Source organism: Coenobita brevimanus, chromosome 24, assembly GCF_032717465.1.
Source record: "Coenobita brevimanus isolate Jiangsu-jjx chromosome 24, ASM3271746v2, whole genome shotgun sequence".
NCBI classification, from domain to species: domain Eukaryota; kingdom Metazoa; phylum Arthropoda; class Malacostraca; order Decapoda; family Coenobitidae; genus Coenobita; species Coenobita brevimanus.
The window spans coordinates 16,885,992-16,958,080 of record NC_136977.1 but is presented as its reverse complement, the minus strand read 5'-3'; the positions used below and the strand labels follow the sequence as shown (position 1 = coordinate 16,958,080).

General features: G+C 43.0%; 1 protein-coding gene across 1 annotated transcript; it reads left to right on the top strand.

The window, feature by feature from the left end:
* Nucleotides 1-35,746: 35,746 nt before the first annotated feature.
* LOC145393433 (low density lipoprotein receptor adapter protein 1-like) lies at nt 35,747-64,301 on the top strand. The gene is made up of 6 exons (XM_080267530.1): nt 35,747-35,825; nt 56,837-56,945; nt 57,464-57,594; nt 58,485-58,657; nt 58,934-59,114; nt 62,342-64,301. The coding sequence occupies exons 1-6, from the start codon at nt 35,787-35,789 to the stop codon at nt 62,444-62,446; spliced, it is 738 nt and encodes a 245-aa protein (XP_080123656.1). The 5' UTR covers nt 35,747-35,786; the 3' UTR covers nt 62,447-64,301.
* Nucleotides 64,302-72,089: the final 7,788 nt, after the last annotated feature.

Genomic DNA, 72,089 nt, shown 5'->3' with positions numbered 1-72,089 from the left:
CGCGGCTTGAGAGGTCGGCTGGGCGACTTTGACCATTCGTTGAGGAGGCAAATGGACATTTTTGCTCAGCTGGTGGGTTAGCGTCTATTACCAGTAGACGGCTCAAGAGGCTGGCTGGGCAACTTTGACCGTTCAGTGAGGAGGATGGACATTTTTGCTCAGGTGGTGGGTTAGGGTCTATTACCTGCACTCAGCTCAAGAGGCCGGCCGGGCTATTTTGACCGTCTGTTGAGAATGCGGATGGCCATTTTTGCTCAGCTGGTGAGTGTGGGTCTATTACCAACACGTAGCCAGGGAGGCTGTATACTGTATACAGTATACACTACAAGTACTGTATACAGTATACAGTGCAAAAGTTACAAGGGTCACTTAATGTAACTTTAACATATCCTATTGCTCCAGTAAGGCCTGTGGACCTTCCAAAGAAGCGGCAGCTGGAGCACTTTGGAGGTGGTGATTGGAAGGCCCTCAGGCAGTACTTCTGTGGTTTTCCCTGGAATGATTATTGCGTCCATGGCCGGGAGCCATCAGAGTGCGCCCTGCGCATTGCAGAGGTTATTCTCACGGACATGGAGGCATACATTCCTTTCTCATATCCTTTCACTAATGAAAAAAAAAAAAAAAAAAGGTTTATTCACGCTTGTTCTAATGCTGTCCACAACAAGGAGTAGGCCTACAAAAGGCCTTGTGCTAAGTCTGTTCTTTGCTCTGCTAAAAATAATTTCATTCGTACTAAATGCTCTGAACTCTCCAACTCAAATTCTTCCCGCTCCTTCTGGCACCTTGCCAAAAACTTTTCTAATAACTTTACCTCAGCATCCCTCCCTCCTCTTTTTCACTCTGATGGCACTCCTCTTTTTCACTCTGATGGCACTGTAGCTATTTCTTCTACTGGTAAAGCAGAACTCTTCGCTCAGACTTTCTCTTCCAGTTCCACCTTAGACGATTCTGGTGCTGTTCCTCCATCACTTTCCCCCTCTGACTTCCTCATGGCTGACGTTAAAAGTTCTCCAACTGATGTATTTTCTGCCATCACTGGCCTCAGTACTAACAAGGCATATGGGCCTGATGAGGTCCCTCCTGTTGTCCTCAAGAACTGTGCTTCTGAGCTTACATCCTGTCTAGGTAAACTCTTTCTCCTTAGTCTGTCAACTTGTATCGTTCCTTCTTGCTGGAAGTTTGCTCTCATTCAGGTTGTCCCAAAGAAGGGTGACCATTCCCAACCCTCTATCTCTCAACTGCTTTAACATCATATGTCTCAAAAGTTTTCAAATCTATTCATAAAAATTTTTAAAGCATCTTTCCTATCACAACCTTCTTTCTGACTGTCGGTATGGGTTCTGTCAGGAATGCCCCACTGGCGATCTTCTCACCTACCTTTCGGACTCATGGTCATCCTCCTTTTGGGACTTTGGCGAAAACTTTGCCACTGCACTTGCCCTCTCAAAGGCTTTCGATTGACTTTGGCATAAATCTTTAATTTCCAAATTGCCCTCTTACGGATTCTATCCTTATATTTGTGTCTTCATCTCTAGCTTCCTTTCCGGTTGTTCTATAGCTGCTGTTGTGGACGGCCACCGTTCTTCTCCTAGATCTATCAACAGTGGTGTTTCCTAGGGCTTTGCCCTATCACCGACCCTCTTCCTTTTACTCATCAGTGACCTGTGCTGCACATCTAACCCTGTCCACTCATACACTGATGATTCCACCCTTCACTTTTCCATTCGCTTCCCGTAGCGTCCATCTCAGCAGTTACTTCAACAAACAAGAGATGAGGCTATTGTACACCTAATGTCTGACTTGGCACGTATCTCTGACTGAGGTAAAAGTAATTCTGTTGTTTTTAATATGTCAAAAACTCATTTCCTATTCTTATCAACCCAACAAAATCCTTCACAGGAGTACCTGCTAATGTTTAATTACATCCAGCTCAATCCTGCATCATCTTTGAACATACTTGGGGTTTCATTCCCTCGGGATTTATCTTGGAGAGATCATATTACATCTCTTGTAAAATCTGCTTCTAAGGGATTAGGTGTGCTAAACCAACTCCATACTTTCTTTACCCCTGCACAGTTGTTGACTTTATACACGGGTTTTATTCGTCCCTGTGTGGAGTACAACTCTCATGTGTGGGGTGGCTCCCAACATATAGCTCTTCTCAACAAGGTTGAGTCAAAGGCTTTTCATCTCATTAACTCCTCCTCTTTCATGCTCTCTTCAACTCCTGTCTCTTCGCCGCACTGTTGCATCCTTATCTCCTTTCTAACGCTACTTCAGTGATCACTGCTCCTCCGAACTGTCTGCTTGCATCCCTGCACCACTACGACGGGCACTTAGCACCCGTCTAGCAACAAACTCTCATCCCTTTTCTGTCCAACTCTAATGCAAGAGTTAACCATTACTCCCAGTCCTTCGTGTATGCAACAGGTCAACTCCGGAACTGTCTTCCTTTGTCTGTATTTCCTACTTCCTATGATCTCCAGTCTTTCAAACGCAGTGTGTCCAGGCACCTCAAAATGAACGGATCTTGAATTTGCCTGTCTGTTGTAATGTTTTCGTTTTTTCTTGGAGGGAACGTTTTGCGGGTTCCTGGCCTTAGTTCCTTTTTCCTTGCATTAAAAAAAAAAAAAAAGTTCCATTTTTCAGATCAAATAGTGGAAGCTAAAAAGGGGTATCACATGGGGACTCATGGACATCGTACATCCACGCTAATCGTGGCTGTCCAAAACTCCATAGTCTCCTTCTTCTCCACAGTTTATCCGTAGTTGTGGCCAAGTAATGTTTGTCGTCCACTTCAGCATCTTGAACTCTGTAGTCAGCTGAGGTGTTATATTATGAATTGTCTCCTTCCTCTTCCTGCAGGGTTAGGACTCCAATACCCATTGCAAAAGTCATTAATTGGTTCATGTCCGTTGTTTGATGATAAAAACGTCGTCTGCTAGGTAGTCGGAACAAGTAACCTCCCAGTCGCATGGGGTGAACTCAACAAAGAAGGTGGCCGTCGACGTCCACTCTGTGATAGGGAATGGATGTCCAAACTTAGTTTGGACGTCCATTTTGTGCAGCACACATCGTTCACGGGTCCGCATGTGATATCCGCTTAAGTGGTGCGTGACTGTATTATTGTATAAAAAAACCAAATGTAGTGTACAGTAGCGTAATGATTACCAAATGTTCCATGTAATGTTCTGATCCTTTCTGTGAACCCCATCTCTCCCCCTTATCCTTATTTCTACTTCTCCCCTTCTGTACTTTGTATGTTTTTTTTTTTTTTTTTTTTTTTTTTTTTTTTTTTTTGAAAAAGTCGTAGGAAGTCTTGTTTTGGGCTGTGTTGGCTCGAATTAGTTAAGACTTAGAATGTGTTGGAGAGTTGGATTCTGTTCGCTAAAGCGTTGTTATGTGATCCCGTTAATTAGTATTGCTTTATGGGATCTACACCTGTTTTGCACGCTCTGCATCATCATGGCGTCGTTTTTGTTATAAGAGATGGAGGTAATGAGATAATAATGTGTGTTTCGTGGGTAACTCTTCCCTCTTCTTATCTGTATTTCCCCCACTTGTCATAAATCCTGTTTTGACATGGTGTTAGTAAGTTATTGCTGGAACTGTGTAGTATTGTGCCACTATGTTATGCCCAATACGTGAGTGATGTGTGTTATTTCTTGCTCTAATGGCTGTGTCAAGAACTATGTCAAATTACCAGTTCTTTAAATAGCTATAAGTGCATGTGTCCTTTCTAAAGTGTGTATTTAGTTAGCATTGAAGCTACTCAGCACAGTACTCATTTTTTGTTGTCACAACCCATTTTTGTTCCTTTTACTGTGCCTTGTTGATATGCCCTGTAAGAGATGGCAGACTTACTGTTTCTTGCACTTGGGTTCCAGTTCACCCGAGAAATCCCATTTTTTTCGAGAAATTCCGGTTTACCTGAGAAATCCCAGTTTACCTGGGAAGGTCCCAATTTACCCGAGGATGTCCCAGTTTACCCGAGAAGGTCTCAGTTTACCCGAGAAGGTCCCAGTTTACAAAGGATCTTTGTACCCAGTCTACCCGAGGAAAATGTATGTGGTCATGTTTAGCCTATTTGCTCAAGTGAGAAGTCTTCGGTGGTCGTTCAAGAGTACCTTGCAAGTTTCAAGATGGATCTTGGGAGTTACGACGTTTGTGCCTAGGTTAAGGCAATACCATTAGTGGATTTATTTTTGTATTATTGTATGCTGGTTTCCCTTATTTGTATTAGCCTATATCTCAATATCCCTAGTATTGTTTCACTTGACTACCTCTGGCTTGCTCTGCAGTGTACGCGATATGGTTATATCATAGATCTATGGTGCCTATTGGTATGGCCTTGAGCAGATTTCAAATAACGCAGAGGTGATCGACTGTCTTTCAGGCCGCGATCGACCCGCTACCACATCGAACTCCAAAGAGAGTCAGTTGATTGCCTGCTATGATGGAATCTCAACCGCGCTGGCTCCCGGTTTGAGATCCGGCTCCCTGGTTTGACCCGTCGAGCTGTGGAGGGGGCTGCCCCCCTCCCCCTAGCCACCCCCCCAAAAAAAAAAAGCTCTAACTGTGCAGCAAAGGAGACTGTGTAGACAAAAAGGTGTTACTCAAGGAAAGTCTAGAGTTTGATCTGATGGTGGTACTCAGGGACAGGGCCGACCTGATGAAGGTTAACCGTAATAAGTGGCCCCTTTAACAAATCCTGCAAGTTTGTGGAAAATAGTGAATCTGTGAGAGAATTGAAGTGAACACTAATATGAGCTGCGTTGTCCTAAACCAGTTTAGTTTCATGTGACTGTCCCTTCCATTTTTGTATCAACAACAAATTATATGCCATTTTATGGAAGTGTATCGTACTTTTTGATGTAACCTTGGTAATCAGAATATCGAAGTTGTTGCATTTTGTCATTTTTACATTGTACTGCTACCTTGCAATGTTCATATGCTATTTTGGACTGACTAATCTTCTTTCATTAATGGTGGCCAGTTGGAGTTTCGCTAACTAATTATTAGACTATCTATCTATCTATCTATATACCTAGGCTGCTTCCCCCAAGGAAAGGGAGGTAGCCGAGACAGGACGACTCACTCTCCATTTACTCATCCATTCAAACACATTTATTCGCATCTTAGCCCCAAAGGGGAGAACGGACAGATCCTCACCGCACCACACCGCACAAGGGTCAACTGCACAATGCAATCAGTGACATCCGCAGCAGGGCCCGACAGCAGAACTGGTTTACCCCTGCCACATCATAATACACCCATCCCCTTACCCGCACCTGACCTGACTAGCTGATCAGACCAAATGCGGGAGAATATCCCCTCAGGGCTGCGTCATCACTTATTCATTCACAATTTCTCTCCATTTATTTCTGTCACGCACAGCCACTCTTCCTTGCTCAACAGACATCCCTCTCGCATCCAGTGCTCTCTTCACACTGTCCATCCATCCTATTCGTGGTCTTCCTCTCAGCCTTACACCTCTCACATCAGATCTAGTTATCTTTTTCACTAATCGCTCATTATCCATTCTCTCCATATGCCCAAACCATTGCAACACCCTCTGCTCAACTCTACCAGCCATCTCCCGAACAACTCCAGTTCTCCTTCGCACTTCATCATTTCGCACTCGATCCATACGCGTCACTCCACACATACTCCTCAGACACCTCATCTCCATTACATTCAAACTTTTCCTCTCTGCTACACCCATATTCCATGTTTCAGCCCCATATAATGCAGTCGGTACCACAACACCCTCATACAGCCTTCTCTTTACATCCTTTCTAAGCGAACGACATTTAAACACTTTTTTCATTCCTCCCAGCACCTTTCCTACTTCATTTATTCTAAACTTCCCTTCTGCATCTATTCTTCCATCCACAGCAACATGTGACCCTAGATATTTAAAACAATCTACCTCCTCAAGCAGCTCACCATTCAAAACTATATTCATCCCCCTACCATCTATCAACCTCGTACACTTCATCACTTTACTCTTATTCTCATTTACTTTCAATTTCCTCCTTTCACACACCCTTCCAAACTCCTCTGCCAACTGTCTCAATCTCTCCTCTGAATCAGTCACCAGTGCGGTATCATCTGCAAACAGCAGCTGCTTCAGATTCCACTCTCCTCCATCAACATTTACCAGACTCAGACCACCTAAAACTCTTGCATTCACCTCCCTTACAACACCATCCATGTAAATATTAAACAACCAAGGCGACATCACACATCCCTGTCGCAGCCCCACTCTCACGGGAAACGAATCACTCACAGCATTTCCCACTCTTACACACGCTCTACTATTTACATAAAAACTTTTCACCCCTTTTAGTAACCTACCATCAAGTCCATACAATCTTAAAACAGTCCACAAAGCCTCCCTATCAATTCTATCATACGCTTTCTCTAAATCCATAAATGCCCAAAACACATCCTTGCCTTTCGCTAAATACTTTTCACACACTTGTCTCACAGCAAATACCTGATCAACGCATCCCCTCCCTCTCCTAAAGCCACACTGCTCATCACTAATCACTCCCTCTGTACCCTCTCTAACTCTCAAAATTAACACTCTACCATACACCTTACCTACAACACTCAACAGACTTATACCCCTAAAGCTAGTACATTCATACTTATCACCCTTGCCTTTATACAACGGGACCACACAAGCACTTGCCCAGTCAATTGGCACCATACCTTTCTCAAAGCACACATTCAACAATCTTACTAACCAGTCAACAATAGTCACTCCACCACCCTTCAGGCATTCCACAGCACACCCATCCATACCTGCAGCTTTCCCTGTTTTCATCTCCGTTACTGCTTTCTCCACTTCCTCCTTCGTGATCAAAGAATCATTCAACTCTCCCAACACATTTATTCCTTGCACCCTTCCATCCGCCACAATCTCAGCCACCCTTTCCTCCTCTACATTTAACAATCTTTCAAAATAATCTGCCCATCTCTTCCTTACTGCATTCATCTCAGTTAACATCCTTCCATCCTCTGCTTTTACTCGTTCTTCCTTCCCAGACTCTCCCTTTCACACCCTTTTCACCTCCTTCCAAAACATTTTCTTATTCTGTTGAAAATTCTCTGTCAGCCGCCTACCCCACCTCTCATCTGCTGCCACTTTAGAATCACGCACAGCCCTTCTCGCTCTATTCCTCTTTTCCTTATACCTTTCATATGACATCTCATCCTTCCTCTGCAGCCACACTTCATATGCACGTCTCTTCTCAGCCACAGCCATACTTACTTATTAGACAAGGAATATTAACAAGTCATACATTGCTCCCTGGGTGCAACGTGTGGTCAAAAGCTAATGATGCAACCATGTATTGTTTAATTCAAGTTTCATACAAAGGCTTGTTGGGAGGATGCTCTGCCCAAAATTTTTTCGCCCCTCATCCCCACCGGAGGACCTCTTTAACCCACTGGCTCCCAGGTTTCCCGTGCGAGGGATTTTGCCGGAAGGGTGGTAGGTGTACCGCCCTCCGCCTGTCGGCTCATAGTCGTGAAGCTCATAGGTCCCTACCCCGGGGTTCGTTCCTTTACTAAATTTTGAAAATGCCCAGTTCCGTCCTATACTGAGGACACTGGGTGCTAATGGGAATTAAGCTCGCTGTGCCCAAAAAATTTTCGCACCCATCCCCTCCTAAGGTCTCACTAAGCTCTCTGGGGACAAAATAAATCTCTAGAAAAAAAAAAATCCTAACTCTCCTTGGGCACAGATAAAGCAACAAAAACAAAAGTAACCCACAATTTGGAGTCCTATCCTTACTAGATGATCCGATACTCTCGTTTTCACCCAGCTGCTGTTTTAGTCCAGCACCCAGGCAGCGAACCTTGCAAAAATACCCCCCAAGCAGGTTATGATTGATTTTGATAGAGGAAGTTGTGTAGAATCAGGATCTGAATGATGCCCAGCTGGCATCATTGAGCGTTTTGAGAAATTCAAGATGGCGTCCAAGATGACCGCTGCGAAACGTCTGTTTCTTAAATTGGTTCCCAAATGTCTATTTCTTAACCGATTTTTTAATGTAATATGTCAAATATGGGGTTTTTGAGGTCAAGGAATTCATTTATGACCATAAAAGAACTGTAGATCATCATTTTATTTAATTATACTCATATTGAAATGATTTTGGTTAAACAAGCAGTGCTCAGACATCTAAGGCTGTGCTATTTGCACAAATTGCTATTATTAACTACAGGCACTAGTTGTACGGCACTGTCACCCCCGTAATAACATTCTTTGACCTTGAAAATGTTCCCTTTGGGTTTTAAATCACATATATGCCATAATATTCCCTTTAAAATTATTCGACAAAAACAATAATGGTGACGCATTCAGACCAAGATCTGCTCCAAAATGTAATCACCTGTTCCTTATACCAAGGTCTACCTACATACAGAATTCCATGAAAATCAGTTCATGAAAGATGAGATATCATGTTAACAGGCAGACAGACGGACAAACAAACAAACCAACACCAATGAAAACATAACCTCCTTTGTGGAATTAAAGTAAAAATCAGTTGACAAGACTACATGGAAACTACATGGAAATTTACATGTATCATCAGTTTCTTCATCCGATTCCATGTCAGTGTCACATGTTTCATCAACAGCATCCTGAAATGTTTTGTTCAACGGGTTTGAGCAGTGGAGACTAGAGGTGGTATTGCATTGGCAGAAGGCACTACAAGCAACTTTGTGACAAGAACATCGTCGAGTGGCGCATGATTCTATGGAGTGACAGCTGCAACACAACAAATTTAACACCCTTTCAGGTGCAGCCAGAGTGCCAGGTGGAAGTGTAACCGGAAGGAGGATGCGGTTTTCATGGTCTGCCTTCCATCCAAATTCTGAGGAGTCCAGATCCGGGGTAGACGTTTGCAGTGATGCCTTCCGTAAACAAGCTTGATACTGTGCTCTCCTGACATGCATTCGAAATGCATTAGAGCTGGGTGGAAGTGAAGCTAATCTAAATCTCTGAGATTTTCCTCTTGCAGTTTTATGTTGCCACACACTGAACCGAACATCCGACATTGTGCCCATGGCCTTACTTTTGTAACAGTTGGCAATGAATGCAACAGCTTTGGCTTTCTAGGCTTCCTTGTTTTGATCAGTGTCTCCCAGGAGGGGAGGAAAGTTAAGCACTTTCAAGGCTTTCACTTTTCCAATCCCATAGAGAGTACTAACTGTGTCAGCCTGTTAAGGCATGGAGAGACAGTATGTACTTTGCTGTGTCAGCATGCTTTTCAGCTGTTGCACCAATATTGACAACATTCCTTGATGTACGAGTTGGAACCATGAAAATATCACTGTGGAGACCTTCTGATGCAAAGAAATGGACCAGAAGGACAAACACGTCAGTATCGTCACAAATGACATGTATGGTTTCCTGAGTCTCCCTGGCAATATGGATTACATGGTTTGCTATGATGATGTCTGTTTCTTCATGTGTCACAATTAAGTCCTACCTTCTCACATGCTTTCCTTTCTGAATTTCATGTGGTACAGGATCTGACGAAGTGATGACAAGTTTCCTGTCAGTAATCTCCTTCTGGAAACGTTCGGCCAAACCACTGTACAGTAGGTCAATGATCTGAACTTTGTTGTCCACGATGGATAAAGATGCAGTTTGAGAAGGCAGTGGTGAATTTGACGTGAAAAGAAATGAGCCACTGACTGTGCCAGATGACCGTTGGCTTCGGATAACATCCCTTTGGGCTGTATGGGTAGTATCTATCGAAGGCCAGATACACATCACTGTTAGTTAATTTCTGTCGCAAGTATATTTCTACTGCTGTAGTGAAAAAATGGAGAAATGGAGTTCCCCCGAGCTAAGCCCTGTATTGGACTATATAGCCCCGCTAGGGTTACAGGAGGGAGCTACCCCTCCCGGCACGGCAGCCCGGGCGAGGCTCGAACTTGCAATCCCCCGATCACAAGTCCAGCGCGCTACCACTGTGCTACCGCGCCCCCCTACTGCTGTAGTGAGGTCATTGATTGTTCCAGGAACGGGCCAATGAATTGTCCAAAGTATTGCACAACCATCAAGCACAATAACTTTGGGGTCTGGTGTCGTTCGAGAGGATTGCTAAACTCACAAAGACTTTTTGAGTTTTGATTTTGATGTTGCTGGTCGGAGATTTCCATCGTCAGTGAAGAGAGAAGCTGGAATCTGTGAAAGCTCATAGTCAAACAGTTCCTTCAAATTAAAATCTTCTGTGTCCATGAGCCCAAGGGTCCTGTTGAAAATCAGTGTCAAATGTGGGGTCAGCAGTTTCATGTAGCTTTATCTGCTTTCTTTTTGTTGCCATTGTTGTTATAGGACAGCTAATTGGAGCATGGAATCCATCTGGAAGCTTTGCCTCATATGCTTCCAACGATTGTTTTCCCCACGCTAATGAATTATGTACATTAGCAGATGATGCAGCAATTTGTCCAGTTACAATGTTAAAGAGGTCTTAATGGTGACCAGTTGGATCTAGAGGATCGATGCACTGCTCCAGCTTTTGCTGAAGTTTAAGCCTGTCAGCGGCATCTAGTCGCTTGCGTGCAGGAGATTCTTCCTTGTGGTATATTAAGGGTTGTTGTATGTTTTCTCTCATTGCCTGGATGTCATGAACGAGCACGCTGCAGGAGTGAAGACTGAGGGCCCATCGTTGGGTAGCATTACTGTTCAAAGTGATTCCCGTTAAACCACCTTGATTGTGTCCAAAGCGCATAAAGGTGGTTTCAATGTACATGTCACTCCAAGTGGAGTTTGATGCACCTGGTGAATGTCTCATGGTGTGCTGGCCTTTAAGAAACATATCCGCCACTTCGGAAGGGAGTGCCTCTATGGATCTGAGATAGTACAGGCCATAACGAGCATAGTTTACATGTCCAGATGCAAAAAAAGTAAGGGACCATCTGAGACATTGCCCACAGGTGAAGAGGCCAGTCTGATTCACGCTCAGCTCGTGTGAATGCCATCATAATGAACACCGGTCATATGAAGCAATCTATCCAGAGCTTGGCAGTTTTGCTTTGGTTTGACACATCTGTCAACATTGTGTCTAAAGCTTCAAAAGAATATGTCTCTCTGATATGCTTCCGAAGAATTTCCTCAGCAAGTAGCCTAAATGCTCTCACATTCTGTGGGTACCTTTTGCCAGAAAGCATTTTTTTTCTACTCCACCAAAAGCGTGTTCCAGGATATCTGATAGGCCAGAATCCATCATCAGTTTGCCAACTGACCCACAGAAGCTCATTATTGTGTGGAGTCTTCCCAGGCGAGGATATATGTTACTGAACAACTCTGGAGATGACCATATATTGTCCAAAATAACTTTGTACAACTGTTGGTCTGCTGTGATAACAACAAATTGTTGACCACAGTCAGTTGAGGACTGAGCCTCAACCAACGCCGTTTTTATTGTTGATGGATCTGAAGGCTTCAAGTCAATCAAAGGCCTGTACCGAGTCACAGTAGCTGGTCGGACTGAGTGATGCTGTTCTCGTGCAACTTTTGAAATATGACCTCCATATTCAGAGACATTTTCACTTCTGGTCACACATTTCAGAAACTCATGATCCAGCTCTTGAGCTCTGTTGAGACAAACAATCCGACACCTTTCCAAATGATTTTGGTAATCGATGTTCACTGGAGGTGCAGCAGGCATGTCAGGATGCTTTGGTCCATGGTAGTGATGTATTGTGATGTCATCAACAGGGAGTTTCATGTTGGGCTTGGTGATTCTGGGAATCTTCTCTTCCTCGCCTTGGTCATTCACCGTGAGTGGATCAGATACTGACTGGCACATCAGCATGGCCAGAGCATGGGTAGACTTTAATCCATTCAGAGATGAGATATTGGCATCATAGTTGTCAATTACTGCCTGAATCAAACCATCTTCTGCCTTAAACAGACCCTGGGCATTGCTAATTTCAGCAGCATGGTGAGCAGCAGATGATTTAAAGCACAATACTTCATCATATGAGCACGTCACTGAGAAGTCGTGCAGTGTGTTTATGATGTTTTTCTCTGGCTGAGACACCCAGTGCAAGTTTCAATGCAGTAGACTTATGTGTGACTGCATTGGTAACCATGTTACCAATGAGAAGTGCTGTAAGCGACCCAGAGAGTTTTGGACTGAATTCTGACAACAGGGACAACAATGTACTGCTGGATTCAGCACGTGCAGCCTCTTCGTTAATTCGTGTGGAGTAACTCTTATTATCTAAGTCAATGGCTTTTGATTCCATGCGAATCTGCTTTGCAACAGACTTAATTTCAGGGAAATCATCGTCAGGTTCCTCCACTAGTTGTAGCAACTGGGAGGCACGTGTCCTGAATACCAACAGGGTTGCTAAACCTTTGCAGGACAGAAGTAACAACTGTTCACCAAAGTGCTTTGATATTGCCTCAATCAGAGTTCGTCTTTTGAGTTTTGTGCCATTGTTATCCGTGTATTGGTTGTAAACCTCAGTTGACGACCACAACTTGTCCATGTCAGACTCCATGACTTTTATGAGCTGTTCAAATGCTGCATCCTTCAGAGGTTTACTCTCTGAGGTTCCTGTACATTTCGTTGATTTGGAGCCCATGAATGAAGGTCTACAGTCTCTGTGATAACGCGCATCAGCTGCGTGTAAATCACTCACTGCACCAAGAACGCGAAGTTCAACATCTTTGGCCCACTGATCATTGCGTTCACGACACCCCTGAAGAATTGTCTCTTTGAACGTCTTGTCACTTGGTCCTGAATCTATGGTTCGGCATCGACTCACAGGCCTTCATCTTCCAGGATTTTTCGAGTCCCGTTCTTCTGTGCATACATGACCACAGAATATACAGTGGGTCTGAAAGCTGAATTCGGTATCACTATGAGATCGTCGTGTTCTTTTTTGTGGCGGGGGCTCACTCAAGCATGACTGGCGCTTCTGTAAGAACCTACTAATTTTGAGTTTTGATGTGTATGACGACACACAGGATCTGTGACATGGTACAGTATAGTCCTTACTGTCTCTGATACATAATTGCAAGTCTGTTGGCAAAATGTCACCACGCTGTTTGCTGGCGTTGATAATAGACTGAATTCTCTCTACCCCTGCACTGGACAAAGTCTTGTTGGCTGGCTCACTACATCTGTCCATAAGTTTAAAGTAACACTCGGCCATTTTCATCTGTTCTGGTCAACACTCATTAATCCTGAAAAGAAAGAAAGAAAAGAAAATTTTTAACATTCACCACCACCACCATTCAAAGAATTAAGAGGACAAAGAGACAAGGAAGACTACACGTCACCATGCTTCAGGACTATAACTACGATAGACTGTATTGTTATTTGTTGATAGTTGATATCAATACCTGTAACAAAAATGACATGAATAGGATACTCAAGTGCATATATTGTCATATTATGCAATGCTTATGTTGGTCACGTCAAAACGCAATGAGACCACCTCTGCGAAATATGAAAAGAAATAAAATATGAGTATAATTAAATAAAATGATGATCTACAGTTTGTTTATGGTCATAAATGAATTCCTTGACCTCAAAAACCCCATATTTAACATATTACATTAAAAAATCAGTTAAGAAATAGACATTTGGGAACCAGTTTAAGAAACGGACATTCCGCAGCGGCCATCTTGGACGCCATCTTGAATTTCTCAAAACGCTCAATGATGCCAGCTGGGCATCATTCAGATCCTGATTCTACACAACTTCCTCTACCAAAATCAATCATAACCTGCTTGGGGGGTATTTTTGCAAGGTTCACCTAAATATCATGGTTTGGCAACCGGACTATTTGAAGGAGAGCCGGTCATGCGTTTTCACAGTGATTTGGGACGAGACCCTTAGTGTGATTACAGACAGAAAGTGTTGAAAACAAATAGCTCCCAGCGAATGTAGTAAGCTGGAGCCTGCTGGTGAAATAATAATAATTATAATAATGATAATAATAATAATAATGGATTTGGAGAAAGCATATGACAGGGTGGATAGACAAGGATTGTGGAAAGTGTTAAGAATATATGGAGTAGATGGGAAGTTGTTGAATGCTGTGAAGGGTATGTACGATGGTGCGAAGGCTGCAGTGCGTGTGGATGGTGAACTAAGTGAATTTTTCTCTTTGAAAGTTGGTTTGAAACAGGGATGTGTCATGTCTCCATGGTTGTTCAATCTGTACATGGATGGGGTAATAAAAGAGGTACAAGGTAGGGTAGTGGATGTTGGAGTGGCCCTGGTGAGAGAGGATAGTGTTTGGAAACTCCCTGTACTGTTGTTTGCAGATGATACTGTGTTGTTGAGTGAAGACGAAGGGGAGCTGCAAGGCTTGGTGGATGAGTTTGAGAGAGTGTGTAAGAAACGGAACCTTAAGGTGAATGTAGGGAAGAGTAAAGTGATGGTCTTTGAGAGAGGTGAAGTCAGTGAATGTACAGCGAGGTTGGATGGTGAGGAATTGGAAAATGTGAGTACATTTAAGTATTTGGGTAGTGTGATGAGTAAGGATGGAGGTTTGGAGGGTGAAGTGCTTGAAAGGGTACAGCAGGGAAGAAAGGTTGCTGGTTCCTTGAAAGCAGTGATAAGAAACAGGGAAGTGAGCATGGAAGTAAAAAAGTTACTACATGACAGTATTGTGATACCAACTCTAACGTACGGAAGTGAAGCTTGGACACTGTTGGAAGGACACAAATCAAGAGTGAGAGCAGTGGAAATGAGTTATTTAAGAGGAGCCTGTGGAGTCACGTGGAGAGACAGGCTGACGAATGAGGATATAAAGGAGCGTTGTGGTGTGGATGTGGATGTGATAGGAAGTGTTGTGAGGAACACACTGAGGTGGTTTGGCCATGTGGAGAGGATGGAGGGTGAAAGACTGACGAAGAGAGTGTATGTGAGTGAGGTGGAGGGTGGAAGAGGGAGGGGGAGACCGAGGATGAGATGGAGGGATGGGGTGGAGAGGTATATGAGAGAGGGGGGTGTGAGTTGGGAGCAGGGCAGTGAAATGGCGGGGGACAGGGCGACTTGGAGGCGATTTGTTTGTGGCCACCCCAAACGGGATTGAGGCGTCTGGCAATAGATAGATAGAGAGATAGAATATTAATAATCATAATAATGATGATGATGATGACGATAACAATAATAATAATTGTTATGCTGAGTGTTTTTAGGTCAACTCCTCGCCCTAAAAACACTAGCGACTGAGCGGGGTCCTCTTTTCGGACCGGCAGTAAAGCACCAACAAAGGAACAGGACATAAAAACTAGGCAGTATACCTTAACACATCTATTACCTTAATTCTAAAACCGTTACAATATGATACAGAGTGATATTCAGGATATAGGATGCAGAGACACAGAGTTATATTAGGGTGATACGGGATACTCAACACACAATATGATCACATATAACAGTGGCTTGTGGTTCTATAAGTAGGGGTGATTGTCTTTCATCAAAGCCCAAAATATCTATACTCACAGTAGTAAAAGGAATACACAAGATTAAGAGTCTAGGGGAGGAGTATTACTATAAGAAAGGCAGGGTGCGGATCATGACACTCGACTTGGTTAACTAGGCACGGCGACACTCTCCTTGGGGTTTCAGGTTTCCCGCGCACCCGACTGCCGTTCACACTGACGGGGAAACTCCTCTATTCTGGGAGGGGGACAACACTTGACTTACTATTGTGGAATTACTTTCTTTTAAGGGGCATCTGAGTTTACTGGGGATTACTAACACTTATCTGTTGACTTCCTCGAGATCGCGCTATGTCACTCTGTCACTGTTCCTGTTCCTCTTTCTCGGGTATATTTAGGTCGAAGAGGCGTCACTGATCTACCCGTTTTTCCTGGGTTAATTCACTCTGTCACTCTGGTCGGGGGGGGGGGAAGACCTCCGGGGACTCTACCCGTGGCGGACGACGCACTACCCTCAGGGGGAGTCACTACCCGGGTCCGTTCCGTCGGTGAGTTGCAGGGAGGCCCTCCTATATGGGGACCTCGACCTGGGGTAGACCCTCAGCTCAGGGTCTCATCGGTGTGGTGCAGGGAGGCCCGCCTGTCTGGGGCCTCGACCTGGAGTGGTGGCCCTCGGGACTGGGGCCAAACAGTTGGAGGAGGCGGGTCTGGCGTCGGAGGCTCCGTGGTGTGAGGAGGTCAGCGTTACTCACGCTGGTAGGCTGCTGGGCTCGCCTGGGGGTCCTGGGGCTGCGGAGGTCTGCCAGGGGACGTGCCGTCAGGGCTGGGCTGCGGCCTCATCTCCTGCTGTTGCCTGGAGAAGACTAGAATTTCCCAGGAGTAGGAGGCAGGTCCGGACTGGGACTTTGCCTCCGCTCTGGTGACACCTTCAGGGCAACTCTCCTGAGTGGTGTCCAGCTATTCCCACAGGGGAACGCTGAAGGTAGAGGGCACACGGAGACCGTGTTCTCTCTTATATACAGGGAGGGCAGCACAGAGGCGACTCTCTCTCCTGTCTCTGTCACAGCCGTGGCTCCAGGTTGCTTTACCCTGGGACCCACTTTTGGCTTTCTACTAGGGACTCTTACCCTTGGGGTGGCAGAGGGTACTGGCCCCTCGTAGCTCACTATTGGGCCTCCTGCCCTGTTTGTGGCAGAGGGTATTTCTCCCTCGTGGCTCACTGTGGCAGAGGGGACTGGCCCCTCGTGGCTCACTATCGGGTGTGTGGCAGAGGGTGGTGTTCCCTCGTGGCTCACTGTGGCAGAGGGTACTGGCCCCTCGTGGCTCACTATTGGGCCTCCTGTCCTGTTTGTGGCAGAGGGTATTTCTCCCTCGTGGCTCACTGTGGCAGAGGGTACTAGCCCCTCGTGGCTCACTATTGGTGTGGCAGAGGGTGGTGTTCCCTCGTGGCTCACTGTGGCAGAGGTGGGGCTCGTGGCTCACCAAAGGGCCTCCTGCCCTTGAGGGGTGTAACTATGGCCGTCGCCACTGCTGTCGATGGTTAGCCCGCCGGTGAGGTTGTCTCGGATCCAGGCTCACCTGGCGTCGGGGCAGTTGCGGGGAGAAGGGGCACAGGTCAGTGGTGGTTGGGTGACCCTCTTGCCCTGGGTCATTAGCCCCCCCGTTGTCCCGTCCTAGGGTGGTGGGGTGGTGGTGGCCCGGTGGTGGGGTGGGGGGTGGCGGGGTGGAAGGTCCGGCGGCGGGCATTTTAATAATAATAATAATAATAACAAGAAGAAGAAGAAGAAGAAGAATGGAACATTTATTTCTGTTATTCCAAAACTCCCCGTTCTTTCTTATACTTTTAAAACTGTGACTTTTCCTCACGCAGTTTGACTACAGGCAAAGAGTATACGCTGGGACTCATCTAAAAACAAGAAAATAAAGGAAAGTGATTCTAACTGTATCAGTGAAGTAATAGTAATGCTTAGCACACACAAGAAAAATAGATGTAGTTTCTTTATTGTTAACATGATAATGAAGTATTGCCCTTGTGCTCTTGTGCATTGTTGTTTCACTACAGCATGGCATCAGATAATATTTCCTCATCATATGCAGTTCTCTTATTGTGATAAGATAAGGATGTGGAACATCGCCTTGTGGGGGAAGTTATCAGTTGACACGAATGTTTCGTGACGGACATTCTTATTCACCGTAGTCTACACTGGTAAGTCTCGTATTTTTGTATGTTTAATGTATTTTTATGAACGGCACTGTGGCAGAGCAGTTGGCTGCCCGTCTTGAGAATATGGAGTCTCCAGGTCAAACTTCACTTAGGTTTTATTAGGCCAATTTTCTCACATTCCAAGGCACAGTGATTATGTATGGTTCCCCCTTCATCAATGGTAATCGATCTTGATGAGAATTATGTGATGTTGATGATGGTGATGATGTTTGCTTGCATATTTGTTTGTTTGCTTTCCTGTAACAAGGTGCAGGATAGCTTAATATTAGAAAGTATGCCTAGTAAAATGTTTGGAAGTAAGACACTGGCATTGTATGTAGGCCTTTACCACCAACAAGTTTTGGTGGCGGAAAAGCCTGTCAGTGGTAATCAGGTGAAAGCATATCGTGTACAGTTTTACCATCATGTCTCTTTTTGGTGTGTCTGTGTATCGTTCTTATCTCCTGTACTGGTAATCAGCTCCTGCCTTTGCTTTCTAATCAACTGCGTAATTTATGACACACACACAGCCTGGCTGGACTGTCTCTGCACATCACAAGAGCCCACCCACTGATTAATACTGAATGAGCGACTTATGTGCTACCCGAAACACAATGTTCTGTCACAGGCGTATTACTGATTGCAAGCATGTAGAAGGTTACCACTACAGATGCTGATGTAGGCTTTGGTCTTGGTGCAGATCGTGACACTGATGCAAGCACGGAGTGTACTGTATGAGACAAAGGCAGCGTCTGGCTGTACGATTGATGTGTAGTGGTGTGAGGTGACTGGTGTTGGTTTTGGGTACTAGTGTGGTGCTGATCTGGGGTGGTCGTGTGGGCTGACAGTGGTGATGGTGGTTTGTGGTGGTCGTGTGGGATGTCGGTGATGGTGGTTTGGGATAGTGATGTGAGGGACAGTGGTATTGGTTTGGGTTAATGGTGTGGGGGAGAGGACAATGGCGTTGATCCGGAGTAGTGGTGTGGGGGAGAGGACAGTGGCATTGATTTGGAGTAGTGATGTGGGGGGAAGTGGTGTTGGTTTGGGATTGTCATGTGGGGGGACAATGGTGTTGGTCTGAGGCATTGGTGTGGGGAGACAGTGGTGTTGATTTGGAGTGCAGGTGTGTGGGAAGTGGTGTTGGTCTGAGGTGGTCGTGTGGAGTGACAGTGGAGCTGGTCTGGTGTATTGATGTGGGGAGAAAGTGGTGTTGGTATGGAGTGGTCTTGAAGGGGGCAGCGATGTTGGTTTGGGTTGGTCGTGTAGGGACACAGTGGTATTGGTCTGGAGTGGTTTTGTTGGAGGGGAACACTATTTTGGTCTGGTCTGGAATGGTCTTGAGGGAAGACACTCTGTTGGTCTGGGGTGGTAATATGTAAGTACACTGCTAATGGTATGGTGCTGTGGTGTGAGTGTCTGGAGTGGTGGTGTGAGACAACACTTTTTGTGTGTGTGTGTGTGTGTGTGTGTGTGTGTGTGTGTGGGGTGGCAGTGTAGGAGAACGTTACCAAGGGTACACAGTTATAAGCTCTAGGTTGGATGCTTCCAAGGACTGGACTAAGCATAGTCACGGTCGGAGATTTTGTGTAAACTCGACATATTCATAAATACATTTTAGTAAAGGAGAGATCCAAGGCGCAACTTTTGACAGTGGACCTCTTCACCTTTTCATGGGAACTCTTTCGCGTGCTCACTTTACTTGTCTAGAGGTGGTCATATAGACGAAATACTCATCTACTTTAGCGCATCCCTGGTTGGGAGTATAGATGCACTAGGAGAATATTGTGCATTAGGGACGTCCTATGGCCAGTTCCAATCTTCATCAGTGAAATCTCTGTGTTAGATATTTATCAAAATTACTTTTATATATATCTTGTACGTATTTTGGTGCTAAAAGAATGACGTGCTTGGCTAACAAAAAAGAACAGTTTCCATGGACACTTCTACACTAAGAAGGAAGCAAATTCCGGTACCGTACACATTCGTCATGAAACAAAAGGGAATTGAAAGTCAATAGCTTTGCTCAACTGAAGGTGCCTGGATAGTGTGCATTTGGTCGTAGGCAGGGTGATGTAATTCCTGCCTCTACACGATTGTACTCGTATGCTGCTTAGGAGAGATTTTTAGAAATGTACGTGATATATATATAGCTTTCATTAACTCCTTCATTACTAGAGATCTCTCATAATTTGAACTAAATCGTCTGACGGTAGCAAAACCAAAGTGAAAAAGACATCCTCTGGCTGATGAGGTTGTAGGTAGGAGAAGAAAGGCTCTCCCATACTAGTGGTTTTATACATGAAGGACTGAGAGTACCAGTTAACTCTTACATTTACTGAACAGCGTCCTGCCAACCATATTATACAACGAGAAATAGTGTGACCCTGTGAAACTTAGGGTAGTATTTGGGGTGACTTTGGAAAATTCGTAACACTCTTGCATTGCCATTTATTCTGCACCGTACACCTCTTACATGCACTGATACAAAATAGGTCGATATTAAAACGATTTTAAATACATGCAAGAGAACCTTAAGGCGAAATGCGCTAGTCATTCGCTAAAGGAAAAGTTCTACGAAGCCTCACATGCATCCTTTAATATGGCTGTTATTATGAGACAATTTTCATCTGAAATGTAACACAGAGGTCCGGATGACTCCTGCTTGTTATCAGGAGCTCCGCCAACTTTCTTATCAGAGAGGCTCAGGCCACTTCTCATGATTCCTCTCCCTCACTCCACCAGACATTCCCTTCACCCCTCCATCACCCCCCCCTTCACCCCTCTATTACACACACCCTTCACCCCTCCATGACACACACCCTTCACCCCTCCATCACACACACCCTTCACCCCTCCATCACATACCTCCCTCGCCTCCCACCATACACACCCTTCACCCCTCAATCACACACACACCCTTCACCCCTCCATCACACGCACCTTTCACCCCTCCATCATACACGCCCTTCACCCCTCCATTACATACCTCCCTCGCCTCCCACCACACACACACCCTTCACCCCTCAATCACACACACATTCCTTTCAGCCCTCCATCACACGCACCCTTCTCCCCTCCATCATACGCACCCTTCACCCCTCCATCACACACACCCTTCACCCCTCCATCACACACACCCTTCACCCCTCCATCATACACACCCTTCACCTCTCCATCACACACCTCCTTCACCTTTCCATCACACAACATTTCTCCTTAACTCCTCCATCATCACACACCCCCTTCACCTCTTCATCACACACACAACTTTCACCCTTCCATCACACACCTCCTTCACCCCTGCATCCCCCACCTTCCTCTTTCGCCACTGTATCACACACCTTCACCCCTCCATATTATCTCTTTCCATCAGCCCTCCACCATACACCTCCTTCATTCCTCCATCACACATTTCCTTCATCCTTCCATTCTATATCTCCTTCACTTCTCCATCACACACCTCTCTCGTCTCCCATCACACACACACACACACACATACACACACACACACACACACACACACACATCCTTCATCTTTCCATCGCACACACCTTCACCCCGCCATCACACACACACACACACACACACACACACACACACACACACACACACACACACACACACACACACACACACACACACACACACACACACACACCAAAAATGTAAAGATTTGTTGGCAATAGTATACATGAATGTTTGTGGCTTATTCGGTAACAGCTGTTTAGGTACTTTACATTAAACATGGCCGAAAATGTAAACAATGAGGGAATGGAATTTCAAGGATTTGATGCTAATACTAATGTCATGGACCTGGTGAAAACATTAATTATGAGGATTAGTGAACTCGAAAAAAAAGTAGAGAATCTAGTGATAAAGGATGTGTCAGGAAATACGGAAACCACCATACAGAGTCTAATCCAGTCCAATGAAACAGCCAATGAAGAGATTAGGAATTTGAAGAGGGAAAATGTTGAACTGAGGAGGAAACTTGAAGAGAGTACTAATAAAACGGAGACGGTGAGTAATGTATTAGAAGAACATAAGGCAAAGTGGGCACACGTAGAAGAAGAACAGAAAGAAGTGGTCAGCTTAAGAGAGATCATCCAGGAAGAAAGGGAAATGAACAAGAAAGAAATGGAAGAAAATGTAGTGAAAATACTGAAGAAAAAAGAGAAAATAGTGAGAGAAACTGTAGAAAGGAACAGATGTGTGGTAGTATTTGGAAACAGGGAAGAGGAAGAAAAGGTTAGGTTCGCAAGACTCGAGAGAGACACGAACATGGTGAGAGGAATATTAGGCAAGATTGACCCCGAAGGAGACAAGTGGGTAAAAGAAATTGAGGAAGTATGGAGGATAGGGCCTTATAAGAAAGGGGAAACAAGACCATTGAGAGTCAAGTTTACATCAGAAAGTGTAATAAATGAGATACTTAAAGTGACCTGGAAATTAAGCAAAGAGGCGGGGATGGAAAATATTATAATAAGAAAAGATCTGAATGAAGAAGAAAGAGAAGTTTTAAAATCATTAAAGGAAGAAGTAAAGGAAAAAAATGATAAGAGGACAGAGGAAGAACGTAATACTTTTTTTTTGGAGAGTATTGGATATGAAAGTAAGGAAATGGTATTTAAGGAAATAGAAGTGAAGGAAACTAGGTGGGATGGTTGTGAAAGATCAGAAGTTGAGGAAGTGGTACGGACAGAGAGTAGGAGAGAAGAGGGTATTAATAATGTCAAAAATAATTTGAAGGTGATATATACTAATGTTGATGGTTTCATATCGACAAGGATCGAAATTAATGATTTCTTGAGAGAACATGAACCTGATGTCATGTGCTTTGTAGAGACCATATTAAGAGAAGATATTGATGTTCATTTGGGAGATGGTAAATACAAACTGTGGAGAAAAGACAGAAAAGAAAAAAAGGGAGGAGGAGTGATGATAGCAGTGAAGAACAACATAAATGTAGATACTGTGGAAATGGGAGAAGGCTGGGCTGAAGTGATATATATGAAATTAGAAACTGGAGAGAATGTTAAGAGAGATATGGCAGTAGTGTATGTTCCCCCAAAGACGAGAGCATGGAAGGATGACGAATACCATGAGATGTTGTCAGATATGGCTAGCTACTTGCAAAAAATAATTGAGAAAAGCAATAATATAATTTTGTTGGGTGACTTTAATTGTAAAGAGGTGAACTGGGAGGAATGGTACTCGGGAGGCGGCGAGGATTCGTGGGGCACTATGTTATTAAATATAATAATGAATAATGTGATGACGGAGTGGGTCAAAGAAGAGACACGGTTTCGAGGTGAGGACACACCAGCAAGGTTAGATTTACTGTTCACCAAAGAACCCGATGTAATAGAATCATTGGAATATCTCTGTCCTTTGGGAAAAAGTGATCACGTGGTCATTGAGTTCCAGATGTTAATAGGAAACGTCGAGCCAAGAGACGAGCTTCATAGACAGGGAAGATACAACTTTGGCAAAGCAAATTTTACAGGATTGAGAAAATTTTTTGAAAATGCGGATTGGAGAAAATTCAGAGAAACAAGAGAGATACAGAGGAAGTGGAATATCTTTCTAGACCTCTATAATTTGGGAGTGGAAAAATTTGTACCAAGAGTAAGAGGGAAAGAAAACAGGAAAAAGGAGTGGTTTAATAGAAGGTGTATGATAGCCAAAAAAGAGAGAGATAAGGCGTGGAACAATTGGAGAAAGAGAGGTAACGACAGAACAAAGGAAGAATATAAAAGAACAAGAAACGAATACACAAGAATACATAGGGAAGAAGAAAGGAATTTTGAAAAAGGTATAATTGACAAATGCAAGGATGAACCCAAACTGTTTTATAGATTTGTTAATGGCAAACTGAAACAAAAGGAAGGAATCACCAAACTGAAAGTAGATGGAGAGGTCTTTAAGGATGCGGCAATGCAAGCAGAAATAATGAACAAACGTTTCCAGTCAGTTTTCACTAAAGAAAAGGAGCTTGTGGAAGGGGAGGGAGTGATTAGAAATGTTCCGGTGATGAAAGATATAAAAGTGGAGGTGCTGGAAGTGTATAAATTACTGGAAACTCAAGATGTAAGGAAAGCCCCAGGACCTGATGGAATTTCTAATTGGGTACTGAAGGAATGCAGAGAACAACTGGCGGATAAAATTCACAGCTTAATTGTATGCTCACTGGAAGAGGGGAAAGTGCCAAAAGAATGGAAGAGGGCAAATGTGGTACCAATTTACAAGGGAGGAAACAGGGAAGAACCCCTGAATTATAGACCAGTGTCTCTAACCAGCATGGTCGCAAAATTGTGTGAGAGAATCCTGAAAGACAGATGGATAAAATATCTGGAAGAGATGAATATTTTGGCTGAATGTCAGTTTGGATTCAGAAGTGGAAGGTCATGTGTTTCAAACTTGTTGAGCTTTTACTCAAGAGCGATTGATGTGGTACAGGAGAGAGATGGTTGGGTGGATTGTGTGTACTTAGACTTAGAGAAGGCCTTTGACAAGGTACCTCATAAGAGACTAATGTGGAAACTAGAATATATAGGAGGACTAAAGGAGAAACTTCTGGAATGGATGAGAGACTTTTTGAGAGACAGACAAATGAGGACAGTAATAAAGGAAAAGATGTCTGGATGGAGGGAAGTAACAAGTGGAGTCCCTCAAGGCTCAGTGTTGGCGCCAGTAATGTTCCTGATTTACGTAAATGATATGGTGGATGGAGTGAACAGTTATGCGAGTCTGTTTGCTGATGATGTAAAGATCTTGAGGAAGATAGAGCTTGAGGAGGATTGTAAAATACTGCAGGAGGATTTGGATAGGATACACAATTGGAGCCGGACGTGGGAAATGAAATTTAATGTAAAGAAATGTAAAATATTGGAAATGGGTAAAAGTACCAGGAGACCATCACTGAATTATTTTTTGGGTAATGAATTAATCACAAAAAGGAGAGAAGAGAAAGATTTGGGAGTGCTGGTCCAAGATAGTTTGTCACCAGAAAAGCACATTAACAAGATAGTTGGAGAGACTTATAAGCTCTTGACTAACATAAGAGTAGCATTTCATTATATGGATGAGGAAATGATGAAAAAATTGATAGTGGCCATGATCCGCCCCAGGTTAGAATATGCAGCGGTAGTGTGGTGCCCACACAAAAAGAAAGATATAAACAAGATTGAGAGAATACAAAGAACAGCAACCAAGATGGTCCCCAGTCTGACAGACCTGTCATACAGAGAGAGGCTGGAAAAACTGGATTTGCCTTCGTTAGAGGAAAGGAGAAAGAGGGGAGACATGATTGCGGTGTTCAGGACCATGGTGGGAGTAGATAAAATTGACAAAGAAGATCTGTTTGTATGGGATAAGAGAGCAACAAGAGGACATGGAATGAAATTGAAAAAGTCAAGCTGCTTGAAGGATATCAAGAAATATAGCTTTCCTTACAGAAGTATAGACTTATGGAATAGCCTGGACAAAGAGATCGTCCAGTCTAAAAACTTAACGAGTTTAAAGTTAAATTCGACTTACTGAGAAACAGCGACGGAAACCCACGAGCATAGTACATTCCGTGTATATCACAATTAGGTATATTCTTAAATATTTGGAACGACTTAGACAAAGAGGTGGTGCATGAGAAAAACATTCATGTGTGTAAAGGTAAACTTGATAAATGTGGATATGGAGACAGGACAACACGAGCATTGCTCAATTCCTGTATACTACAAATAGGTAAATACAAATAGGTAAATACACACAAACAAACAATCCAAAGTTAGTCAGAGATTCAGTAGAGATAAACAAATCAATAGTAATCACTGGTATAGAAGAGGAAGAAGTTAAAAACAAGATCACAAGAGACAAAAAGGAGATGACAAATGTAATGAACTTACTGAAAGAAGTATCAGAGGAAATCTGTAGTAAAGACATAGAGGAACACAAAAGGTTAGGGAAATACGAGAATCCAAAGTTAGTCAGAGATTCAGTAGAGATAAACAAATCAATAGTAATCACTGGTATAGAAGAGGAAGAAGTTAAAAACAAGATCACAAGAGACAAAAAGGAGATGACAAATGTAATGAACTTACTGAAAGAAGTATCAGAGGAAATCTGTAGTAAAGACATAGAGGAACACAAAAGGTTAGGGAAATACGAGAAAAGCAAGACAAGACCTCTAAAGGTGACTTTCCAGAGTGTAAACACTGTGGAAGAGATACTAAAAAATGCAAAGAATCTTATGGAAAAAGAGGAGTTCAAAAATGTATGGATAAAAAGATGCCTAACACAAGAGGAACTGGAATTACTGAAAGAGAAAAGGGAGGAAGCAAAAACAAAAAATGAGGGAAGATCAGAAGAGGAGAAGAAGAAATTTTTTTACAAAGTAATAGGATTGCAGGTACGAAAGTGGTACACAAACAGGATGGAAGAAAAAGGAGGAAGGTAGTAGAACCATGTCATGACAAGTATATAAACAAGATGATAAAGTTGATGTACTCAAATGTGGATGGAATGGTATCTAAATTACTAGAGATGAATGATTATGTCAGAGAAAATGAACCACAAATAATATGCCTAACTGAAACAAAATTAACACCAAGGATATCCAATGACATACTAAACGTAGAGGAATACAAAATATGGAGAAGAGACAGAAATTTAAAAAAAGGAGGAGGAATTATAATATTAACTAAGAAAAATCTAAAAGTCAAGGAAATAAAACTAGATATACCATCACAAGTAGAACTGATTGCAGTAGAGATCGACACATCTGAAGGTAAAGTAATTGTAGCCAATTTGTACATGCCACTCAGATCAAACACATGGGAAAGAGACGAATATGAGGACCTGGCAGAGAGTACAATTCAGAGTATAAGATCATTGCTACATAAAATGGAAGAGAAATCGGAAAGAATTATACTAACTGGGGACTTCAATACAAATATAAATTGGAATACTCTAGATATAAATAGCCAAGAAAGTTTCTTCTGTTGGGACCAAAAGCTCCTGGATCTCGTACAAGAATTTTTCTTAATGCAACATGTGAGGGAAACCACCAGAAAAAGAGGACTTGATGTACCTTCAGTGCTAGATCTAATATTTACTAGGCAAGAAAATGATATTGACAGTTTAATATATCACCCTCCACTCGGCAAAAGCGATCATGCAGTACTAAATTATAACTTCAGGATAGCATATGACATAGTAAACAGCAATGACAGTTACAAAAAGAGCCTAAACTATAAAAAGGGAAATTATCAAGACCTAAAGAAGTATTTCTTAGAAGTTGATTGGGAAAATGAGCTTAGAGGACAAGATTTAAATGCTGTATATAGAAAATTTTGTGAATTTTATGAAATAGGAGTCCAGAAGCACATCCCACAGCACAAAGAAACAGATAAGAAAATACAGAAATGGTTCAATACAGAATGTAAAAAATCAAAAGAAAGAAGAGATTTGTTGTGGAATAGATACAGAAGACACAATAGTGAAAGGGCGTATAATAATTACAAACAGGCAAGAAACGACTATACATGAATAAGGAGGGAAGCCCAAAAACAGTTTGATGAGGATATAATAAATAAAAGTAGTGATCAACCAAAGCTGTTTTACAGCTATATCAGAAGCAAAACCAAAGTAAAAGATATAATACAATCCATTACGGACGAGGGAATCACTTATACACAAGAGAAAGATATTTGTGAAGCACTAAATAAGAATTTCCAATTAGTTTTTACAGAAGAAAAAAATTTTGAGAGGGACTATGTGGAACACGCATGTCCACACATACTACCAGATATACAAGTAGCAGAAAAAGTAATACAGGAGGAGTTAAGTAGATTAGACAGAGGAAAAGCAAGTGGTCCTGATGAAATTTCATGTTGGGTATTACGAGAATGTGCAAAGGAGTTAAGTAAACCATTATTTTTAATTTTCAAGAAATCCTTGAGTCAAGGTAAACTACCTGATATTTGGAAAAAAGCAAATATTGTCCCCTTATTCAAGAAAGGAAATAGACAAAATCCACTCAACTACCGACCAGTATCACTGACCAGTGTTGTAAGCAAGGTATTAGAAAAACTTATAAGAAAAGCTTGGGTAAATCATCTAGAAGAACACAGTATGATAACAGAAAGACAGTTTGGTTTCAGAAAAGGAAAATCATGTGTTACTAATCTGTTGAGCTACTATGACACAGTAACAAACACAATACAGGAAAGGGAAGAATGGGTGGACAGTATCTATTTAGATTTCAAGAAAGCTTTTGACACAGTACCACACCAAAGACTTTTATGGAAACTGTACCATCAAGGAGGAATTCGAGGCAAACTGTTTTGTTGGATGCAAGACTTTCTCATAAAAAGAGAAATGAGGACAGTACTAAGAGGAAACTACTCATCATGGAAAGAAGTGACTAGTGGAGTACCACAGGGTTCAGTGTTGGCACCAATCATGTTTTTGGTGTATATAAATGATATAAACAGTAACACTGAAAATGAGAGCTATCTGAATATGTTTGCAGATGATGCAAAAATACAAAGGAGAATTACTAACACAGACTCTTTTAAAGAGCTACAAGAAGAATTAAATAAACTTCATGAATGGAGTAGTACATGGCAAATGGAATTCAATGTGGACAAGTGTCATGTAATCAAGTTTGGTAAAAGTGGAAAAAGACCTGATTGGGATTATAAGTTAGGAAATAAAACCCTATACACATCAGAAAGAGAGAAAGACCTAGGTGTGATTATCAATAAGACTATCTCCGGCTGACCACATCAGCGAGAAGGTACGGAACATGTATACACTGCTTGCAAATATGAGAATAGCATTCACATACATAAATGTAGACATGCTAAGAAGGATAATAACATCATTCATTAGACCAACCCTGGAATATGCATCAGTAGTCTGGAGTCCTCATCTCAAAAAGCATATAGACAAGACTGAAAAAGTTCAAAGGGCCGCTACAAGATGGATACCAAGCTTAAGGGACCTAAGCTACGAAGAAAGACTAAATAAACTGAATCTACCAACTTTACAGGAGAGAAGGAAAAGAGGTGACATGATAATGCTATATAAGTGCATATCAGGAAAGGAGAAAATAGACATAAATGATTACTTAACATATGGAGAAGCATCAGCAAGAGGACACTGCAAAAAACTGCATAAGAAGAGAGGTGATAAAGACGTAAGGAAATTCAGTTTCCCAAACAGAGCAATTGATCAATGGAATGCACTACCGAATGAAATAGTGTGTGCCAAAACAATTCACAAATTTAAGGATATGTACGATAAATATGGTTTAAGACACGGGACAGTACGAGCTTGACTCATTCCTGTAAAGATACAATTAGGTAAGAACAATTAGGTAAGAACGCACACACACACACACACACACACACACACACACACACACACACACACACACACACACACACACACACACACACACACACACACACACACACACACCTCCTTCACCCCTTCATCAAACAACATTCCTCCTTTACTCTTCCATCATCACACAACCCTTTCACCTCTACATCACACACACACCTTTAACCCTTCCATCACATACATTCTTCACCCCTCCGTCACATCCACCCTCCACCTGTCCACCGAGCACCTCCTTCATCCCTCCATCACATACCTCCTTCACCCCTCCATCACACACCTCCTTCACCCCTCCATCACATACCTCCTTCCTCCATCATTCCTCCATCACGCATCATTCCTTCTTCACCCTTCCATCACATACCTCTTTCATCCCTACACCACACACCTCTGTCACCCCCCCTCGTCACACATCTTCTTTTTCCTTCACCATTCTATCACACACCTTCACCCCTCCATGACTTGCCTATTCCCATCACCCCTCTCTCATCATCTTCCTTCATTCGCCACTCTATCACACACCTTCACCCCTCCATCACTTTCCTCCTTCCATCATCCCTCCACCATACACCTTCTTCATTCCTCTGTCACACACTTCCTTCACCCTTCCATTCCAAATCTCCTTCACCCCTCCATCACACACCTTCTTCATCCCTCCATCACATACCTCCTTCACCATCCATTATGGTGAAATGCTGCATAGTTCTTCCATCAATTCGGTCATTCTTTTTCCCTGACAGTCCTCCTCTCTTTCCATTTCTCTCATCCTTCCTGCTACAATTTACTACTCTTCTTTCCACTTCAGGTGGCTCCACACTGAGTGACAAGCCAGTTGGTTTCCAGTAACTCAGGTAACCCTTTACATTGCTAAGTGGTGACCAAATAACCAAATAACGGGGTGACGTGGAGACTGCTACGGTGTCCCTGTTAAGTGGGTGGAGAAACGTAAATGCGGCGTCCTCTAACGAACTAAACCTTCACACAAATTCCCGCACCTTGCTGTGGAAAGGCGATGTCGGCCGCATGGGAACATTGGTTGACTGCAAGGGACGATCCTGCAGGGGTGGTTGCTTTTGCGTTTGACGGATCTGCTCATTCAGACAAATTAAGCACAACAAAAACAACAACTCCTCCATCATACACCTTCATCTCTCCAATTCACACCTTAACCCGTCCACTACACACCTTAACCCGTCCACTACACACCTTAACCCGTCCACTACACACATTAACCTGTCCACTACACACCTTAACCTGTCCACTACACACCTTAACCTGTCCACTACACACCTTAACCTGTCCGCCACACACCTTAACACGTCCACTACACACCTTCATCCTTCCACTACACACCTTAACCCATCCACCACACACCTTAACCCGTCCACTACACACCTTAACCCGTCCACCACACACCTTAACCTGTCCACTACACACCTTAACCCGTCCACCACACACCTTAACCTGTCCACCACACACCTTAACCCGTCCACTACACACCTTCATCCTTCAATCACACACCTTCATCCCTCCACCAAACACTTCCATCCCTCCACCACACACCTTCATCCCTCCATCACACACCTTCATCCCTCCACCACACACCTTCATCCCTCCATCACACACCTTCATCCATCCATCACACACACCTTCATCCCTCCACCACATACCTTCATCCCTCCACCACACACCTTCACCCCTCCACCAGTCACCTTCATCCCTCCACCACCCACCTCCTTCACTCCTCCACCTCACACCTTCACCTCTTTATAACACACCTTCACCCCTTCATCACACACCTTCACTCCTCCACCACACACCTTCACCCCTTCATAACACACCTTCACCCCTTCATAACACACCTTCACCCCTTCATAGCACACATTCATCCCTCCACCACACACCTTCACCCCTTCATCACACACATTGAATCCAACAACTTAATTAGTGATAGACAATATGGTTTTGGCCACGAAAGATCCGTTGTTGATATACTCAGTCTCCTGACTCATACCATCCGTCAGTCAAATGACCAACATGGAGAAACTCATGCAGTAGCCCATGATATTTCTAAAGCTTTTGACAGAGTGTGGCACCGTTCCCTGCTGTTCATACTCCCTTGTTATTGCCTATCATCTTTTGTTCCTCTGATTTCCTCATATCTTAGCGATAGAAAGATAAAAGTAGACGATGTATATTCCAATTTCCACTCTATTGATGCCAGTGTGCGACAAGGATCAGTTCTGACTCCAGCCCTATTCCTGATTCATAATAATGATCTCTTATCTGTCACCCATAATCCTATTCATTCATATGAAGGTGACTCAACACTTCACGGTTCAATCACACTTAAACACCCATTTACAGCGTTTGATATCTCTAACACACAACTCAGTATACCACACTCAATAAATCAAGACTTATCTAAGATCACTGAATTGGGACAAAACAATACTGTATCATTTAACGCTAGGAAAACCAAATATATGCAGTTTACTAACAGACCGACATTGCCTGATTCCTATATTGCCTTCAATGCCACCTACTACTATTCCTATCCCTGACTGTACTGAGATTCTCGGTGTTTCACTTAACAGTGCCCTCAGCTGGACGCTTCATGTTAGATAACTTGCTAAAACTGCTTCAAAGAAACTTGGATTATTGTACAGAGTCCGTAACTTCTTCACTGAGCACCAGTTATCTGTAATTTACAAGAGTCATGTGTGTTTTCAGCTGGAATATTGCTCATCCTTGTAGAATAGGTGTGGAGAGGATGCACTAATACGACTGGGCAAAATTCAGAACAGAGCTATTAGAACTATTAATAACCCAACTATTACAAATGAACTACTTCCCCTACAAGTAAGAACAAATGTTGTCTCCCTTGCATTAGTTTACAGATACTTTTATGGCAAATTCTCAGACGAAATTGCATCCATTGCGCCACCTCACCACACTTTCCCCCGCGCTACACGGGTACCTGGTAGCGCTTGTGATTGGATTGTTACATTGCCATATTGCAGAACTTCACCCTACCAGAATTCTTTCATTCCTCGAACTGCATCTCTTTGGAACTCACTTTCCCAGAGTTTTTTCCCCCTAAACTTCAATCTACGGCTGTTAAAGTCCAACTGTTAGAGATTTTTTATGAATGGAGGACACGTGTAATCAGGTGTATGGATTTTTTTTTTTTTATTCTTTGGTTTTCCTTCCTCTGTTCTGTTACTGCAAAAATAAAAATGCCACCTTTAATATCATATTCTTCCATTCAACACTATTTAAGTTATCCAGTAAAAGTCTCTGAGACTCCTCCACCACGCACCCTCACCCCTCCACCACACACATACTTCATTCCTCCACTACCTCCTTCACCCCTCCACCACACACATCCTTCACTCCTTCACCACACACCACCATCACTCCTTCACCACACACCTCCATCACTCCTTCACCACACACCTCCTTCACTCCTTCACCAAACACCTCCATCACTCCATCACCACACACCTCCTTCACTCCTTCACCATACACCTACTTCACTTCTTCACCATACACCTCCTTCACTCCTTCATAACGCACCTCCTTCACTACTTCACCATACACCTCCATCACTCCTTCACCACACACCTCCTTCACTCCTCCGCCACATACCTCCTTTATCCCCCAAACACTTACCTCCATCACCCCTTCACTACACACCTCTTTCACCCCTCCACCATACACCTTCACGCCTCCATTACACACCTTAACCCCTCCATCACACACTTCCTTCGCTCCTCCATAACACATCCTTTGCCCTACCATCACATACCTTATTCACCATTCCATCACACATCTTCCTTCTTCATCCCTCCATCACATATTTTCCCTCCATCATCCCTCCACCATTCTTTCCTCCTCCTCCTCCTTCTCCTCCTCTCCATCTTCGTCTACCTCTCTTCATTTCCCCTACCTCTGATTTTTCTACCGTTCCATTACGATTATACGCATTCTTTTGTTCTCCATTCATTTGTATTTCTCTTAGTCAACTTCCCTCACGCCGAGCATAGAGGAACTGAAATATCAATGTGGTGAGACAGATGATCGTATATTCTTTTCAAGAATAATTGCAATGGGAAGAATGATAAGCCGCAGTATTGTCTTATTCTGTCACTTAGTTACTGGAAATTAGCTGCAAAAGGACGAAAATTCCCGCCCGGTTAAAGTGAATGGACTATAGCCTGCCACCAGACGATTTTTACCCCACTATGGTAATGAAGGGTGTGATTATGGGTGCAGCCAATTTTCCCAGTTTCAAAAATCTCCCTCAAGCTGAATTAAGTCATCTAGAAGCAGCAAGAACACACCTGAATAATACGTTTCCTGATTTAAGGGGATGCTCTCTTTGACTTAACAGATTTCGTAAACCCTCTTCCACAGCGATTAAATGACCATTTTCTATTTATACTTTATTTTAATTCCTCTTACTTGCAGACGATTTAATCAGGCTGCGTGGGGGGGGGGTAAATGAAGGCTGTATCTAAACCCTGAAGTTCGAAAAGTGAATAAAATCATCCAGAGGCAGCAGGAATATAATTGAAAATGTCGCCGGACTGAGGGGACAAATATCTTGAACGTCAGTGATGAAAACAATGTCGAGAAAGAAAAAAAAAACTGCAAGAGAAAAATCACGAGGGAAAAGGGATATGAACACGCGAATAAGGCAGGGAGAGAGGGAGGAATGTAGAGTGAGGGAGTGAGTGAGTAAGGGAAAGGCGTGGAGTCAGGGAGTGTGGGAGGGAGGGGCGTGGTGGAAATGAGTGAGTAAGGGACTTGGAGTTAATAAGTGATTGAGTGAAGGAGGGAGGGACGAGAAGTGAGGGAGTGAAGGGGGGGAGGAGCATGGAGAGAGAGAGAGAGAGAGAGAGAGAGAGAGAGAGAGAGAGAGAGAGGGACGCGGAGTGAGGTAGGAAGGGAGAGAAGGGCGTGGAGTTAGTAGGAGAGGAAGGGAGGGGAGGCGTGGAGTGAGGTAGGATGGGAGGTAGAGGCGTGGAGTGAATAAGAGAGGAAGAGAGGTAGGGGCATGGAATAAGTGAGGGAGGAAAGGAGGGAGGAGCGTGGAGTGAGGTAGGGAGGGAGGGAGGGAGGGAGAGAGAGAGAGAGAGAGAGAGAGGGAGGGACTTCGAGTGAATGAAAGGGAGGAGAGGGAGGGATGTGGAGTGAGTGAGAGGTAGGAAGGGAGGGATGGGGCGTGGTGTGAGTGAGTGAGTGAGGAAGGGAGGGAGGGACGTATATTGAGTGAGTGAGGGAGGAAGGGGCGTGAAATGAGTGAAGGCGGAAGGGAGGGAGGGACTTGGAGTAAGTGAGAGGAAGTGTGGGAGGGATGGGGGTGAAATGAGTGAATGAGGGACGAAGGGAGGGGAGGGGGTGCGTGGAGTGAGTGAGAGGGAGGTAGGAAGGAAGGGGCGTGAAGTGAGTGAGTCTGGGAGGGAAAAGCGTGGAGTAAGTGACTGAGTGAGGAAAGGAGGAGGGGAGGGACACTGAGTGAGTGAGAGGGAGGAAGAGAGGGAAGGACATGGATTGAGCGAAAGGGAGTTTGAGAGGGAGGAAGGGAGGGAAGGGCATCGAATGAGTGAGAGGGAGTTTGAGGGGGAAGGCGTGGAGTGAGTGAGAGGGAGAAAGGGAGGAAGGGGCATCGAATGAGTGAGAAGGAGGAAGGGGAGGGCGTGGAGTGAGTGAGTGACATGTAGTAAGTGAAGGAGGGAGTGAATGAGTGAGGCAGGGAGAGGCATGGAATATGGAATGAGTGAAGGAGTAAGGGAGGGAGAGGAGTGGAGTGAACGAGAAAAGAAGGAAGGGAGTAAGGGGAGTAGAGTGAGTGAATGAGGGTGGGTGGGAGAAGAGTGGAGTGAGGAGGGAAGGAAGTGGAGTGGGTGAGTGAGGAAAGAGGGACGTGGAGGGAGGGAGGAAGGGAGGGAGGGATCAGGGAGGGTCATGGATTGAGACGGGAAAGGAGGGAGGGGCGTGGAGCGAGTGAGTGAGGTAGGGAGCGACGTGATGTGAGTGAGAGCGGGAGGGAGGGACGTGGAGCGAGTGAATAAGTGAATGAGTGAAAGAGGGAGGGGCGTGGACTGAATGAGTGAGAGAGGGAGTGAATGAGAGAGGGAGATGGGGGGAAGGAAGGGGCGAGGAGTAAGACTGAGAGAGGGAATGAATGAGAGACGTAGAATAAGAGTGAGAGAGGGAATGAGTGAGGGGTGAGAGTCAAATGAGAGAGTAAGGGAGGCAATGCGAGAGGATGAAGGAGTGAGAGGAGTGACTGAGGGGCATGTGGAATGAGAGAGAGGGAATTAATGAGGATGAAAGAGTGGGAAAGGGAATGAATGAGAGGCAGATGTGGAATGAGGGACTGGGAGAGGCAGTGAGTTAGAGCAGATGTTAAATGAAAGAGTGAGAGAGGGAATGAGTGAGGAGCAGATGTGGAATGGGAGAGTGGGAGAGACACTGAGAGAGGTGAACATAGAATGGGAGTGTGTGAGAGGATAAGGCATGAGTTAGTGAATGAAGGAATGAGAAAATGAGTGAGGGAATGAATGAGGGGGTGAGTGTGGAATGAGAGAGTGAGGGAGAGAGGGATGTGTGTGTGTATGCGTGTGTATGTATGTGTGCGGGTGGTGGCTGTGGCTGTGGTGGTGGAGGGAGTCAGTGTAGTGTTGGCCGTGGTGGAGGTTAGGTGAGGTGCGGTCCGGTACAGTCATGAGGCACCTCCCCACTCACGACGCTCCAGGCCCTCAGGTAACACCAGTCCTATACTTTTCCCATTTTAACTCGGCCTAAAAGTGCTATCTCTTCGCCACGAACGCCGAGTTGTAACAATGGCTTAACATTAGAATATGATGCTAGTCACGAAGAAGTGCTACGGAAAGGATGTAGAGCCTTGGTATTCTTTCTTGCAACGAGCTACGTAAAATACCGGTAGGCTACAGAAAGGACAAAATTATGTGTCAAGACAAAGTGAGAGGAATATAGTTCGAGACTGAAAAACACACTTAACATGGTCATACTGTGTCCAGCAACCACAGAGCCGTGACATAATGTAACAGACTTATTTTTCTCATCTGGAAAAGTTGTTTTTGTTGGTGATGTACAACAGCTTCGACCCGACTCGGACATGTTGCATCTCCTCAGTAATTAACATCCCCAAATGTGTTTGTAATTTTTCCTTTATGGTTGCAGTGTGAAAATAGGCATTCGTTAGAACTACGAGAGTAGAATGTATTTACCGTCTCTACCTCGCTGCTGAATGCGTCCTGCAACATGGGATGCAGGCTAATCATATCTAATGCTCACAACTGTTATATTAATGACCATCAGCAGCTGGGGGTTTTTGTACACCTTCGCCGCCTCCGTTACCTGTCGTAACTTTATTTTATCTTCACCTGACGGACAAGGAGATGAGCGTGTAGAACTCTCCCATGTCTGTTCATGCTGGAACAAATCTCGCATATGGGAGTTGTATCACCAAGCAAATAGGATTTTATTATTATTATTATTATTTTTTTTTTTTTGTGAGAGAGAGAGAAGGATTTTCCCGTGTCACTTGTGCTTCCTGCCAAAACAGATTGTAGTTACGGCATGGAACTTATAAGTCCGTAAAGCCAAATCCCCATGATCATCTCTCTCAGTACGATGACGTCTCTTTTTATTTTAGACCTTGCAAATGAATGGGAACCTCTAAGTGAAAATCCGCTAACCATGCGACTGTGACGAATTTTCTATAGGCTCTATTAGTTTTTCCATCAGTCGATTTCATTTAATTCTGAAGGGACCTCTCGTACTAAAAGGGTTAACAACAGCGATGTTCTGTAATTCTGGAGTGGGTTTGTCTAATGGATTGTCCCAAGTGAAGTATTTGTTACCCACTCAATTTTGCTACGCGACCGAACACTCCTCTGGTCTGGAACGGTGGTAAATTAGGTTTTTATATGGCATTTCCATCTTCTGGTCTCCATTAGTTCATTACATCGTGCCATGATAGAGCCGTGTTTATACTCGAATGTGAACTGTTCAGCATTTGAATGAGTACGTGAAGAAAATATTGTTATTTAGTGGCACCATTGTTTCTTCCATATTTGGGACAACTATAATTTTGTGTACTAGCTAACGTCAGACAGTTTTATTCAGCTGAGAACCTGAAATGTTAATGTGAGCAGTTTTAACATGGAAAAGTGTGTGTGTATGTGATGCATGGGCCGCATAATGCCAGCGTGGCGAACGCGACACACACCGTGCCGGGTTCATCTGTATTCAGCCTCCCTCACCGGAAATTGCCGAGCCACGTGATTCATCCTGTGCCCCCATGTTCCTTTTCACCTGCTGATGACCCACAATCCCACACGCACCACCACCTATACCGCTCAGCATATAAACCACAATATAATAATGCACTAATAGATTCATCTTTATCTGAAAATATAGCCAGTTTCCCTTGAACAAAATTAGTACTTCGAAGCTTAACGATGCCCATGTTTATCTTATATGAACATAATTTTGAAAATATATTGTACTGTCACGAAATCCAGTGTCATCTCTGTTTTGTCTGATTATTACTTAAGACTAGAGAAACGCAACCAGTTTCAGTTGGATTCTCGCATCTCGGATGGTTCAACTTATCGCGACGTATTTGTCAAAATACTTGGGCTAGTTTCCTCACTGTACAAAATCTGAAGTCCGTGCAACTGAAAGAGTAGAGCAGAGCAGAGCAGAGCAGAGCAGAGCGGTGTGGTGGTGAGAAAAGAGGGTCAGTATGGCAGGCAGGCAGACAGGCAGGTTCCCGTCATGCGTGTGGTGGCGTCACGGAGCTCCAGCTCTTCACTCACACACTTACCCACAACTAGTGCTTTCCAATGTAGCCTCCACTGGACTGTTGCACTGAAAGATCATCAGTAAGTTAGTCGTTGTAAACATAGGAACCTCTGTCAGTAACCAGTACTGCGAGAATGACATATATATATATATATATATATATATATATATATATATATATATATATATATATATATATATATATATATATATATATATATATATATATATATATATATATATATATATATATATATACTGATCAGCAGAGGCACGTATAACTAAGTATTAAGTGAACCATTTATTTACCTATGTGGCTCTGAGGACCAACACAACAACCCACACTTGCACATTCACCATCACACCTCAGTCTCACTCACTGCAACCAGGTTTTAACGAATACATTGCGTGCTTTAACCGACTCATGAATAACGGTGTGAGTGCCTGATAAACATGTGCAGAAACACTGACAGCTATTGTTTCCCAGAGTGGCATAAAATATATTCACATTAAAGTCTTCTGTTCCTTGAAATAATAATGCAGTAATGCTCATTGATATAAATCTGAGCACAAACTGACAGAAGTAGGCAACATTCTAAAAAAGTCCGATGACTGTGGTATTATCAAGTGAGAGTCGTCGTGTCACCTGGTGGCAACAACCTACTTTGTAGGTGAGGTGGGTGCAGCGCCTCGTGCGGCCAGCGGGTCTAGCCTTCACCACAACGGGGAATTGATACAAAAGTGTTCATCTCATTTACTGTTAAACTTAAGTATTTCAATCCTTAAAAAAAAAAAAAAAAAGTCGGAGTGTATACGAAGATGTCAGTAATAATGTAATATGGGCACCATTTAATATATATATATATATATATATATATATATATATATATATATATATATATATAGCCCGACGCCCTAATCCCGCAAAGGGTGGCCGCAGACAAAACGCCTCCAAGTCACTCTGTCACCCACCATTTGACTCCCCTCCCCCCAACTCACCCCCTCCTCCCTCATATACCTCTCAACTCCATCCCTCCACCTCATCCTCGGTCTACCCCTCCCTCTCCCTCCCTCCACCTCACCTACATACACCCTCCTAGTCAGTCTTTCATTCTCCATTCTCTCCACATGTCCAAACCACCTCAGTGTATTTCTCCTAATCTTTAGTGTTTCCTGAGGGGATAGTGGTTCCGCCGATGACCCCTGGGCGTGTCATTCTGTTGATGGATTGGCTTTTGTGTGTGGGAGTGTGAGGAAAGAATGGCGTCTCGTGGGCTGGTTACAAGTAAACACAACAGGGCCACACCCAGGCACGGAGACCACACGGCGCCTCCCACACGCACCATGCTGCACGGCTCGCTGTATTTGTACATTTCAGTTTTGCCTTTCCATTGTGGAACTTTACAACCTTACCTAACTCATTAAATATCTCCAGTTCTTTATCTAGTGTAAAATTGCCTACAATTCTGCTAGTGACCTCGCTTCAACTAGCTCCCATGCCCGTGGTATCCCACTACTAGGTGACCTTCTCTGTCCATAGCTTCAATTTCATTCAAGACCACAGTCTGCAGACAAAGGACAGTAACGCCATACGTAATGATGCGACCTTTACTTTGAATTTCTTGACGTAAGTAAATACCGCCCTGGTGAAGTATAATATGTCTGTTACGTCCATCAATAAACTTGACAAAGAAATTAATATTTGACCCGGGACGACACATTAAAGGAATTTATAATGTATTTGTCAGTAAAGAGGCAATGTTTTACAAACCAGGGTATTGACCTTATAGACACGAATAATGATCAACCTAAAATCGGCCCCGCATCCTGTGAGAAATGACTATGACAGTATAACCTCAAAACAATAATTCTCCTACTACTTAGCATCGACCCCTCCTCCCTCTTATTCCACCACCTGATCCTTTCTCCTGGTTCTAGGTCTGTTTCTTCTATAGGCACCCATCTCCCATGCTCCCTCTTGATCAGTTTCACTTTCTTCTTGCGTAATTTCTTAAATCCGGACGTTCTTTTCAGTTTAACTCCTTCACTATCATGCTGCCTTTTTCAGGTTTATTGTTTTTCTCCTGGGACTATTTAATTATGTCAGACTGAGTCTCCCTGTTGTAAATGGGAACAATAAAAGTGTATCAAACCTCATCAAATAAGAAAAAAAGTCTCCTAAGCTAAATGAAATCGCTCTTAAATAACGAAAATATAATATTTACTACGTCGTTGGACTGAAGGGGCTAATCTTCTTCCCAATAACGTTCTTGCGTTTAGGAGCGACTTTGCAAAGAGGAGATAGTAGATATAGTCTTAGAAGCCCCATCATTACTAGGGCGTTTTCCTAAGCTTAGGAATATCGCCTCTAGATAGTAAGAAATAAAACCAAGAAATGAGTCGTCTCATTAAAAGTGTTAATATGTCCTGACTACAATAAGTCTTCCCATTCTTCGTGCAAGCTGTGGGATGAAATATAGCGCGTCCCTCTTTATGGCCGTGAAACCTCTGTAAACGTTGCCAACTGACACTGGGTCGTATTCTCCTTGCCTTGGGAGGTTTCGTAACACCTCATCCTCTTCAATTTATTTTACACCTCAGCGTCTTTCGCCTCAATATTTTTCACTATGATACAACGTGTGTCGATACTAAAAATATATAATTAAACCATTAGTGGCCAGAGGTCCTGTGCGAGGGATTTTGTTGGGCGGGTACCGTACTAAGCGTACCGCCCTCCGCCCGTCGGTTCATAGTCGCGAAGCTCATAGGCCCTACCCAGGGGTTCCCTTCTTTATTAAATTTTGAATATGTCCAGTTCCGTCCATAATATTGGACGCTGGGGGCCAATGGGTTAACATACAAGAATATATGAAGGTGTAGACTAATATGCAAAATAAACTGCTTAGGAAAAAGTGTTACGAAGACTCCTATGCCAAATAGGATACGAATTCCACTGATATCCACTGAACAGCTAGCATGGTTGTGTTCAGGGATACTGTGATAAACTCTCGTGCTGACACAGCCGTAACTTTGCCGATTGTTGGGTCTCATTTCACTCTGCTGAATAGGTAATGTTTCCTGCTGTCATTCTTTGCTCTGACAGTGTGAAGTTTGACTGATTTTTTTTCTCTCTCTCTCATGACTACCATTTTTTTTCTTTTCACTGCTTTGACGTATCTTTTATCTCCATATTATTTCCACACGATTTTATGTGGCGTAGGAGATCCTTTTCGTATATGTTGCATTCGACCTAGCTTTTACTAAATCCTTCACAACGACGGGTCGTCCCTAACTCTAAATGGCAGCAAGAATAAAACAAAACATCGTAATGAAGGGGGTTAAGGACTGCTTGAAAACTGTGCTAAGACGGCTAGACACAGATTCTTAGTCTTCCTATTTATCTCCCGTTGTAACTGATCTTGTCTTTAATCCAGGAAGGACAAGGAGAGTACAAAAACTTCCAATGACATTTCTTCTTTTATAAATAAATAATTATTACTTAAGAGAGGACGTTTATCATGAGCTATTATCTGTTTTTGCAGCGAAGTAGGAAAGGAGAGGGCAGAAGCTTCACTTATGCTGTATATTTCTTGCTGACACTCAGTCTCCTGTGACTCACTCTCTTCTCAGTTGAATCATATGGTGTTAGATGGAGTAGAGTTGTGCGGACTACAAATGGCTTAACAACACCAGTATGAACGCAGACTCCGGTACTCATTCAGTTGAATCAACTCATCTGGTATTAGCTGGAGTTTTCCCTGTCATGAGTGGGTTCATGACCCTCTACAACATATATCTGAATTACTCATTTACTCTAACTTGACACACATTTTCGTACTTTTTGTAACTCATTTCACGTTGCTTGGTGGTAGGAAAAAGACAACAGTACAGTTACACAGCCTTTACTTAGCACTTTTTTGTGACTCGCACCGTATTCTGGTGTAAATTTTCTGTTACAACTCAACATTCGAGACTGAGAGATGGCAACTATAAGTCAAGTTAGAGTAAAAAGAGTATAGTGAAGAAGGGGCCAGACTAACGAACACACGAACAATTGCCGGTCGTAACAGAGAAGGACAAAGAAGGGAACATGCAATTTTCCCCTGTCATCTATTCCTCATACAAAAATACTTCTTAGTTATTCATTGAAAATTATCGTAGCTTAAATCTGTTTTCTCCAGGAAGATCAAGGAAAGAAGAGTGCAAACTCTTCATATGTCTCTAGTTCTCCCTGAAAAAACAAATTCGAGTTACGACAGGGAGCTGATCGTAAGTCTGCTAGTGAATCTGGCCCTGGTCGTGTGGTAATGGCTCTTTCATTGACGTTCACCTTCATTCACTGTCACAAGGTCAATATACAAAGCCCGGGCAGTAGCCACTTATACGAGTATTTTACTCTGATATAACTTTCTAAAACACAGCACTCCGCACTTATCATTATTTTGCACATAGTATGTTTTATTTCCCCAGTGAATATTATGTAAGCCACAAAAATACTTTGAGTGGTTTTATTTGGGTCAAATTACGTAACTAGAATTAACAAGAATAAGTTAAAGGTAATAAGTAACCAGTATTGACAAGAGCAGGCTAAAGGTTATGAGTGATAAGATTCGAGGACATCAAGCAATAACGCAAATTCCTCCAAACATCTCTATCTATCTATAGCCAGACGCCTCAGTCCCGTAAGGGGTGGACACAAAGAAAATCTTCTCTGTGTCACCTTGCCCTCTGCCATTTGACTGCCTCTCTCCAACTCACACACCCCTCTCTCATTTTTCTCTCCACTTCATCCTTCCATCGCTTCCATGGTCTCCCCCTTCCCTCTCCACCTCACTCTCATACTAGTCAGTCTCTCATTCTCCACCCGATGTACATGGTCAAATGTTTTCAAAATATTTCTCCTATCTCTTTCATTTACATTCATATCAATGCCACGACGTTCCTTCACTTCCTCTTTTGTCTGTCTCTCCATGGAACTCCACAGGTTCCTCTCAGATAACCTATTTCCATTGCTCTCACCCTTGATTTGTCACCTTCCATACATTGGAATTGGCATCACAATACCATTACCATGTCATGCAGTGACTGTGACTTTTTTACCTCCACGCCCATTTTCCGGTTCCTTATCCAAACGTACCGTTCATGTTTCGAAACACGAGGAGTTCAGTTTCAAGTAAGTCATCATTTTCTGCAGAGTAGACGTGGAGCAATATCCAAGGTTATTACCTAAACAACTGCAGTGGCCTGGCTAGTCAACACGAAGACCTCCAGAGGAATAAGATCAGCTACAGATAGTTACACTCCACAATGGCTTATGGCCTCAGCAAAGTGCGAAGTAGCTAGGCTACTGAAATGATGATATACTAACCTCTACGTCGCAAGTGACAGAAGTTACTTAAGTTAGTCCCATATGATAGAAGCTAGACTACCAATCTGAAGCAAGATCCAGGAGCTTTGTTCATTGTTGTTCGCTAGTCGTATCATAAGCTTTAACAGCAAAGGGGTCAGAATAATTTATGGTGTGGCTGACTTACACCGACCCAGTGACTGGCGTGGTTTGATAGCAGGTTTCCAGTATCATGCAGTCTAATGGGGGTTTCAGGTGTTTCTTTTTGCGGGTGCGTAGGTGGCGAGTGTGTGGTTGTGGGGCAATCAGATGTGTGTGTGTGTGTGTGTGTGTGTGTGTGTGTGTGTGTGTGTGTGTGATGGGTGTGGTGGATGATGCTGGTATAGGACCAAGATGTGGCGGGTGGTGTGATGTATGAAACAGGTGTGGGAGGTGGTGTGGTTGGTGAGACAAGTGTGGTGTGCGAGACAGGTGTGGTGGGTTGTGTGATGGTTGTGTGAGGCAGATGTGGTGGGTTGCGTGTTCCAAGTGTGAGACAGGTGAGGTAGGCAAGATAAGTAGGATGGGTGGTGTGGTGGGTGACAGGTGTGATGGGTGGTATGTTGTGTGAGACAGGTGTGTGTGTGTGTGTGTGTGTGTGTGTGTGTGTGTGTGTGTGTGTGTGTGTGTGTGTGTGTGTGTGTGTGTGTGTGTGTGTGTGTGTGTGTGTGAATGTATGATGTGTGTGGGTGTGGTGTGTGAGGGTGTGATGTGTGAACGGGACACCACACGTGCTAGGAAATAACACTCACCCGCCACCATACCTCCGGCAAAAATAACCAATAAAACCAGGAAGCCGCCATGGCCGCCAGATTATGATAATTTTCCCCACTGAAAAGGAGGAAGTGTTTTGTGGAGAGTGAACAACCATGCAACCCACCGTGGCCACCTCATGTTTGCCAAATATTAGATCACTGTTGTCGTCTGGCTCGTTGTTGGTACAGTGATGAAGTGATGTAAGCATATGTGCGTGACTGGATATTACACACACACACACACACACACACACACACACACACACACACACACACAAACGAGACGGGTCCTCATTATAGCATATCCTTAGAGTCAGATTTAGCTGAAGGACTCAAAGGACGACGCAGAAACATCCTGTGCATTATCGTTTGCATGCTTCGATTTAGGTAAAATTTTAAAATATCACCGACGTCCTAAATGAGTTAAACAGTATATGCTATAGTACCACCTCCCCCAGTGGCTATTGGTGCCTATTAACAACTTCAATACGATGACGTATTTTTAGATGTGGGAGCATATATTGGAGCGGCCCTGTCCGTCTGTCGTTCAGTAACATTTTTTCGAACGCAAGGTTCTTCATTGCCATAGATTTTATCGAGAACCCATATTATGGCCCTGATGGTCCTCATCAATCTGTTACTTTTGTATTTATTTATTTTATTTCTGCTTTCTCGAAACGATTTTATTCAGAGAAGAAAAGACCTCTTGTGCGGAAGACGTTAGTAAAGCCTGCGCCAAAGTCTTTCGGTTGGAGAAGTGTCTTGTAAACTGAATAAAACCATCATGTAATGACAAGAAGATAACATACCTCCTCGGGCTGAAGGAGTAAAAGAGAGAAATCCTGGCCTCAACCACGTCACAAGTTGCAGCATTAACACCATTTTCTTGGATAATGTTTCCCGTCACCGCTAACGAGCCGCAAAGTAATTATGGTGAAGATGAGGCCTAGTTACGCGGACCGCCTGTATTTCTTCTTGAAGTAAATATTGGTACAACAGGTATACGATAGCACTCGTTTGTATAAAGTTGCCAGTTTAGTTGTTTTATACCAGGATCGATAGGTATTTTTTTCCATTTGGCAAAGTTCTTACGAGTCTCATTTTTTAGTCATTTTAGTTTATTTATTAGCGACTATAGAGATTTTCTTGTAAGAGACTTTCTAACACTTTTTTTTTTTTTTTTCAAGTTTGGCGACCTTTGCAAATCTGTTTTGGCAACTCTGTGTTTGTGTTTGTAGAGAGGTCAGTCATTTTCATTACGTAGTGTTTATATAAATATATATATATATATATATATATATATATATATATATATATATATATATATATATATATATATATATTTTACTGCTGCTCTGCTTACATGGCGACACTACTGCAGGGCACGAGTGGAGGAGAGATTGCAAAACGCTGTAAGTCAGCTATGTTAGCGATTTTATACTTACCGGTAACTCCTTCGGTCTGATAACGTGGTTTTCATTTTCATCAAAACACCACCAACCGATTTAACTCAGCATCAGGGAAAATTCTTGCTGTGGAGAGGTTGACGAAGGCTATATCTTGCCCTTCCAGTTCGAAAATTTGTCTGAACTACAAAACGTAGTCGATGTGTAGCAATAATAATACATAAATGGCGTACATAGGCTGAAATGGTTAAAGCACAAACAGCGTCACTCGAACTTGATCTGTGGGAGCGTTGTACTGTAGGTGCGTCATATTTTAGCAATATGATAAATGTTGCACGCTGGGATCATACATGCAACTTTCTCCCCTGTGCCGGATCCTGGCCACAACAACAATGTTTACCTCTGTGTGGTCGGATACACCTAGATTACTGAGGCAGGTGTGAAGGGTTGAGGGACAAGCCTGTATTGGATTATCGCGTTATGAGGGACAATGTAGGTTACATCACGCACTGTTGTAGGGATGATCACTTGATAACCTTGCTGGAGACTTTGATTTCTCTCCAAACAACGCCAGCCCTCAGCGATGTGACATCTGGCTTACTTATTAAAAGTGCAGTGGTCCGGTTCAGCAGTGGAGCAGTCATTGACTGTTCTTGATAATGATAATGTCTGTTACTGCAGTATAGGTTGCCTGGATGGACTACCATGATTTTCTGTTACCCATTTTATTGGTACTCTTGACTAAGTCATCAGGCTAACATCAAATTAAATTCTTATCAACTAAAGGCTTAAGTCACACATAGAACCAAGGATAACAAAGGCTTGGATGGTGTGTGGATGGGTGTGTCTTTTTCTGATGGACGCCTGATTGTTTTCCTGCTTTCGTGCTTTCTTGTATCTGTTTGTGGATCCTTCCCACCCATGTAAATGGGAAGAGGGTTGAAATGATGATGATGATGATGATAATGAAATCACGTGTGTCCGACGTGGCGAGGCTACCGTACTTGGCTGGAGGAAAACCTAACGGGAGGTGCGGCGTGAGTAGGACAAGTGACCTTTGTGGTGATCTCGCCAACCCAACCACCCGCTGGTTCTCCTGACCTCCTGTGCCACATTTAAGATCCCAGTCGCTTACCTTTTGCCCTGTCCTTCCCACTTTTCCGAATCACATGCTCTTTCCTGTCGCCACTAGTACTGTACCCATTTTATTTTTTTAAGCCTTTACAGTAGACGAGTGGAAATAACACCACTTGTACGATTATGTTCTAACTAGTTCACCGTGAGTCTCTACACTGTGGTTTGAGCCATCCCAAGCTAGGGGTGGTGGTGGAAAGTCTGATGGTAGCAAGAATAAAAGTTAAAAATTTTGGCAATCGTTAGAAGCTTAAGGATGAATCTAGTTCCATAATGACTGAGTGTCAGGTTTCAAGGCTCGTGAAAATGTTTAGAATGTCTGATCTTGAAATCAGAGCAGAGTTCACATACAACACAGATTATTATAGCACGTGGAGACTGAGAGTGCCGAGGACGAACTTGGCAGAAGTTATTATTATTATTATTATTATTATTATTATTACTCACCACACCAGTGGTGTGTTATTTTCTTCTTCTTCTTCGTATCATTATGATTATTATTATTATTATTATTATCATTATTATTATTATTGTCATTATTATTATTACTCACCTCAACAGTGGTGAGTTATATTGTTGTTGTCCATATTATTATAACTTCCCACGACAGTGGTGAATTATATTGTTCTTGTCATTATTACCATTACCATTATTATTATTATTATTATTATTATTTTTATTATTATTATTATTACTATATTATTACGAAGAAATAAATTACTCGTATTCGCTCAATTTCGAAAAGTTACAGCCATCAAACCTGGTCATCTGAGTCCGCCTGGTGGCGGCCTCATGTGATCCAGTATCATCCAGTTCCCAGCACTGGTTTTCCTGTTCCATCCCAAAACCTACAAAAATAGTCTATTCAAAGCTTCCCAGAAACCGCTAAAGGAACAGACTTGAAATTTTTGTGGAACATAGTCAAGGAAGGTGAGCAGGTCTGAAATGAGTATGGGCCGATTTGGGCTGGTAGTTTCTGATATTGCCCAGGGGTCAATGGAAAGTAGTTCAGGATCACTGATTGCACAACTTAAAAAAAAAAATAGAATTGAGCTGCAATCACCAAACTCGGTACATTTGTAGAACTCCAAATGCTTTGCATGGCTACCAAGTATGAATGACCTTGACCAAAAACTCAAGGTCACAGCCAATGTCAAAGTTCAAGTGCACAATTTTAAAAACCAAGATAGAATTAAGCTACAATCACCAAATTTTGGTACACTTATAGAACTTCATATGCTTTGCATGGCTACCAAGTATGAATGACCTTGACCGAAAATTCAAGGTCACAGTCAAGGTCAGAGTTCAAAATTTGGTTATTCTTACTCGTCCCTCCCCCAGAGGGGCTCGGGGACGGGTATTGTTTGCACTCAGTTGTTTGTCAGTTAACAATGCGAAAACTACAGGAACGATTTTGACAGTAATTACAGGTATGATGGACTATGACCTTCTGATCACCTAATTAAATCTTGGGCCAAATTGGGCCAAGGCCAAGGCTGTAGGCCCTAAAAATGTACAAAAAAAAACATTTGTTTGCCATAACTGCATTAAAATTCGTCATATGGACATGAAATCAAATCTAAAGGTGCAACTTTCAAATCTGCATCCTATAACATGCCTCATTACATCAGGCGGGTCACCCCCCATTTAGTGGTAGGGGGGGATCAGTGTCAGGTAGGTCAGGCCTAAAATTTCAAGTGGGCAAAAAATCGTCAATTTTCACCCGATTTACTTCAAATTTGATATGTGACATCTTTGACTAGATATCCTGTTGCGTTTATATGTCAGCCCTAAAATGACTGCCGGGGACCGGTTTGCTGCGCCTTGGCGCCACTTCTTGTTTGTGTACTGAGGTCACATGCACAAAACAGATGACTTTGCCATGTCGTGAGTTATTGGAATTGCTAACGGCAATTTCTGTTTTCTAGTTATTATTTGTCTCCACCTACTATGCAGGTGGAGACTTTTGTTTTCACTGGTATTATTATTATTATTCTCGCCTCAGTCTCTCACGATGATTCCAAGAGACCGGAGACTGTGCAAGGAATCTGAAGGGGCCCAGGTTTTGTGTCCTGACATGGACCATCGCTGATAGAAAATAATCCTAATCTCCTCAATGGGGTGAAGGTCACTAAAAAACAGCAGGTGGAGACTAGTGACTGTCTGTAGGACTGTTGCAGAGTTCCAGTTATCATTATAACTCACCACACCAGTGGTGATTTATATTGTTCTTGTCAGTATTATTATTATTATTATTATTATTATTATTATTATTATTCACCATCTGCTACGTAGGTGGAGACTTGTTTTCGCTGGTATTCTGTCTGTCTATGGCCAGACGCCCCAATCCCGTAAGGGGTGGCCACAAACAAATCGCCTCCTTGTCACTCTGTCCCCCGCCATTTCATTGCCCTGCTCCCAGCTCACACCGCCCTCTCTCATATACCTCTCCACTCCATCCCTCCATCTCATCCTTAGCCTCATCCTCCCTCTCCCTCCCTCCACCTCACATAGACTCTCCTCGTCAGTCTCTCACTCTCCATCCTCCACAGGGCCAAGCCGCCTCAGTGTGTTTCTCCTAACTCTTCCTATCACATCCACATCCGCACCACAACGCTCTTTCACTTCCTCATTTGTCAGTCTGTCTCTCCATGCGACTCCACATGCTCCTTTCAAAGAACTCACTTCAACTGCTCTCACTCTAGACTTGTGTCCCTCCAACAAGGTCTAAGCTTCGCTGGTATTATTATTATTATTATTATTATTATTATTATTCTCGCCTCAGATTCTTGCAACGATTCTAGGAGAACCAGACACTGCACAAGGAATCTGAAAGGTTCAGGTTATGTGTCCTGGCATGGGTCATTGTTGATAGAAAAAAAAAATCAGATCTCCCAGTGAAGTCAAGGCCAATGTAAGAAACGATAGAAGACACATGCATTCTTCAACACCTTTGTCAGATTCCTCGCTGATGTTACACAAGAACTTACCTTAGGGTCTTCAGATCATTTTTATATTACACATTCCTTACCACATGGTGAAGATTGCTTCTTGTGGCTACGCAATAAAGATATATAACCTATTAGTATTATTCCGGCCCCAGTCTCCCAACGATTCCAGGAGAACTGGAGACTACACAACGAATCTGAAGGGCCAAGGTTATGTGTCCTGGCATGGACCATTGCTGATAGAAAAAAAAAAAATCCAAATCTCCTCAATGGGGCTCAAGGTCACTAGGAAACAGTAGGTGGAGACTAGTGACTCTCCATAGGACAGTTACAGAGTTTTAGTTATCATTATTATTATTACTATTATTATTATTATTATTCTTTCTTACGAAGTAAATTGCTCATATTCGCTCAGTTTCAAAGCAACGGCCATCAAACCTGGTCATCTGAGTCTGCCAGGTGGCGGCTTCATATGGCCCGGTATCATTGAATTCCCAGTTCTGGTTTTCCAGTTACGTAAAAAAAACTATAAAAATAATCTAGTTGCAAATTCTCAGAAACTGCTAATGGTACAGAGTTACAGACTTAAAATTTTTGTGGGACATTGTCGAGGTCGGGAAGCAGGACTGAAATGACTATGGTCCCATTTGGGCTAGTAGTGTCAGAGATCGCCCAGGGGTCAATGGAAAGTAGTCTGGGGTCATTGGGTGCACAATTAAAAAAAAAAAAAGCTAGAACTGAGCTTCAGTCACCAAACTTGATACATCTATAGAACTTAATATGCTATGCATGACTTCCAAGTATATATGGCCTTGACCCAAAACTCAAGGTCACAGCCAAGGTCAAAGTTCAAAATTTGCTTATTTCTTATGTACCGAGATCACATGCACAAGACAGATGACCTTGTTATGTGATGAGTTATTGAAATTGCTAATGACAATTTCCGGTTTTTAGTTATTATTATTATTATTAGTAGTAGTAGTAGTAGTAGTAGTATAACTCACCACACCAGTGGTGAGTTATATTGTTCTTGTCGATATTATTATTATTATTATTATTATTATTCTTGCTTACTAAGAAGTCAATTGCTTGTATTCGCTCAGTTTAAAAGCTACAGATATCATACTTGGCCATCACAGTCCCCCAGCTGGCGGCTTCATATGGCCCAGTATCATCCAGTTCCCAGTGCTGATTTTCCAGTTACACCCAAAAACCTACAAATATATATATATATATATATATATATATATATATATATATATAGAGAGAGAGAGAGAGAGAGAGAGAGAGAGAGAGAGAGAGAGAGAGAGAGAGAGTCTACCCCTGGATTCTCAGAAACCGTTAAGGTACAGACTTGAAATTTTTGTGGGACATAGCCAAGGTCGGGGAGTAGGTCTGAAATGACTATGGATCCATTTGGTCCAGTAGATTCTGAGGTCACGCAGGGGTCAACGGAGACTAGTTTGGAGTCACTGAGTGCACAGGTTAAAAAGCCAGGGTAGAACTGAGCTACAATCACCAAACTTGGTACATTTATAGAACTTGATGTGCTTGGCATGGCTACCACGTATGAAGAAGCTTGATCCAAAACTCAAGGTCACAGCCAAGGTCAAAGCACAAAATTTGCCTATTTTTTATATACTGAGGTCACACGCACAAGACGGATGACCTTGTTATATGGTGAGTTATTGAAATTGGTAATGGCAGTTTCCGTTTTCTATTTATATTATTCATTCTTGCTAAGAAGTAAATTGCTCGTATTCACTCAATTTCTAAGCTACGGCTATCATACTTGGTCATCTGAGTCCCCCAGCTGGCGGCTTCATATGACCCAGTATCATCCAGTGGACCAGTTCCCAGTACTGGTTTTCCTGTTACATCCAAAAACCTATAAAAATAGCCCGTTCGCGGATTCTTACAAACTGCTAAAGGTACAGACTTGATTTTTTTTTTTTTTTTGCGGGGGGGGGGGCATAGCCAAGGTCGGGAAGCGGTCTGAAATGACAATGGGCCCATTAGGACCAGTAGATTCTGAGATCCCCCAGGGGTCAATAGAAAATAGTTTGGGGTAGTTGAGTGCTCGATTACAAAAAGAAAAAAAGAGAAGTTAGAACTGAGCTACAATCACCAAATTTAGTACATTGATAGAACTTGATATGCTATGCATGGGTACCGAGTATGAATGACCTTGATCCAAAACTCAAGGTCACAGCCAAGGCCACAGTTCAAAAATTTCTTATTTGTTATGTACTGAGGTCACATACACAAGATGGATGACCTTATCAGGTAGTGAGTTAATGAAAATTATAAGGGCAATTTCCGTTTTCTGATTATTATTATTATTATTATTATCTGACTATACGTAAAGGCTTTACAGTCCGCTTCCTGAGCAATTCTACCTGTCGCATAGCTTAACATGTTGCCACTTCGGATATAATTATCCTTCCATACTGAACACATGGATGGGCTGTCTCATTCAGGACTGGTGTGTATGGTATTAAGTGGGAGTGTTTTATAACCCAGAGCTAGTTGGGGGAATGAATAACCACTTAAAGGAAGGGAAGAGGAAGTGGTTTCGAGTTTCGGGAAGACTGGATCGGCCAGAGAAAGCTGAGAGTGGAAGTTAATACTTACCTAAGCCCTGAACTGACGATCGGGACGAAGGGTGATTTTCATTGGAGAAGAGACTCGGGGTGTTGGAGAGAGAGAGAGAGAGAGAGAGAGAGAGAGAGAGATGTGGAGCAGGGGAGGATTCACAAATATGTTACCAATCCCATTCCTGTCGTAACTTACATTTGTATTTGCAGGAAGAACTAGAGACTCGGGGAGGCTCTGATTTCTCCTTTGCTTGTTCTTCTTGCACAAACCAAATTCAGCCTACGTTAATTTTCTTCTCGTAACAAAATTTGGTGGTGGAGGAGAAACAAGACACATGAAAATATAATGCACTTTTCTGCTCTTGTTCTTCCTGCGAAAGCAAATCATAGTTACGGAAGGGAGTTGATCTTAAGTCTGTAAATCTCACTCCTGTCCGTTAGTGGTCCCTGGCACTCTACAGGAATCCAAGTTATGCAGTAGCACAGACTCGATTATAATTAAATGTCCTTTACGAGAGCAAGCCTTTATGTGGGAAGTGAAGCATAACATCCCTAAGTGAGCGATAGTAAGAGATGCGATGTGTGTGTGTGTGTGTGTGTGTGTGTGTGTGTGTGTGTGTGTGTGTGTGTGAGTGTGTAATTGCGTGGTGATGAGTCCCTACAACCGCCAGAGCTGAGGAGTGGGGAAGGTGGTGGGAGGAGGGGGAGGGGTCGGTATCTCATTCTTTCACCAATTTACTTTAATTTCTGCTATTCGATTTCGTGTCTTCACAAACTGACAACTCACACACTTGATCAGGACATGGTGGTGAACAGTATGCACTCACGTATTCTAAGTTATCACTTTCGTTGTTTGTGAACACACATAATTCTTGGCATTCCTCACTGGCTGTGTTTCATGGTGCTTTACTAAATACTCAGAGCCAACTGCGTGTAACTATAATTGATTTTATGAAAACTCCCTGGCTGGAGTCTGGGTAGATAACGATATCTCTGTCACCTCATTGACTGACCATTAGCTACAGACGCCTCTGAGTAGAAGAGTGTCAGTTAATTCAGTAGAATCCTTGCAAAATTCTTTTGACGAATACAATAGATATCTTGTAAATCACTAATTAATATCGTAGCCATGTTTTCACAAATTCATCTGTCAACTGACAAATATTTATATGCAGTCAGCATATCTGCCTAAGGTTAGCTATTTGAAATCAGTACACGCCATCGATTATAAATATCTGAGACGATGCAGTACCGTGTAGCCATGTGTACTTGCACAATTTATCCTTGTCAAGTTTGAGGACACGAAATTCTGCCATATATATTTTTACTATGAAAAAATATCGTTAGTCAGTTTATTTTAAAGTAACGCTCCTCGATTAACATGTTTATCTTCATGGGCCTGATGAGTGGAACACGAAATTGACATCATCATTATAATCATCGTCATCAAGAGCATGATCATCATCATCGCCATGCTCTCCACTGATAAATGGGATGGGTAGGATTCAGAAATGGGAAAGGGAAAGCATAGAAGGATAACTCACAGCAGAGTGCCCGGTGCTAGAGCCAGACATGTATTCACTTATCATTCAATCCTTCGAATATCTCTACTTCATCCTGAACATTTAGAAGGCGTGAATTTTGCTTTACAGATTACAGTGCTTTAAATACGGAATCATGGTTCAAGAATAAGCAATGCATAGTCACTTTATACTATAATCCAATGTTTGCCTCTTAACATTTCTAAGGCAGAATTAAGTTTTAGTAGTTATTAATGCTTAACCCTGAAACATGGCCACTCTCTAGTGAGGATAAGTAAATGTGTAAATATGCACTTTAACTTGAAGCAGAACTACTATCACAGTCTTCTCGTTAAGTCTACGCTCTATTTTAGTAGAAAGTTTCAGAACTGGAAATATAAACAAAAACAAGATTGTAACCTTTCTGTTACTCCAATAAAAACTCGTTTTGGCGTCACAGGCATTACAAAAGTTGCTGAGAGGCCGAGCAAGACCGAGGCTTGAGTTGTTCTTGTTGGGCAATGACGAGGCGACGTAACACAGACCAGCTGACCTTTCCCCCACCTTGTGTTCCCGCCCCCATAAACCCCCGCCCCACTTCACCCACCCCGACCCCACCCCATTCCACTTCATCCACCCCGACCCCACCCCATTCCACTCCATCCCACCACACTCCGCTCCATGCACTCCATCACCTCCCCGACCCTCACTCACATTAAATTTGTTCTCATTCCTGCAACACTCCCAGATAAGGCACGAGTCAGGGAGAGGCACTGGTGTGTGTGTGTGTGTGTGTGTGTGTGTGTGTGTGTGTGTGTGTGTGTGTGTGTGTGTGTGTGTGTGTGTGTGTGTGTGTAGCATATGAGTGTTTGTCTTGTTTCTGTAAATACTCTCTTGAAGGCCATGCGTTAGGATGACACAGGTGCTGTGAGACAAACCTCATCATTATACAGTCTTCGGTACCAGTAACACTCAGCAATGTTTACATGTGATGTTTTACAGTCTCAGGTTCCTTTGACTCATCTTCAGCTGTACAATCGTCTGGTGTTAGCAGGAGCAGAACACTAGAGTTGTTCGACAATGAGAGTTAATAGGTACAGTATCAACATTCTTAGCCTCCTGTAACTTACTCTCAGCTGAATAAAATTGTCTAGAGTTAGCTGGAATACATTACTAGAGTTGTGCTGACCATGTGTGGGTTAAAGAGTGGGCTGGACTACTGAGGCTACTGAGTGACTTACTGCTTTTGATGTGACTACAGGAAAGGCTTCACTTTCATAATCTGTGTTGTCACCTACGCTCAGCCTTGACAATACTGCACCCTCTATTTAACTGCAGGAATGTTGTTTATGTTGGTGTGTGCAGGAGGTATGCTAAGTTGCTGATGAAAACAGTGGATATTGTCAGAGTAATATATGTTCATATCCACACAGACGCATTTGTTAACTGTGCAAACAGAATGTGACATAATACAACATTAAGAGCTTCATGCCGGAAGGCTAGAAGTGACTGTCATCGCAAAGAAGCTTCGACAGAGTTTTCGGTACTTTTCTTCAAGGAAGTAAAGCAAAAGAGGAGTTCCATTCGAAAATAATTCACTACCAAGCGGAGCACTAATGAGGAGGGAGTGTCATGTCTCCCTCTGCTGTTTGTCATGCTGATATACACAGGCAGGCTCAGCAGCGACACCAGTACAGCCAGTATCATTGCACATGCTAATTACTTTACGTGTTGGTCCCTTTCAGTACGAATTGAATTGAATAATTGATTCCTTGCGCCGGTATCAGAGACCATATAGCACTTATTCAAAGCAAAGGTATATGACTATAAATGGAACAGGAACGGAAAGAAAAAAAAAAGAATTACACGAAAACTTATAAACAATAAAACAAATACAAGCAAGACTATGTAGATAATATAACCTAAAAAAATCAATAACAACCCTTTCACTACGAGAGATTACCAAAGCCAGTGTGCCTTAACCTGGGGTATCTGGCGAGGTATCAGTTCAAACTTTGTTGATGCTTGAATGTGTTGAATGACATCCTCGTCTTGATTCTTATCGCTTACTTATATCCCACTGGTTTTTGTGTGTGATGAGCAGTACAAAAAATGGACAATTGAAGGGCTTTTTAAGTCACCTCAAACATCATTAAAGGGGGATAAGAGCAGATTTCAGTAATGTACTAAAATAATACAGAGGTCATTGTACTTAAGGATATCAATGGACATACTCTAATCGCTTTGCTGTGGAAGTAATCTGAATAAAATAACGCTGACGTCATTATAGTGAAGGTGTTAACATTATCATTTTTATACATGACTCTGCGGTTATTTCGATATCTAATGCTGTTATTTTTTGTCTTATTCACGACACATACAACTCCAACATGACATGACTCACAACCTGATGTCATCAACACATTACCACCTCACTGTCCTCATAACAATGGCACCGCATTACCGTAACTCTTATTATCATACCAACACAACATCAAACCACACCACATCGCACGACATAACACATCACTACCCAACACGCTACTATATAACACCACGTCACAACACAACACCTCACTACAAAACACATCACACATTATACAACAAACCACTAAATAATACCACACACCACAACATAACACTTCATTACACAACACCACCTCACACAACACTGTAAAACACATCACTACATAACACCACACATAACAATATAACACTAAACTACACAACACCACCTCACACCATATGACAAAACCATGTCACACCACATCACACCATACCAACGCTTATTTTACCGTCTCACGCAACACCATCGCCACACTATCATAAACAACACCACACCAAACCAACACCCAACACTGCATACTCCTACATTACGCTGCTTCACACCACACCAACGCTCCTTACTTCAACACCACATGCTACTCCACCATATCCACACCAACACACAATACTCTACATGTCAACGTGTCATTATCGTGTATCACCTCATACCGTATCATACCACACCATTATGCACATTCACACTTCATCACGTCACACCACACCAACACACAACACTCCACACCTCTACACCACACCACCTCATACGACATCAACACGTCATATCACACCACACTACCACAACAATTCACAACATTCCACACACCAACTCGTCACCATCTCACACCACGCCACACCACCACGCCGTAACAGCTGCCTCCCAAGATGAACGGAAGCAAGGCTCCAGCAGCTCCTCCGGCAGACGAGATCACCAAGGAAATCCGCAAACTGAACTTCGAGGACCACGCCGCCAACAATAAGGGTCAGTCTCATGCTTCGTGCGGTTGTCTGTTATGGTTGGTTTTATCATTGCTGCTGTGGTAATAATGGAACAGTAATTTTATTAGCAGTAGCACTGTCTTTTCCTAGGTTTGTCATTAAATTCGTTAATGTATAGAGCTTGTATTTAAAATTAAGCCTACAGTATACTGTACGCCCTAAATATGTAATTGTTAATCATTTATTACGCTGCCTCCAGGTGGATGATATCTAGTTTGTTGTTTTCGTCCATTGTCAACAATGTTTTATATTACACCAGCTGACTAACAGTGCCACTTTTACTCTAACTTGGCCTAAAATTGTAAAGAGAGATGATCACTAAAATATTATGCTAGTCACGAAGGACTGCTGTGGAGAGGATTTAGAACCACACTAACGTCATTCTGTCACTGAATTACGTGAAATAAGCTGGAAAAGGACAGAAATTTGGGTCACGTTCAGGTAAAACGACTATAGAGTCTACTTAATAGCCACGTGATTAAACGCACGAGTCTACCACAGATACCAAGCAACAGCAGCGACCGCAGCAGGAGCAGCCGCAGCAGCCTCCGTCCACAGCTCTGCCTCTGCCGCAGGAGTTTGTTGTCAAGTACCTGGGACGTCGTGATGCCGGGGGGCTTTGGGGGATCAAGGTCAGGTGCCACATCTATTTACATTGACCTTTGTACAATCAAGGGTAAAAGGTCGTTTAATTTTTCACCTCTTCTGCTTCTCACTTTACTTATTGGCTAATATTCCTCCGCTGAGAGAGGACTGGTATGTTTCATTACCCATTCATTCTTGATGTGACGAGACGGGGAGAAAAGTGACGGTCATGTCCTTGGTGTGAACTGCTTTTACCCTTGACTGTACGGACTAGCTTTATGAGCCGATTTATAAACTGCACGTAAGGTCTAAAGGTATCTAGTTCACGGCAGTAAGCAGATTTTCACGAGGAGATTTGAAAGCAAGGGGAAGTAGTGAAATTTTAGAATAAAAAATATTAACCTCTTGACTGCGATGACGTATTTTTCGTTTTATTCATGACACCGCCAAACGATTTCATTCATTTCAGGAAGGTACTGTCATAGTTGGGAGGGGGGGGGGTCAGAAACTCCATTAGCCTCGTCAGTACAAGGCACATCTCCGACACTGATTGCATTCGTCTAGGGACTGCAAGAATAAGATGAAAAAACGTCCTTTGGCTGAAGGGGTTATTGGCTGACATTTATGAGCACTAAATAAATAAGCATCTCAGGTATACTCGTAGATTACTTTGAATAGTGAGACAGATTAAAGGTACAGGCTTTAACCTCTGGAATCCTTTGCCGTACTATATTGGGTTCATATTGCTACCTTCTGGCGATTTTATTCAGCCTAGGATAGACTTTCGAACCAGAGGGATTAATTATAGCCTTAATTGACCCCTTCACTACTTGAGATCCTCCCTGAGTTAAATGAAATCGTCTGGAGACAACAAGAACAAGATACAAAATACGTCATGGAATTGAGGAATTAATATGTGTTAGTATTGGCGCCACAGCACACAAGGAAGCCTGTAGACGAGATGGTGGCGCGAGCGAAGGAACTGAAGGCCGGGGACACTCTGCCCTTCCTCAAAATGACGGTCAGCGAGAAGGGCGTCAACATCGCAGAGATGCCACAGAACGTTAACAAAGACTTCGAGGGCGGCTTCTACAACATCGATGTCATTAGGTATGTATTACAGCAGTCTGGCTGCACATGTGTGACATTAGGCAGGACCAACACCTGCCATGAGGGGCAAATGGCTCACTTATCAAGCGTGAAGTAGACTCGTATGTGAAATATGAACTTAATTCCTCCATGAAATATGAAGGTTAGTTGTGAAATACGAACATTACTTGGCTGAGAAATATGAAGGCCACTCATTTGTGAAAGATGAAATACTTTTGTCACTATAATCTGTTATTACAATGTGTAATGTTTCGTGTGGATGACCTGCTTGTACAGCTACGGCGTGCAGGACTTGGTGTACACCCGTGTGTTCGCCATGATAGTAGTGAAAGAGGACGCCACCAACCTCAAGACGCAGCATCCCTTCCAGTGCCACGCCTTCGTCTGCGACTCTCGCCATAACGCCCGCAAACTGACCTTTGCACTCGCACAGGCCTTCCAGCAGTTCTCTAAGGAGGTGACAGCATTTTGTTTGTCCCATCTCATTCACTATAGTTCTTTTTATTAAAGTTACACTCAGTTACTCAGCATGTAGTGTCTGTGAAAGGAGTAACTTGATTAAATCTATTAACAGCAAAGAACACCATAAAATTTATGATTAAAGATTTTTTTAATTAGTTAAATTACTGTCGCTCTCTCGATGTAAATTTATGTTTGAAATGTCAGTATATAGATGGACTTGCTTTCCGTTAACATTAGAATTGGTCTTCACACACACACACACACACACACACACACACACACACACACACACACACACACACGGTTCATCAAGCACTCGCCTTCCAATCCAAGTGATAGGAGCTCGAACTTTGCTCAGGCAGCGCTGCTTACGTGTGTGAGGTGAACTCTCACCTGTCAAGCCTAGCTCAAGGCACGCTGTGGACCTGTGGTGGCAGACCTACAAGGGCTCGAAACTCAACAGAGTAAAGATTAGGCGGTCTGTCCCCTTGTGCCTACGTCTCACTTCAGTCTCGATGAGGCTTGGTAGTGTGTCGGCGTTCTTCAGGAGCAGCCAGGAGCAGCAGGTTGATCCCCGTAGATTAGGATACTACATTAAGGACCTGTGTATTTTCATCTACTGGCTGCGATGAATAAATATGCCGAAATTACTATACACACACACACACACACACACACACACACACACACACACACACACACACACACACACACACTCAAGTCTGCAGTAGCTCGTCCTCCCAGCTCGATACTGTCAGACTCTCACTCCCTCTGCCTGCCTCCGACACCACCCCAGCTGCAGCCTCGCCACACAGCGGTTGCCTCACTCCCACAGCCTCAATCCCTATTTACTAACATTCTTGTGCTGTATGTGAATGTTCGTTTGTGTTTTGTCTTCATTTGCAGAGCTATCTTGCAGTTCACACCCAAACTAAAGTGAACAACTTATCTCACTCCCACAGCCTCATATCAGTTTCTAGTAACTTTACTGAGCTTCGGTTGTGTATAAAGTAGTTTGTATATATTTTTGTCTTCACTCATACAGCCACCTTCCTCTTAACAACCAAACATCCTGGAGCTTCAGTTGGACATAAGATTGCTGGTTTATACATTTACCTTTATTCATACACCTACCATACTCTTCACACACAAGCTAGAGTGAAAATTAATATGATAAGTCATGAGCACGAAACGATTTTTGATAACAGTACACTGTTACGGAAATTTGTTTATCCTGGAAAATGGTAAAATCCTTGATAAATACAAGCCCTGGCCTGCTAACTCGCAGCACTTACATCAACTGACACTCCAGTCTTCTCGTGACAATTATTTATCTGCTTACATGACGCTGCCACATCACATCAAATCACGCTTCTGTACCTGGACCCTGATTCACAGATAAATATGCTTCCAACTCCCCTATGTAACTCCGATTTAATTTTGTTGGAATAGCGAGAGAAATTTTAAGAATCCACATCCTTCCTGAAAAAAATAATAATACCAATAAAACATCAGCAGCAGCAACAGCAACAACAATAATAATAATAATAATAATAATAATAATAAATATAACAACAGCAACAACAACAACAACAACAACAACAATAATAATAATAATAATAATAATAATAATAAATATAAAAGCAACAACAATAACAACAATAATAATAATAATAATAATAATAATAATAATAGTAATAATAAAGCCTACGATAAGGCTCCTCATTTGATTATCTAGGACTTGTTTTTGAAGGAAGAACAAGAGGCATAAGGAGAAACAGAACTCACGTCTCCTCGTCCTTCACCCAAAAGTAAATCCGAGTTACGAGAGAGGACTGATTGTAAGTTTGTTTGTGAATTCAGGCCCAGTAACTTACGGAGGAATGAACTGCGTCTTCAGAATGGGGTCGCTGTCGATTTGGGAACAACGTAATCCTCTGTGATTTAACTGACTTCATTATGTTCAGTTACCCAGAGCACACTCGTCAGATTCGATAATAGATCCACCAGCTCAGTACTGGTTATTGGGTAACATAGAGCAGACAGCCAATACTTCCATACCGGGCACCTCGATAATTTAATGAAGTCAGAAATCCATTCAGTAAAATGGTTAAACTACTCAGGCTACTTAAACACATTTTTGCATACTTTGCCACAAAAATCACAGAGCCCTAAATCTTCGTGAATAATGCGCTGAAATTACTTTAACTTGGCCTAACTTTGCCATCTCTGTCTTGAATGCTGGGTTTAACAATATAGTAACAGTACAACATTATACTAGTCACACAAAAATGCTGTGGAAAGGACCTAGAGTCGTAGCAGTAACTTTTTTTTTCTCTGCCAGTGAGCTGCGATGAAATAAGAAACAAAAGGATAAAAATCAAGGGCACTTTAATGTGAAAGAACCATAGTGATAACTAGAATGCACTCAGAGAGCACATACCTCCACCAGAGTCACTGCAGGATCCGGATCCGGATCTTCATCAGCCCCCAAACTTAATCAATTCTTTCTTGGCCAAAGGCCCACCCATCCACAAAATTTCATTGGAATTCATTGATAACTATTGGAGATATCGTATGGACAAACAAACAAACAGACAGACACACATAAGTGAATACGTAACCTCCTCCAACTTCGCTGACCGAGGTAAAAATACGCACGTCACAAATATTTTCATACCCTATATGACAAACACAGACCTGTATCCCGGTTGGCATGGGAGACTTCGGAATGACTCTTCCTCATCAATATTCACATCTTCATCCCCTTGTGTGTTATTTATACCATCATATCTATGTAGTTTCCTGCAGAACATACCAGAAGATAGTAAGGTGTAATGTGTATGAGAAATGGCTGAGGCAGAGATGTTACGAAATCTCCTAAGCCAAGGAGAATACTTCCTAAACCAACACATGCCATAATATAAAACAGTAGGCACGAATGACTGGACAAGTTTCAAGTTTTGACGAAGTATGTGATGATAATATAAAATGTCTGATCATTCTGCATCTATACTGATCACACTGTGGTATGTGAGATGCAGGCTGGTTATCCTACTTCGTTACAAGTATTTCGAAAACGATCTTCAAAAATGTAGGGCTTTTTATGCCTTCGCGGTCTCCGTTTTCATAATACGGCCCTAAACCATCATAAGTAGGTCAGTCAGTAACACAGTCAACAACACCATAGATGAAGCACTAAAAGCCTCTTCTCCCGTGCAGGTGAAGGGCAACAAAGCAGCTAAGAAGCCCAAGAAGTTCGCCATCGACCTGCGCTCCCCAGAGGAGATTGAGGTGGACCTGAAGGAGGCTGACTCGGAGGCTTAGCGAGGGACCATGCAGATAACAACAATAGTGGATGTTTAGCATAAACTAGATAAGGATAAATGAAATATAAAAAATAATATATATCTGAAAAATACATTCAGTGGAAATGGAAAACGAGACTGTCTACCATGAATAGTGAACCAGTGAGATAAAATGTAGAAGGAAAAGGGAAAAATAAGCAGAAATAACCGAAAGAAATCGGAAAATTATAAATAAAAAATAAGCAGTGAAAATCCAGTAAGCAACCAGCTACCAAGAAGAGTGGACCATTATCATAAAGTAAATCAGAATAATTGAATAATAAATGCAGATAACTGAAAAACAAAATCAGTGGAAATAAAAAAGTGAGATATTTATTAGTGGGAGTAGAAGTGCAAAACTAAGAGCACACTGAGACTAGTAAAAGAAATCAAAATACGTGTAAGGAAACTCGGAAGCAAAAATACCACCAAAATGTGCAGTGCAAGAAGGAAAGTGAAGACTCAGAAAAAAATATATCTAGAATCACCGCTGAAAATTCAAATACGAATATAGAATCAGAGTGAGAAAAACTGTCGAATCATCCCGAAAATTCTTGTGTGAAGCATACACCGCCACCTTTCATCACGGTTTACACACACACACACACACACACACACACACACACACACACACACACACACACACACACACACACGATAATACAGAAACAGAAGATGGGATATTACGAGTCTGATTCAGTCCTGTAAAAATAATACACACTGCGAGGAATAGCTTAGACTATGGCATGAGTGGGACATGGCATAAACTCAACAGATGACCATAATGAGGCGTGAAAGGTGAAGAGGAGTGTAAAGTATGATGATGCGGTAGACCAGAAGGGAACAGGTGCACTGAGGGAGAGATGAAAGGATGACTAATGTAAGTGGGAGTATGGGTAAGACAACAATTATTCAGACGAAATCTCGTTTTCATTATCATGGCACCTGTTGCAAATAAGAATTATAACTGAACAAAACTGTAATTTAAGGCTCAGTATCAGACAAGCTTTAGATGGGCTCCTCGGCAGACCACTCAAACCTCTACTATGCCGTTTTGAGCGGGAATTTAAAGTTGCCACAGTTTCCTGTCTCAAGTACTTTCACCAAAATTTAACCACAGCTTCTTTGGCTTAGTAAGGAACATTCCTTCAGATTATCATCTTGTTTTTTTTTTTAATCAGTTCTTCTTTAATCCGGTTGACAGTCACTCAGGTAGAAAGGTGAAAACATGACCTTGACTCATCTTCATCTTCGGTGGCGGAGGCAAATTAAACGTCTTTCAAAATTACTCAGATAATGCAAAATTAAATAAAAGAGACAAGGGGATAGAGGAGAGCAATAAAGACAACAGTGTTATCAAGTTATGCGAGGCTCTTATCATTGGCTTATCCATGAGGCTTTGAAGGTCTGACGTAATTGAACCATGTTATAAGCGGCGGAGATAACAACTGATAAAGGTGTGGGGAGAGACGGGCACGAAAAGGGACAGGAAGAGGAAGGTGAGGTGAAAGTTACGTAAGAAAACCAAGGTATTGCAAAGATTTTACATCATATTAACTAAGGCTGTCCTGTAGTATAGTTGGCCAGGGGGAGGCTCCGTTAACTGGGGGAGGAAGGAGAGAAAATTCAGGGAATAATGAAAGATGTTAAAGGAGGAAAAAGGGTACCAAGAGAAGAGGAAGGAGGGAAAACTAAAAGACAAATTAAGAGATATTAGAGGAGGACGGGGAAAACGTAGGGAGCATTGTAAGATATTCGAAGAGGAAGGAAGAAACTAAAAGTAGACATAAGAGGTGGAAAGAAGTAGAACTTAGAGAGCAATAACCGACATCTAGACTATCCTGTCAAGACCACACCAAACAATTCCGTGCAGTGACTCTCTTGAAGCCTCAGACTTGTGGCACGTAAGGCTTTCAATGGAAAAATTACTGTACACTCACATATGGGAGTGTTGTTTATGGAGGGCAAATACAGCAGTTTCTGCCCGACCTGGACCCGCCACCCACAAAACCACAACCACAGCTACAGTGACCCAGCATGCCAGGAAGCAGGTTTAGTTATTTATTGAGAGAGATGGAACAAAAAATACTGACTACAGTTAATCAATGTGAAACTCAGGCGCGACTTACAGCCAGCCTCTCACGGTGATGGAGAAAGAGCGAAGGTGCAGAGCAACACGTGGGAGGCGAGATGTCCGGGTCTGGCCATTGCTATCACAGCCATTGCAACCACTCATCCACACAGTCACCGCACCCTCTGAGAGCCTGCAGATTGGTTTCTCCCTTGCTGATTCTCCGAAACGTGACCTCATCCGGACTTCACTCCCGGCAGCTGTCATCACAATAGATGGGGTGGAAAACCAGCTGTGACATCTGTACTTGCATCTGCATCGTCACAAGAGTGAATAGCTCTGGAGCCAGGTTGACAGCAGCACTACCAGGTCTTCGTGACTGCTGTACCACAACAGTCGCTTTCATATGAGGTGGATAGCTAGCAGCGATATTAGCACCAACTATGCATGGTGACAAGAGCGAAGAGGGAAGCGAATCGACAACAGCACTACCGGGTCTTCGTGAGTGCTACACCACAACCTTGGCCGCGCCGGAGACACCAGATGGTTGCTGGTGAGTAGAGTGAGGAAAGAAGTAGGTCGCTGGCTGCTGAGCTCATTAATCAGTTCATATTTTCTCCTTTCTTCCTAATACTTTCTCTGTCCCTAAGTAATGCTGAAATTAATATCTGAATTTACAGTATACTTGATCTTACATGAGAGATGGGTGGAAGAGAGAGGGGTAACTTTAGTAATGTATGTGTTGCCGCCATGCATAACGGTAAACTCTGCGGTGAGGAACTCAGTCCTGACCCGCTAAAGAGCTATACATTCCCCCGGCCGCCACTGTACGCAACACACAGATTCTCTGGATGTGACACTAGTCCTGACCCATATGATCCAAGGCCGAGATTCACGAATGATATTTTTCAATACGTAAGACTGATTTTTGCGTGAAGTACCACAGATCCGGGTGAAGCCTTCATTCTCCAGTCACTGCCGTTCTTGCAAAAACAAATCATGGGTACGGCAGGGAACTGATCATAAATTCGTAAATCTCAGACAAGAGTTCCGTGTCCACCCACTATCATCACGCAGGTGGTCCTGACAGACGACGGGGGAGAGCTGGATTGGCGACGTAGCTGTCTTATGTGTCATGTCACTTTCTATGTTCCAGTAATACAATTCTTGCAAAAGTTTTACAATATGATGCATGAATCTGCATGTTCAAAGTGAAAGTCATACGGCTTGTGTAAGAAGAAAGTAATGAAATTCTTTACTTCAGAATTTAGATTCTTAGAAGATGGAGTTCAGGCTGGGCGTTGTTGTTTGCAGAAGCTTAATAACGGTAGTCGATGCTAGTTATTTCACGCTGGGTAGAATAAGTAAGGAGCTGTTATTACAGAGTAGTCTGGACGAGGGTCTTACATGCCACGGAGACTTGAGTGAACGGTTGGAAATTAACTGTAAGCCCTGAGGGAGAGGGAAGGAGCGCCACGGCGGAGTGATGAAAGTAGGGTAGTTCACCACACGGTTCTCACGTCCCCCTCAGCTCTCCCACGCCGCACACCCCTGTAACCCTTCCGAGTATTCCAAGCAACCTTACCCCCACTCCTACCCTCACCTTCATCCACACCTTTCCTCTTGCAAATAACTGATTTGTAACAGCTCGAGCACTCATGCTGGTTAATCCTGTGGAGTTGCAAATGAGAGGTTTTTTAAACGTATATAATTTTGAATGACACGTCGTACCTTTATGTCTGAGCTGCACAGTGGCGCGAATTGTTCCGATGGAAAAATGATTCCCATATAACTATTGTTCGACGAAATTCTCTTAGAGTATGTTTGATGGGTCAGAACAAGAGAATGCACAGATAACATTATATCCATTCACCCTTAGCTCAGTCCTGTTCTGCTCCATCAAGGTCGTAGGAGTACGCGGCTACAATTTAAGTCCCTACGTTTAAGATTAGCGTGACCAGCTTTACTCGCCCCTGAGTGGCATTATGAGAGCAATAAATTACGGTCATCCCACATTCGTTATTTTGTTATATGGTTACCACCCAACGTAGAAAGTTATTTCCTGGGTGAGGGTAAACCATTTAGCTTGCCACTCAATGTAGTCACCTGTATGCAGAACTACAAGTAGGCCTACATCGAGTGAGTGGCTAGTAGCCGCCCTCATCTGCCACAACATAAAACATTATATTCATCGTCATCATCATATCATCTAATCCAGTGTTGCCCCATAAGGAACGTAGGAGCCCGGGGCTAGGCAAGATGGTCCTGACATTTAAGATGAGTGACCAGCCTTACTCATCCCTGAGTGGCATTACGTGAGCAATAAACCCCAACCATACCTTGGATATAAACCTGCACCAGCTTAGTCCGATTGGAGTGCCTTAATTGCCCACTTAACCACCAGGCGCCATAATTTGGTTATATGGTTACCGGCAAGTTAAGTAAATGGTTTTCCTGGTGTACAGGAAACCATTTGGCTTGTCACTCAATGTAAAGTGACCCACAGAAAGAGGGAGGAGGAAAGAATGAAAGATAGATAGACAGATGAGGAAGGAAGGGAAGAAGAAGGGAAGAGAGGAAAGGGCAGGCAACCCAGAACAGCACTACATCGAGTGAGCGGCTAGTGAGTGCCCGCACCTACCACTAAAACATTATAAACATGAATAACGAAAATATTATAAGCATGAATATTTACGTGTAGGTTTAGGCTAAGAGAGGAGCACTGTTATGAGAGGGTGAGGCAGTTACTTTAATTACAGTGAGGCAGAGCGAGGGCGGGGTGAGGGCGGTGGCAATGGGATGCGCTGGGGTGGGGCGGAACGGGGAAGTTAGGCAACCGCTGTGGCGAGTGCACTTTTTAAGCAGAAACAGTTTTACCAACCAAACCCTGCCAGTGGACAATGCTTACAAAAACACTAAAGGTGTCAGACTCATCACTGATGAACCCCATTAGTTACAGGACTTTTTTTTCCCCCTTCAGTCATTCGAATCAGCTTGATCCAACAATTTCTTGGTTTTTGTTGTTGTTGATGTCGATGATGTAACTTATCCACTATTATGGTGCCCTCCTAAGCAGAATATTATTGGTTCGTGGTGGTGAAAATAAAATGTATAATTACGTCAACAACAATTCCAAAGATTGTTGTATATTCATTTTTTTTTTTTTTTTTTTTTTTCAATGGTCACTGCTTTTCTGAGCGTTCTGCTTGCATCCCTCCTCCATAACGGCAGGCGCGTAGTACCCGTCAGACAGCAAACTCTCACCCTTTTCTGTCCAGCTCTCTGATGCAAGAGTTTACCGATATTCCCAATCCTTCTTTTATGCAACAGGCCAACTCTGGAACTTTCACTGTATTTCCTACTGCTTATGACGGCCAGTCTTTTTAAACGCAATGTGTCCAGGCATCTGTATATGAACGGTTCATGAATGTATGCATGTATGTGTGTATGCATGTATTTAACATCCTTGCACCATATTTATATGTGAAAAAAGGTCGTGATGATGATGATAAAGTATTTATCATGTATACTGTAATTACACCCTCGCTCAAGAAAGGAGAACGAGTGTTATATTTTGACTGAAGCGCGAGCGCGTGTGCGTGCGTGCGTGTGCGTGCGTGCGTGTGCGTGCGTGCGTGCGTGTGTGTGTGTGTGTGTGTGTGTGTGTGTGTGTGTGTGTGTGTGTGTGTGTGTGTGTGTGTGTGTGTGTGTGTGTGTGTGTGTGTGTGTGTGTAAACTAAATAATTTTTTTTTATCCAGTTTTAACTAAAATTAGTGGAAGGGATGAAGGTTAGCCCATGAGTAATGTAAACATATTGTTCTTGAGAATTATAGGTCGAAGGTTAGGGGCAGACGGCTAGATCAAGGTCCCAGCAAAATCATCGAAAGCAGTTTTATTCCAAATTAGACCAAACTTGGGGGAAGGGTTGAAGATAAAGCAAGAATGATGTGATTCAATTTTTGCAACCGACCAGTCAAAGGTCAAGGTCACAAGGCAAGATGAAGGTTTGATCAGTGTGTGTGTGTGTGTGTGTGTGTGTGTGTGTGTGTGTGTGTGTGTGTGTGTGTGTGTGTGTGTGTGTGTTTTGGCAAAGTAACCCAATTTTGATCTAATTCTAACAAAACTTGGTGGAAGGGCCGAGTGTCAGTCAAAGAGTAAACCTATTGTCTTTTTAGAGCAATGGGGTAAAACCTAAAGTCACAGGGAAACGTCAGCTTGAATACTTTTTATCTTATATAGACTAAACTTCGAGAGAGTTGAGGAATCGGCAAGAATAGAAGGGTTCGATTTTGAGATCAAATAGTCAAAGGTTAAGATCATAGGGAAGAGTCAAAGGCATACGTCACGGGGCCTGGTTAACTCAGTTTTGATCTGATTTGAACCAAACTTGATGGAGTCTTAAGGGTTGGGCATGAAGAAGGGATTTAGTTGAAAGAAATCGGTCAAAGATCAAGGTCACAGGACAAGATCAAAATTCGACCCATGTGTCTTTTTATTAAAAAATAACTAAACAGATTTATTCTGATTTGGATCAAAGTTGATGGATGAGCTGAGGATCACCCAAGGGGTTGACCTAATTTTTAAGAACAATAAGTTAAAGGTCAAGGTCAGCTTAAATAGTTTTAATCCGATGTTGACTAAACTTTGTGGAACGATACAGATTAAAGCAATGATAAAGATATTCAATATTGATAACAATCAAAAGTCAAGGGCAAAAGGAAATATCAAAGGCCAAGGTCATTTGACAAAGCTAACTGAAATTATTTTGATCTCATCTGAACCACAGTTGGTGGAAGTGTTAAAGGGTACGCGGGAATGAAGTAATTTGATTTTGAAAGTAATCTAAAGAAGGTTAAGGTCACAAGGCAAACTCAAGTATTTGATCCCTAGATTAGTTGGTTGGTGCAGGTGTTATACTGTCTGAGTACGCCTTGTTTGTTTGTGTATTTGTGTGATACTGTTAATGTTGGGATATTAAGTAGACAATTATAGTTTACTTTATCCTCGTCCCAGTCATTGGTGCGGAAAAAATCAGGACTGATTATGACGATGGTGATGGTTTACTTAACATATATGCGTTTATTTATAGATATAAAGGTAAGATATTATTGTTGATAGTTGAGACAGACGAAAAGGGACGTATAAGGGCAATCACACCGTGAGGTAGGCTGGTTGGTAGGTAAGTTGACACTTTGAAGGCATAGCAGTTTACAGGCGACAAGCTACAAGCAAGAGAGGTAGGGAATACAAAGCAAGCATGGATTGGAAACGAGGTAAAAATGTGTGGAATGAGGCAAGATAGTAAGTATGGCGGGGGACGGGGACAGGTACTGAGAGGGGAAAGTGGTCAGTGAGGTAAGAAGGCAGGTAGGTAAGGGATATGGTCACGGCAAAGTTTTAAAGCCATACCCCAGGTGGCTTAAGAGACTTTATAACACCTCTTCCTTAGCGATTTATTTGATTATTACATATTTATTTCACTTTAAGATACACCTGCATCAATGACATACAAGAGGATGTCAGGGTACAGCAGACAAAATAAATCCCTGAGGAAAAGTTTCTGCGGAATCTCTTCGACCACTTAAATACCGCCCCTAGTCTGCTCCCTCATACATCTTCTCACCCTTCATCCATTTTTCTTTTTCTTTTGCCTTACTAATCATTTCCTCCTTTCATCCACTGTGTTTGCAAGTGTTTTCTTCTTCCATGGCGGTGTCAAAAGAACGTTTTTTTTTTTTTTTTTTTTTCAACTTTTCCCAGACAACTCGATCTTGTCGTCCACTTTTGAGGATTGCTGGTGACTTGTTCCTGGCGACTGCAAAGGCCTTGCTATAGCTTTTTTTTTTTTTTTTTTTTTTTTTTTTTTAAACTGCCCCGAGAATCTGCTCCAGGCAGAGTTGCCAGGGAAATATTGCCAGAAAACTCATAGAGACAAGAGGGAAGGCTGAGAAAGAGAGGATAGGGAGGCAGGCATGGAGGAAGAGAGAAAGGCTGGCATGAAGGTAGGGAGAGAGACATGTAGGTACGTAGGGGGGAGGTAGGTATGAAGGAAGGGAGGTAGTCATGGAGGTAAGGAAGGAGAAATGGAGGAATGGAGGGAGACAAGCACGGAAATAGGGAAGGACGTAAGGATGAAAGTAGGGAGGGAGACAGTCGTGGAAATAGGAAGGTAGGAGGAGAAGTAGGCATGGAGAAAGGGAGGGAGGGAGGTCCATGCAGCCAGGTAAGGAGGCAGGCATGGAAGTAAGGAGGGAGGCATGGAGGTAGCGAGGGAGGCAGCCATGTAGGTAGGAAGGGAGAGGAATGAAACAGAGAGGGAGGCAGAAATGGAGGGAGGGAGGGAGATAGGCATGCAAGTAAGGAGGAAGGCATGGAGATAGGGAGACAGGAATGGAAGTAGGAAGGGAGGGTGGGGGGCATGGAGGTTATAGGTAGGGAGGGAGGGAGGTAAACATGGAGATAGGGAAGGAGACAGGCAAGGAGGTAGGGAGGGAGGCAGATACTGAGGTAGGGTGGGAAAAAGCATTGAAGTAGGGAGGAAGGCAGACATGGAGATAGGAGGAGAGGCAGGAATGGAGACAGGGAGGGAGAAAGGAATGGAGACAGGGAGACAGAACCGCAGGTAGAGAGGAAGGTAAGCATGAGATAGGGAGGGAGAAGGCATAGATTTAGGGAGGCAGAAAGCATGGAGGTAGGAGGAAGGGAAGTATGGAGGAAGGGATGGAGGGTGGCATGGCGGTAGCGAAGGAAGGTGGTAGGGAGGAAGGGAGGGAGGGAGAATGGAGTGCAGGTAGGGGGGGAGCCAGAGAGGAGGTAAAAAAAGGAGGCAAACATAGACGTAGGGAGGGAGGCATGAATAAAACTTGTATAATTGTAGATGGAGAAAAAGTTGCAAGCAGTACTGACATTATGTAGGATGGTTAGAAGGTAGGCATGGCGGGGACCTGTCCACTGTACGGGGGTCCTTCAGGCAGACATTCATTGTTTGCTTAGTCCAAAACTTTCCCCTTGAATACGACCCGTAGTACTCAGTGTTACATACAGGCGCCTAGTCATGCGTCTGGGTGAACAGGGAAAATGGGAAACAACTTTGGTGAACGGAAGTTAGGTAAGGATGGGTGATGTGGGTGAGAAAAGTCAGGATAGGTAATGTCAGTGAGGATGGCAAGGATGGGCGATGTCAGTGAGGATGGCAAGGATGGGCGATGTCAGTGAGGATGGTAAGGACGGGCGATGTCAGTGAGGATGGCAAGGATGGGCGATGTCAGTGAGGATGGTAAGGACGGGCGATGTCAGTGAGGATGGTAAGGATGGTTAATGTCAGTGAGGATGGTAAGGATGGGTGATGTCAGTGAGGATGGTAAGGATAGACGATGTCAGTGAGGATGGTAAGGATGGGTGATGTCAGTGAGGGAGGAAAGTGTAGGTGACGTCAGTAGGGATGGTTCTAGGTGGTCTTAGAGAGTGGAAGTTTTTGTCGGACCTTAACTTTCTCAGGCTGCTGTGACTCTCTCAGCTGAACATCATCACCGTCTAGTGTTGACTGAAATA

Coding starts and splice junctions, on each gene's coding strand:
- LOC145393433 (XM_080267530.1), top strand. CDS start 35,787: ATGAGGCACCTCCCCACTCACGACGCTCCAGGCCCTCAG. Junction 35,826..56,836: donor ACGACGCTCCAGGCCCTCAG/GTAACACCAGTC, acceptor ACGCCGTAACAG/CTGCCTCCCAAGATGAACGG. Junction 59,115..62,341: donor TCCAGCAGTTCTCTAAGGAG/GTGACAGCATTT, acceptor TCTCCCGTGCAG/GTGAAGGGCAACAAAGCAGC.